Source organism: Anopheles coustani, chromosome 3, assembly GCF_943734705.1.
Source record: "Anopheles coustani chromosome 3, idAnoCousDA_361_x.2, whole genome shotgun sequence".
NCBI classification, from domain to species: domain Eukaryota; kingdom Metazoa; phylum Arthropoda; class Insecta; order Diptera; family Culicidae; genus Anopheles; species Anopheles coustani.
The window spans coordinates 52,249,171-52,299,734 of NC_071288.1; the positions used below are offsets into that span (position 1 = coordinate 52,249,171).

Consider the following 50,564-nt stretch of genomic DNA (forward strand, 5'->3'; position numbering starts at 1 on the left):
ATCGACCAGCTTGAACTGTTTGCCATTCAGCAGGCCATCGAACCCCGCCCGCAGTATGCGCTACTACGTGAGCTCGTGCGCCGATACACCCCATTGTTCTATGTGCTCTCCGGTGCCAGCTGCTTCCTGGACGATTGCACCGAACTGTTGGGACTGCCACCGGGGACAACAGCCGGTGCTCCGGACACCTCCAGGGCTTCCGAGGCCACTGCAACGAATGTGAAGATTTACGAATTCAATGCAAAGGGCCAAGCTACCGCTAAAAATCGTTTGTTGGCGCTAAAAGTCTCCGGCATGCCGCTGGAATCGGACGAACGCGAGTGTCGCACCTTCCTCGAGAGCATGCTACCGTTCGAGCAGGAACTGCTGGTGCACAGCGTTGGCAATCTTCTCCTGCTGCTGGACAGCGCCGGGGACATGGTGCCAACGGAGCGGCTCGTGACGAAGATAAACCTCACTACGCCCAGCACGCAGCTTATCATCGACGGGTTAACGTACGAAGCGTTGCAAATATTCGACGCCAGTCGTCATCCGTCCGGCTTCAAGTGCGGAACGGACACACGAGGACTCTCCGTGTATAGTCTGTTCAACAGGTGCTCCTCGAAAAATGGCGAAGAATGGCTCAGTCGGCTCATGACGCAGCCGATCAGAGATAAAGGCGAGCTGAAGCGCAGGCATGATACCGTCCAGTGGCTGCTCGAAAACGTGCGATACGGTAATCAGTTCGACCTTTGCCTAAAGCATTTATCCAACATCGGTTTACTGTACAGAAAAATTCTGCAAGGCACAGCCCGCAACAGGGAATGGAAAATGCTCAAGAAAAACCTTTACTACCTGTACTCACTGTGCAAGGTGTGCACGATGGCGCTAGAGGTCCCGGCCACCGCAGGAACACTCATCGAAGAGCTTGGCCGCTACAGCCGCAACCCAGACAATGCGCTAAAGCATGTGCTCTACACGGTGGACAAGTGTTTGGATTTGGAGAAAGGAGAAGTGGAGAATAAAATCGTCATACGAGCAGGACTTGATCCCGAGATCGATCAACTGCGCGATCAGTACGACGGATTGCGCCGCCTTGTAATGGAAACATCCCGCCTGGAGATGGAAAATCTTCAGCTCGATATGGGCCACGTTTACGTAACATATCTGCCATCGTTCGGGTTTGTGATTAGCACCCAGATTGACGAGCAACTGCAGCGATCGGGTATCTTCAACAACGCCTCCTTTGATCTAGTCTTCCAGGCGGACCAAACGGCCTACTTCCAGATTAATCTGTGCAAAGAACTGAATAACGAGTTCGGTCAGCTGATCGGTAGAATGATCGAGCAGGAACTAGCACTGCAGACGCGACTAACGAAGTACGTTGGGCACAAGTTTCCAGAAATAATGGATGTTTTCAAATTGGCTGGAAAGCTGGACGCTCTTATCTCGTTTGCAACGGTCGCTAAAATGCATCGCTACGTTCGGCCCATCATCAGCGAGGCCAAGTCTCTGGTAGTGCAGGCGGGTCGCCATGTACTGTTAGAGCATCAGAAAACGTATCGGCCAAACGACAGCAACATCGGTGAAACTAACCATCACTACGTGAACGTCCTTGCTGCAGATACGTCGCTTGGCAAAACGACCTACCTAAAGGAACTTGCTATCATTTGCTACCTCGCACACGTAGGGTCATTCGTCCCGGCGACCAATGCCAAAATTCCCTTACTCGATTCGATCTACACCCGGCTCGACCATCCGGAGTCGATCTTCAGCGGGAAATCGTCCTTCATGTCGGAGCTCTACCAGATGTCGAACGTACTGCAGCATGCGAGCTCCAAATCGTTGGTGTTGATCGATGAGTTCGGCAAGGGTACGAACTACGTCGAAGGAAAATCATTGCTCGTCGCATCGGTTGAGCATCTGCTGAAACGGGGCATGCACGCACCCTTCACGTTCGTCACGACCAAGTTTACGGGGGTGGAAGAATTCCTGCCGCGTTCTCACCAATTTCTTTCTCTTAAGATCCACCGTGAGGCGCAGGAAAACTCCCGCAATGGTTGCAATGATAACACCATGAACACGATCGCCGCTGACCCGGACGACCTTAGTGAAGCGTAAAACACCCATATTCAATCACTGCGACTTATACCTCTTACAACTCGCTTTCAACCCTTTGTATCATTTTAGGCTCAAAACATCGTACCAGTTGGCGTCCCGTGCCGTAGCGTTCGCCATGATAAAATACCACCAAAGCTGTGGACAGTCCCCCAGCACGGAAAGCGTGCGGCTTCTGATGGACGGTACGCCGATCACGCGGGTTGCTGAGCGCTGTCTAGAAATTTCGCATCCCCCAAGTGACCATCCACGCCAGCAGCAACAATGACGTTAACGGTAAAGCGCACAGGAAATCGTTGGTATCGGACTGGTTTGAATTTTTCAACATATTCCAACACCGTAACCTTTTACACAGCCCTATGGATTCAATTTATTCCACTGAAATTTCACACTCACCCAGGCTGTCCGATTGTCCGCTTTGGGAGTAGATTGTAGGCCATTACATTACGTGAAAGGTTTGGCAGTGACCTTTATTTGGCGAGCACCAAAAACACCACCAATGCTGACGCATTCGTTGCACACCGAACGTTCTCGCAGTTGATCTACCGTACAGGAAAATAAAGAAGTAACCTTCTTCCGGCCCATGGTTACGCGCTGGTTTCACCCTGTAGAAGTCATCGTCTGTCACTGTCAGCCAGAAAAGGGAGCTCTACCCTCTACTCCGGTGAAATGTGCCGTCACACAATCGATCTTTCCGAAACCGGGCACTGATTCTGTTTGTTTATAATTAATGATATATTGATTTTCCGGTGTGACCATGGGAGAGAGGCGCTAGGCCGTGGCACATACGTATGCAAGTGCTCGCGTGTGCGTGCATATAATAATTTTACACATAATGCTATGGGGAATGTATGCGATTGGTTCACGCCCTAGGACAGGGTCGGTTAGAACATGTAATTTTATTGATACGCCACGCAAGGTCGCCAGCACTTTCCTTTGCGGTAGACTTTCGAATGAATGTTAGGGATTATGTTGGGCTATTTTTTTATTATGCAATATTGAACTATTTCGTTCCGGAGTAGTATTTTTGCGCGTTTTGAAACATCAAAGGAGTATCAGTAGGCGCTTAAAATAAACCCAACGTGGTGCTGGCTGGTGGGACATAACTTTACAAGTAAGCGAACCCCATTAGCTGCATATTGGTCCCCGCTTGACTACCTGGACTTTTCGGCCTATGGAAACGAGTTCGTTCAAGCAAATCACGGTGACAGTGAAGCACCTTCGGTCCTTCCGGATTCACACTACCTGAGGGGAAGGTGTATCGTTTTGTCAGCGGATGTTCCAAATCATCTTTGGTAGCATAGAGTCAACCTTCGCTATACCGTCAGCTACCATCAATCAAAATGGGTACCACATCCGTTTTTCTCTTCTATTCTTGTTCGAAGATCGTATCGTAAAAATGGGCCATAATTTACTTGGTGACGACTGTTTTTCATCTCGTTTTTCTTCACCAAATACAGACACGATGGAAACATTGTTCGCCGATTTCGGCCATGCTTGCTATGGAACACTTCCTGAATGCTACAACCGGCTTTGATTGGTTGTCTGGAGGCAATTTTTCGGTTAATGGCTAGTTCAACTCACTGCCCACAATTGAGCTACGATTGACACTATCGATCGAAGGCACGCCAATAGTTCCCCTTTTGTATCCTGAAATTCTGAAGGGTGGCGTTTTGTTATTTTTATTTTTTTTAATAGTCCTTCACATATAATAACTCACATTAGAGGCCGCGCGGTGAGCAATGATCGCATCAAGATTACACCATTTCGGTCGTTATGCGATGCGCAATTAAAATAGCGTTAAGCTCCCATCGCCGGGGCCAACAGAAACCGTTCCCACCGTCAAGCCATTCCGTCCCGTTGTTTGATGGGGTGGGCTTTTCCAACGCAAAACGCAGAATCAACGTATGAAAAATATTATCCATCAAGCACATCTGCTAGGGAGGTAAAAAAAAACTAAGAGTGGTAGAAATTCTTCAACCCTGATCTACCGAGGTCCCGTACCTATGGCTGTTTCGTTGTTTTGCCTCTAGTTTTGCGACGCTAGCTGCCCTCATGTGGTCCTAGGTTATCGCAGTTTGCTCAGCACAGTTTACCTGTTCATTCATAAAACTCACTCGCCGATCGTGACAATAAAAGAAAAACAAACCTTTTCACAAAACGACCCAATTCGCGACGCTAAGCTAATCAAAGTGCCACTAATGGTGGTAATGGTGTCATGCGGTGTGAAGTGTTTTCCACTGCCATCGGTGGGATGATGCTTCCAAATGGTCATTTCTTCAAATCTTGTCATTTTTTAACATCTAGAAGAGGAAACATACTAAATAATTGTTGTGTACGCGTACAGCAAAACCGTCGGATTCGCCGAACCACCGAAAGCCGTACAGTTCCAGAGTATTCGGAGCGTGCATGTTGTGCGCCACACCGTTAGTCACCCTGTCCGCCGTCATCGGTTGATGTTTGCGGAAGTACGCAACCCTCGAAGCGGCAGGAAGAATTGCGTCCAAATGTTTTGTTTTTTTTTCTGTATGCCGAAGGTAAACATGGGAGGGAAACAAACAAACCAACAGGAACCGGGCACATGGAACGCGGGCGGCTTTTCCATTCCACGGTTGATCCCACGGGGCGGACGATCAACGGCGAGATGACCGATCGACACCACCACCAGCGCACCTGTGGAGAGAAAAAGAAGAATTTCGGAAGGTCTTTTGAGACTTCTCAAGTTTTCGTCGATACCCAAAACCAACACCACTTGCGTTTGCCCGTGATCACCACCGACAACATACACGCCCTCCGTCCCCTTTCGCCCACCCGATGGTGGACCCATTTTCCTTTCAATAGCGATCGCGCATACACGGCTCTGTATGCGTTCGTTCGTTTCGGCAGCATGACATTTCCAAGTATCGCAAAGCCGCTGGCTGGCTGGCTGCCCCAAAACACACGCCGGACGCCATGGGGCAGCTACAGTGGGGCCACCACGACCACGTAAACATACGCTATACGCGGGTCTTATACCGTCGAAGTTACCGGTGTGTTCGTTTCGGCCGCGGTGCGCCGTGTTTTGTGTCCGCGCGGCCCTTGTTCGACAGTTCGCGGTCGCGTATGGCCGATCCAGTTCGCTGCTGTACTCCGCTCGACGTGGGCGCGCTTCCCTTCGGTGGTCGCTCTTGCCGTGAACGAACGGGCGTGCGTGCGTGCGGACGCTTGCACTCTCTCTCACACACACACGCCATACCCCGACTCCAGTGTAGCTTTCCGTTTCGCGTTGTGTTGGGGTTTTTACTTTCTGTTTTCTTTCGTTACGCTGCATTTCTCCGGGGTTTCCCTGGCGCGGGCTCCTTTCAACGGGTGTGTGTCGTAATCGTACCTGGTGGCCGCTTCAAGTTCCCACAACAGTTCACCTCTGCACGAAACGTACCGTGAACGAAACGTGCCGGAGAAAAAAAACCCTCCGGAGGGAGATCTGAAACGGTAGTGGAAGGTGTGTTTGTTTTCGTTGTATGCGCTTTTCCAAAAATTGGCCACCCCAACAAAGGGTTTGGTCGACGGGAATGTGGAGGGTGGGCAGAATCGTCGGAAAACGGAATCAGTCCCCCCAACTCTCCCCGCCCACTCGGTTAAAGGTCACTGGTGGGAAAACCAGACCGTGCCAAACCGCCAAGCAGTGAAGTGACAGGCGGCGAGAACGGCAGATTGGGTGGTTATTGCACCGTCATCGCGCGTCCGGAGTGGAAATTCCGCCGACAACTGCAGCAAACGTCGTGTTGGTGTGTGTTTGTGGCCGAAGCGGATAGTTCCCTGTCGCTGTCGATCACCCGACGACGGTGGGGTCGGTGTCCGGTACGTGTTTTTGGCCAAATTGTTTGAAAAAATCATCTCAAAACCTTGCTCACACTATACGGTCCACGGTGTCATATTTGTGAATGAAAGATCAATAGCAACCGGCCATCGTTTCATCCCGTTGGTGGCATGCGTATGACCGCGATCGTTCTAACCTTCTTGCTTTCCCACCTCCCGAACGGACAGCGAGTGAGCCAGCAACTACCACAACAAAAAACAGGTTAGTACGCCAAGATCATCAGCCGAACGTACCGATTTTCCTACGGTGCCTTGGGATGCCTTGTGAGATAAACTGTTTATTGGATGCGTGCCAGCATCTGTTACTCCGCCTCAACGCCTTTCCCCCCCAAACACAGGTGCAACCGATGCTTGGGCCCGTGTTCGACGGTACAGCGCCGGCGGTGGCATAACACACGGCCCGTCTTAGGCTCGTTCCCGCTCCATGATCGCCATACGATCAAACTTACCGCAGGTCGCCATGCTTGTAAACCGGATTTTAATTAACTACCTTCGCCTCGCTGAGTAAAACCCTGGTCTCAACCCGTACCAGTAGTGATCGTGGCGGGCCCTTTGGTGGGATTTCCCTTCCAATGTGCTGCTAGATTTGCATTCTGCATTTTTTTTTTTTTTATCTTGCCCGTGTTTCTCCACGAACTGCCACGATACGGTCTTGTTGAAAACATGAGTTTACGACTGGCAAGATGAAGCTGCAAAGCCCTCTTCTCAATCAATCGGTCTATCGCTGGTTTCAAGAACGTGCCCTTCCATTTTTTACGAGAATACGTTCTCTTTCAAACTGGTCATTTCACGGACGAAACGTAAATTTAAACAAAACGCGGACATCAGCGAACCCTTGCAAGCTTGTGAACTTTCAGCAACAACGTTGCTTAAAGTAAAATGCTACATTTTCCAGTGTTACATTTTTGCTACCTTGTTGCTGTGTATGTTATTTTAACCCATTCGCCGTAAGCAAAACGTGTGCGTATTTCTTTGCTGCGGACAAGGACTATTCGTGGAAATATTGTTTTGGGTTATGACAATTGTTAAAAATTGTTCAAAATCATATCATCTTGAGCGCATTTTAGTAGTGTTCAAAAAACTTGTTTACAACATTAGAAACACAGATATTGGTATTCGCATGCATCGACGTGTTTTGATTGCTTTTATCATCCTAGATAAACAATGAGAAATATTTCTCATTCGCATGTGTGTAGTTTTTGTACTATTTTGCTCGCGTGTTTAGGGTGAATTTGGTTTGCAGAACCGCTTTTAACACGTTTACTGCCATGGCTATCATTTTTTAATTAAAATTTGTTTATAAAATTTGTTAAAACGATGGTTTTCGAAGGCCAAGCCAAAACTTAGCTTCCCAAATAATTTATTTTAATATTACTATCGTTTTTATGCTGCATTTACATTTCGTTATGGGTCACAAACTTTTTAGAACTAATTGTTGCTGTCACCCACTGTTGGGTGACATGGCAGTCAACGTGTTAAAGCAACATTATAGTCGGTATATCGTTTGAAAGCAACATTGTGTCTCGAAGGGTTAAGCTTCAACCATAACTCATGGTTGGCCGATCTCACTGAGGTAAACCTGAGGCGATCTCTCCGACGTGTATGCGTGTGTGCGAGTTGGTTCGCTAACCGAAAGTCGCAGCCGCTCCATCGCTCCACTACCATTGAGAAAATACCGTATCCGATCGGTGGAAAAGGACGTGAAAAAGATCCGTCTAATGCGGGCGCAACGGTGGATCTGTGTGCACTTAGAGAGCCCCCTCCAGCTAGTTACATAATCCCTGGCCACTGTGCTCTTCGAGAGAGCTAGGCAGCAACATAGCAACACCGTAGAAACCGATGCCAGTTACCGACGCAGAGCGACCAAATCGGACCACCTTCCCGGTCACCGCTGGAAAAGGGTCCAGCCAAGAAGAAACCACGGACGGCTTTGGTATGGCCGCACGTGACAGTGAGGCAATGGTTCATACCATTAGTCAAGTACAGCTTTTTACGCGTTATTTAGAAAGCCAACACCATCACGCGCCACTCTACTCCGGCGAAACAACAACAAAAACGCCCGCAAGCGGCTTACTTCTTCGCGGGGTTCATTTCGTTCCGATGGTTGGAACGTGTCTGTCATCAACCATACCAGACTTGCGATCGTTAACGCGATCGGCGCTAGTTTTGAGTACGTCGTTATGTGGAAAAAAGAAGGAAAAACACGTTCAGCTTCTGGGGTTTCTTCGGCTTTCAATAGACTTGCGAACGCATCTTTGGCGAATGTTAATGAAGAACTGGAGAACTGGCACGCAGTGTGCGGCTGAGCGTTTCCGTTCGGAAGGCCAAACCTCGGTGACAATGAAATGTAGGACAAAATGATCTCCACATCGAGATTTCATTCGAATTATTCATGTCGTGATGTTTCTCTCGAAGAGATGTTCGTCGTTCTCGGTTAGTAACAGATGGATCTTAGAAGAAGTGAACGATCCACGGACCACCTCTCTTCCCGCTGCTTCTTCTCAGCTCTGCTGGTCAGATATCGTTAACGGGTACCCTTGAAGGGCGCACCGTTGGAAAATTAGCAGCTTATCGGCGCAGGGTGTTGCGAGGTACCTGATCTTGTCGCTCTCAACAATTAGACCGAGGTCTATAATTTTGGCCTAGGTCCGCCGCCCCCGCTTCCGGGGCCTTGATTTTGCATTCCATATCTAAGCCGCTAACCCGGAGGCGCGGTCTTTATCGCCGGAAATAACTGCGACAAAACGAACCCCCCTAGTATGACTAGCCTTAAACCAAACAAACAAGTTTTGGATGGCGTTGTTGTACCGTGGATCACAATGACTCACGGTTATGTGTAGATTTCGCTTGTGTGTATTTTATCGTTCGTTGTCGGTTCATGCATACGATCCGTTTCCTTCCCCAGAAGGAATGAGTCCTGCTGTTGCTGATCTTGTCTCCATTTACACTATGTTTTTTTTCACACTTCCGCTTGTAAACCACACGTACTTGGTGACAACAATATCTTCATATGTGTTTGCTAACTCGACAGAAATGATGCAATCATGCTCTAATCCGCCCGTACGGGCGAAAGAACCTCTAAGAAGCCAGTGATGTCAAACTCAGTTGACTCCAATGGCCGCATTTCCTCCCAAAATAGGTTTACGGGCAAAATCGTAGCATTGGTTGGATTCATGAAAATAGGTTCTAATCAATGTGCTTTTAACTTAACAGTCAGCTATGCGTTATACTTTGACATTTGTAGTGTATCATATTAACTTTTATAAATTTCCTATGAATCATATCCAAATTTTTATTAGCTGTATGTTATTTTTTGAGATAAGTACTATCATCATATGAGCAATTTCCAGTCAAATAAGGTATAATATGATGATTCAGTATGGCTGACAGCGAATACTTAGTGTAGTGAACTTTTTTTAAGAAAGTCATACTCACCATTATTCCATATCATGCCGACAAACATGTATGACGGATTTTTCGAGACAAACAAGTAAATAGTGTTCATGGCAAACAAAGTTGACGAACTACAAGAGCATTCTAAATGAAATTACAGATGTTCAGCAATCAGTTGGCTGCAGTAATTGTGCACTTTTACTTATGTTAACTCTCCACCAAAAAGCACAATAGATATGATTTCGCTAGAATTTGGAAAACGGTTGCATATCTTCAATGCGCTTACGACGGAGTTCTTGTTGCTCATTGTTTCCAGTGAATTAAAATGCTTTTTAAAAAAATCACACGAAGAAGTATACATTAGCTGGTGCATCCTACAAAAAGCTTATTCAAAATTATTCAAATTTAATTAAATTAGCCGCTAACATTTTATCGAATTTTGGGAAACAGATCAACTTTTTTCACGAATGAATCAAAACTAAGATCACGGATAACTAACGATCACACTGTATTTGTTGGGTCAAACTCAGATCGAAATTTAAAATGCGAATTTTGATTTCATTGTCACGTTTAGAAAACGCGGTCTTACCGACTGTTTCTTATAACAGTCGGTCTTCGTTACAAGACTGGTAAAAAAACAACACTTTCGTCTGCGTGCTAAAACACATTAATTAATAAAATACATCTGTTCTGTTCGTCTTTGCAATTCATTTCAGGTAATTGTCAGGTTTGGGCAATTCAAAGAACATTCTCTTGATTTCAGCAGTTAAGGTTTTAGAAACGTTGCTGATTATCATAATTCACGCCGTTGCTCAGTTTATAATACTATACACTGCTACACCTCTATAATTCCATTGCGAAAGTTCAGATTTATTCGCTTGTCTCGAATTTGTCGAAAATCTGTGTAAAACCCTTGCTCATGTTCAACGCCATATGTCGGTGTAATGTGATTTAATGGTGAGGATGACTTTTGTTATAGAAAATTTTTAACAACAATGTTTTGCCATTCTAACGAAAGCCATTACTCAAGGCTGAAAACATTCCATGCATTGTTTCAAAGGGATCGCTGGCCGCATCCAACGTTCTTGCGGTCCGCATGTTTGACACCTCTGCTCTAAGCTTTCAACAAGCAAAGATGTTGAAGAATCTACAGATAAATACCCCACTTTAGCCATCAATTTAGAGTTTTCGCGCTGCGTTGCTTCGTCCACCATTCGCCTCGTACAAGTTTAATGCGTGAAAATGATGTCATTTACTTTCTACACGCTCCGCCAGCTCAGTGCCCAGTGAATCGAACTGTTTGCACCTCACAAGCGAAGGTGAGATAACAGCGTAAGGTCGACTTTTGCCTTCATCGAAAACCGCGAGTTAAAGTCAGTGGGGTTTGGTGGCGGGGCGAAGGAATTGAAAGATCCCCTCCTCTGCTTATCGAAAACATTATTTCTCTTTTTTGAAGGATGGTCTAGCATGAAGCGAAAAAGCGTTAAAAGCCCCCTAACTCCCCCACCACACGGCTCAGTGTCTGCTCCACTTGGATCGGAATGCCGGTTACGGTGTGGTGCAGAAAAAATCCGGTCAATTGCTCGATCCGATCGACCGTGGCGCATGCTGCTCTATATTAAATTGGCAGCCCATTGGTTCGAGCGCAATATGGCACTAAAGAACACACACACACTCGAGAAACGTAGTCACCGACCGGATGAGGTTAGTAAATATGTTCTCCTTTCCACAGTGCACCGCGCAAACCTTCCGGATTCCGAGCGTACAGATTTCCAGTGGTTCCGTGGCACACATTCAACCCAACAACCGACTGGTTGGGATTGCCGAAACCAGGAAAGAAAGGGAAAAAATTGTGGACCGTAATAAAATCAATTGTCATCAAAAACACAAACGACCGCTGTTCTCTTCCAACCACGTTCACGGCTAATGTCCTCCCGGTTTCCGGCATGGCCCTTTGACCACTGCTAGGATCGACGTGAAAACTCGCGAGGCCGTAGGCGGCGGTCCTTACGATACAACCGTCTTGCGCTTTGTTCCTTGCTCATCGGAAATGCAAATTTTCCCCCGACTCAGGCCAGGGAAGGTTAGAAGTAAGGTACTCTCAGCCCGTTTCCCACAATTAGCAAATGGCAACATTTTACTGTAGCCCTGACCTGCGGAACAACACGGTGCGCAGTGATTCACTGAACATTATGGAAGGGCAGTGGTGAGAGAAGCTACCCACCAACCTAGGCACATTGAGTTTTATTGTCCACAATCGACATGCATATAAAAAAATATATATATTTGAAAAATAGGTAAGAATTTATCGAGAGCAAACAGAGTGCAATATAGGTAAGAATTTATTGCTTTTAAAGGAATTTATTGTCCTGTAAATAATCATGCATACATGGTGTTTGCATTTTATTTTGTTTTGTAACGTTGTTCATTAAAGCTTACGTTGGTAGATAAAATAAAAATATGAACTTAAATGAACTAACAAGGATTATTAATAACCAAAAATACTGTCCAAAAAACTGGATTTCACAACATTCCGTGAGGTACTAGCTTACGGACGCTAATCCTCCGATACGACCTTGCTCATACCAGTGGCTCCAGCGTCGAGTACCCTCTTAGCATAGAGCCGAAATACATTACATATTCAATGGCCACAAAACCACCGGCTTCTACCTCCCGAAGCAAGCGGACCGGTTCGTTGTCGCATTAACGTAACCCGCAATCGGTACTGCAAGAACTGGTCCCCGTACCCCTCTTTCCCGGTGCTCGTTTCCGTCTCCTTGGCAGAATATACCAAAATCCGAAGAACAGAGATAAATATCAATCAGCAATGCTGGTACACCTTCGCCCTAGTGGAGATTACGCGATATTTAATAATTTCATACTATCGTTTGGGGTAAGTCACGAGTCAAGAGACTACTCCTCGCTCGAATGCTCTTGAACTAGCCGCTGCACGTGCTGCCGGACCTAGCGAGAACACGTGGGCTATACCGTCTACTTAAAGCCATTTGTCCCCAACCGCAAAAATAAACTGACAAACTATTCTTGGTGATTACATTTCTTTGCTTCTTCGGTCCTCATCGACACGAGCGACGATCGGCAGGCAAGTGTCGTTCGAGGGATCTCCCGTTTTTTCCCGCCCATGAGGTACTAGCCAGGAGTACTGAGGAAAATGCTCCCCGCCGGAGGTGCGCAGGATTAGTTATGATTTAATTATTCCAGTCCGTAGGCAGTGCAACTGTTCCGTGATGTTGACATCATCCGAATGACAACAGTGACGTTAAATTTCCCTTTCCTACGCAATGGAAAACCCCGCATGTTTCACACCATAAACTGATAGAGAAGTACTTACCCGCTGCATGCGGGTTCTTATCAAACGGACGATAATTTTTTATTATTATAATAAAACATGCTGGTTAAGAAATAGCACGATGGAACAGTGTCACAATTGCGCACATTGTGCGCATATCGTTATATGGTTTCCATTTTTTTTTTTTGTTCGTTAAATGATTGCCAAACGTGCGTGTACTTAACCTCGTTTTTAGTACCCGTGGCTTGGATGAGTGTTTTAAACGGTTGGTTGAAGTAGTTCGTTGACTTTCATCATAGGGCGCTACTTCTATACTTAAATATGTAACAACCATAATATATAAACCGATGGCGCTTTTTTACGAAAACCACAGCCAGCATGACTTGGACTTGGGTGACACATTATTATTTGCATATCCCTGACGCACACACACACACATTAGGTTACGTTATCCCCAACCTCACTTTCGCGTAAAGTTATCGTTCAGTGTACATCGTAGTGAGGTGACGGCACATAAAAGCCATCCGGTACCACTACGGGCGCGATAACACCAAGCAGTAAGTGTTTTATCCAATCGGACACTTGTCAGAACAGCAGTATAAACCACGCCGCCAACATATTTCTTATTGCTCATCCCCGTTTTTTCCCGGGGAAGCACCGGGTGTCCCATGTTCATGCATGGTTCGGTTCCATGGATTCATCGATTTTATCCATATGAGAACTCCCACCCCCCGGACGTGTGACGATGTGCTGTAGCTCTTATTATTGTTTTGCTTTACAACCTCGATAGGACAACCTCCCGGCTGATGGCCCGCCTTCATGCCCCACGTCCAAAAGTAGGTCACATTAGCGGCGGTCCGATGTCGTCGAAAAGTGCGGTGCACCAGGAAGGAAATAGGAAATCGATCCATTTTTTTTGTTCGCGTTTTCCTTCAAAACTGCCCCCCTTGACCCTTGGCTCGGGCTGTGTTTCCATTCCGTTTGAACTTTACCTATCAATCTTCCACGGACGGTATCGGTTACCCGCAAGCACGATGCCAGGGAAGTTCCTGGAGGACGAACAAGGACGCTTCGAGCCTACATACCACCTGCTTCCGCGTAACACACACACACACACACATACAAAATCGGTTCGACAGGCTTGAGTCCGATGTCAAGGTCTGTCGTTGTAGTTCAACCGGCCAACGCTCGCGGTAGGGCTTCCCACCGTGCCCATGGGTGGACAGGTTGGTAACCGACACGCATCCAGCCAACCTGTTGGCCACCGTTCCGCTGCACGATCGATAGATGCGCACGTTTCTGGGCGAGCAACATTATCGCCATGATTGACTGACGGGCCGCGAAAATCGCGTCCCACCCGGCGTAGTAAAATCAGATGTTCGACATCGACATCGGTTACCCGGCTTGCCCGGTGAGGCACCAACTGTGTCTTATCGATCGTATCGCGTACGGCGGCTTTACCGACACTTGACAATATTAATCAAATTATGCCACTCCGGCGTGACGCATAGAGTGGTACATTGAAATATAAATACATTAATTAAGCAAATGGACTTTGATATCGTGCAAGAGGACAGGGAAACGTCCTCGCCAATCCCTGCACTTTGCTCGAGCCAGCTAAAAAAACGCGCCAGCAATAGGAAGTTAGTCGCTCCGACGTGTCACTTGTAATCAAAAGCGACCTGCAACGAAAAAGGAAGGGTCAGCACGACCTAAGCGCACCACGTCACAGCCAACATTCGGCACGCGGTCCCCGCGGGCCATCCTAATGATTTGCACCTAATCTGGGCCACTAAAAAATGCATACATTTCCCACGATGGACCCGATGGTACGGGTGCGTCCTTAGCCGGGCCGCCCGGTCCGCTGTCGTTCTGGTGGACTCTCCGTTTCTGACACGTGAGGTTGGGGCCGTAAAACTTTAATGACTCACCGCCAATAGCGAGGTGCGGCCCCGCACGTACTTGAGGGGTCTGCGGGCTGAACCGGCCATGATGCCGGTTGGAGCTCGATTTATGGCCCGCACCCCGGCCCGGCCCTCCCCCCCTCCGATCGCGCCGTGAGTTGCTCTGGAAGCAAACATTGTCACCTTGCAGAGAGTTATTGCTGCTGTGCGTGGCAAATGCACCGTCAAGGTTGTTTGCGACCTTTACCTACAAAATGCCTACAGCTTTTCGTGAAAACATGAAATTTGTTTCATTCTTTTTTTTTTGTTGTATTACTGCGCGGGAAGACATCAATGACAATGTGTCAATGGAAAGGGAACGGAAGCGAAAGCTACGCGAGGGTCGGTAATTGGTTCCACTCCATCATGCGAATGCTCCGCTCCCCGAACGTCGCTGGCATTTTGGAGACATTAGCGAACTCCTAGGTCTGATGTTCCCACAGTCAAAATAGTACGAACTCTAGTCTTTTAACGAGGTCATCAAAGGTGGCGATGATGAACGGTTTATTCCAAGTAGTCTATACATAATTTAGAAGAGCAACGCAACGGCAGGGGAATCATGTGGCAATGTATGCTATCCTGAGCAGCTCCAATAAATTGACAAAGCAATTATCATTCTACCAAATTATTCGCAGAACCTTGTGTTGACTTGTTGAACCAAAAGAGGTCCGCTAATTGTGGAAGATGTTGCGCCTTTCAATAGTGTTAGAATCCATGAAACTACGTTATCCAACTATTTTTGAAACTCACGGAGATTTCAAATAATTTGAATAAGTTATTAAGATAAAAAATGTACCGTATACGATTTGTCAGAACAATTGAAAAACGAAAAATCATGAAGAATACCTTTAAAATTTACCGAGAAATGTTAGAAAACATTTTTATTTTGTGTATGTAAATTTTGCTCCCAAGTAATCATATTAAATTTTATCTAAGGTGGTATAGTTCGTATGTTCTAGTATGAAATTGTTTATGTCGCTCACTTATAATGCAAATAGTTAAAGTAGGGCATTAATTGTCTAATCAAAAGTGTGTGACAGAGGTAAATAGTTCTCAAAAGTGTATGACCCATTAATAAATGAAAATGCAACTTCAAATCTATAGTAATATTAAAAACAAGTTCTTTGGAATGCTGAGTTTTTGTCTGGCCTTCAAAGACCATCGGTTTATGTACAAATGTTATAAAAAAATTGTATTAAAAAAGATAGCACTTACAAAAGTGTGCTAAAAACGCTTGACAGTCAACGTTTTAAATGAACCATCGTTCGAAATAAGTAATAAATTATTTTCGCATAGATCGCGAGATTTTATTTTGACTGGCTAACGTTCTTTTCTTCCAAACACTTTAAATTAAGTCAACATGGCAACGACGCAATATCTGATCAAAATTTACCACTGAAGGTCGTTGGAACAGATTAGCTCCAAGTCCAGGTTGGACAATACATTCATTAGCCTTCCAGTGGCGCGTCTGCGGCATGGAGGCCGAAAATGAAATATGCTGAAATGAATCGCAAATATGTACCAAAAGGAACCAACTGTGCCTTAATCTGTGTCCTTGGCATTAATCGTTCCAATCTGTCCGATTAGTTGATGGACCGGATTGATCGAGCGAGTGGATCTGGGGAATCCATTTTGTGTGCGCCTCAATTGTCATGTTAGGGTTATTGCTGGAAGAACGCTGGCAGTGTAACGTGCAGCTCTTGTGCAATTCACAAAGCAAAGAAAAGCTTAGCGAATCGTTAAGATGGGTGCGATTGATAACACATCGATTACAACCACGTAATCTGTGTTTGCAAGAACAACTCAACTCATAAGTTCCTAAGAGGATTTCGGTGCTGTTGCGAAATGGATTGCACTACTGAGCGGGACTACAATTGAATGAAGTAGCAAACACTGGACTTGTGCGAACTGTTCATACAAATCAATTTGTATTGATCCATTATTTTCCTCTCGAACATGCTCCTCAGCGAACGTTATCCCTTTTCAATGTCCTTGCACTTTCCACCACAATCAATCCTTAGACATTGTTCATCGAGAATGGTGTGCCGTTGGTAATTTTCTCTGTATACCACGTGGCTTAGCGATCATGTGATATGGCATGGTATAAGACTGTTCCAAAACGCAGAAAGGGGCGAATTATCTAATCGATTGTATTTTTCCCTGTTTTTTTTTATTGGTTTTTAATTTGAATCAATAAAAAAATGAAGAAATTATATATTAATACTTAGTTCCACTGTAAACGATCAGTCTTTCCGAAAAGAACAGATTGGTTTTCGTTTATCAGATTTCTAAAACACAAACTTTCATCCGTGTTGATATTCATCAAGAACTGACATTCAAACACTAACTATACAACCACGCGAAAACGCTTTCACTGGCGTAGCATCACGGCAAAGGCCATCAGGAGAAGGGTCGAGAACGCAATCGTGACACTTCGTGCACCGTTGCACAGATCGGTGGTGCAGAGTTCGCACGTGTTCACTCGGAAGCCCGGGGGCAGCTCGCCTTCGATCAACGTGCACATCGACTGATCGTTGTAGAAGCACTGGCGAAGATAGGCGTACCCGGTTACGCCGCTGATCGTACCTTGTGCGGACAGCGAGAGACAGGCAAGCTCGAGCTGGCGTGCCTGGGCCGGCAGGAAGATGGTTCGGTCCAAGATTGATACCTGCGCAATGGCATTACAATTCACCCTGGTCGCCCTGGATTGACAGTCACTCCAGCCTTCGTTGCTGCCGCATTCATAGCACTGAAGAGCGGATGCTACCGAATCGGACAAGAGAATTGAATTCTAGGGTCCATCTTTGAAGCGAAAACTTTACTAGCACAAAGTCCTAACTTACCGGTGGATGTGAACGAGAGAATTACTCCAAGGCAGATAGCAATAGCACCGACACACTGCTTCATTGTTGTTCGTAGTGTTTTTTTTTTATCTTCTTGCTAACGAAAACGAGTGAACACTAATCCAGCAGAGGCGGCGGACACAGCGGAAAGAACTTGTACTTGTGCTCTGGCACGCGGTGGTTCGGTAAATGTTTCGCGCCAGTAACATCACCTTACCTTTAATACGCCGAAGGTGGAATGGCTTTTGCGAGACCGCTTGGAGGTAAGCAGATAAGATAAAAAATCAATCTAACGTTATGCGATAAGCCGTGACTCACTGTTCGATACTCAATGTCTACAGATAATGCTACATCAACGACATTTCATGATTCTCGATGGGATTTAAGCTTTCGATGCCTGTACCTACCGAGTGCTATCGATGTGCTTATTGAAGCACGCCCGTTACACAATCTTTGGAAAATGGGTTAACAAAAACAACACATGAAACTCGCGTCTCGTTCGCTTGATGTCACCAGTGCTGGCCGGAGGTTCCTTGAACGCGGCCAGCCACATTTTATGGACGATTGCGCCATGGGGCCTCGCAGGGACATGTGCATCATGGCGGCAGTTTATTGTCAAACCGCACGCCATCGTGCATACTTCCGTTGCAATGGCTCAGAATGGTAGGGGCTGGTTCCGTTTCCGGTCCTATCCATCTTGACGCTGACCTCGAACGGAGGACAAACATGTGGACTTTACGTCGCAGGACTTCAAACCGTCAAGAGGCACGAGGAGTTCCGGGATCACCTTCGAAGGAAAGCTAGAAATGGTGGTACGGCTCGGTCCGAGACTGTTCCCGGACATCAGTTCACGCACACCGCTTATCCGGTATCTATTGGGCAAGAATTTCATTTCAACACACACCCCCTGTATCGTAACACAAACACACAATTGATGCATCGTAATATAATTGACGTCGTGGGTCAGCCTCGGGAAACCACCGTACTTATTACGCGCAAGCTGTTGCTACCGGCTTGGTGTCTGATAAAAGCGTATTAGAAGCTTATCAGCAGATAGCATAATCGCTCGTTGATCAATGCGACAAAAGATGGTTTACTTTTCGATGCAACAAAGGTTTTATGAATTTATGTGGCAAGGTTGGAATTTTGTTATCATTGCAAAAGAACCTACTTCCCATGACGAAGACGCTATCTACGTAGAGTTTATATTAGATTGTTTGAAACACATATCCGAGGTTGTCATACTGGCGTGAGTCAAATCCCCTCTACATTTTTCCATAGCTAGCGCGTACATTATGGGTAATCAAGAGCTCCAATTGTTTTAGCCCTGGAAACAGGGGTGGGCTTAACGCAGCGGCCGCGGGGGACCTTAATCTCGAAGGGTCAAGATTTATAGTTAAACAAACATTTTATAGAATTCATCAACATGCGTCAATCAATGATCGACAAACAATAAAGTGGAACGGGATCAGTTTAATAATATAAATATGTTGAAAAACTAGAACATTTTCATCTATCTGATATCGAGCGATGCATTTTTGACATATCATGTTAGATGTGGCCATACATTTGAAAACGCTGCATACTATTCCAAATGATTGTTCGTAATCGTTATTCGTTTTAAAATGAGGTACGCTTTTAAACGAGTACGTCAAGTGGATCTTAACACTAAAACTACCGCGATTTTCCCGGTTGAAACTTTGGCGCGATTTATGTTCAATATTAAAAAGAAAATTTGTCATTCTCAACATTTCAAAAAAAGTCATGCATTAATATTTGGTAGAATTGTTTAACCGTAAGAAATAAATGTCATTGAAAAAGTAATTTTAGTGTTAAAGGAGAAAGTATAATTACATAATCTTTTGATATTTAACTTATTGAATATGAATTGTTAAACAACACTGGAAAAATCAAACATCGAGAAGTACATCACAAAATTGATTGATTTTAGGAAAAACAGCAATAGGTAATAATGAATTTGTTAAAAATTGAAATCCTTTTTCCGCTTGGGGCGCCCATGGGGGCCACTGCCTGAAATGAAATATTTTACTATAAGTTACAATAAATTTAGCTACAAAAGGTTTTTGCAGAATATTGGAGCTCTCGGCATATATAAAATAAATAAAATATCTTCCATTATCGATATATTTTATATTTTATCGATAAACTGATGCATACAATCATAAGTTTGATTTTATACGCTAATCCAAGCTAGCAAAAGGGATTGTCTACATTATTTTGTTTTCTTTTATTCAGTTCTAAATGATGAAAGTCGCTTTAGTATGATACGTTAAGTGGACGAGTAATGGATAGTATTTCAAAATTTGACGTCGCCTTTTCATAACAATCAGTGATATTTTGAATGTTTTTATCTAAAAGTTCGATTGCTTAATGCGGTTACACAAAAAGAAAATAAGTCTAATTTATTGAATAAAATCACTTATGACATACAAGATTGTAAAATTGTTCTCGAATTGGCATACTTACATTTTCGAAAAACCACAATTATTTGCTATTTACACACAACTTCTTGGGCATGAGCATATACTTTCTAGTGACGGTCTGGCTTTGAAGCAATTTAGTTTGAGTAACTGATAACATTGCGCCTACAGCTGACATGTTCGTTTTGGAATAATAATTTATCTAAAGTTTTACAAACATTTCTATTTCATATCTGACAGAATGCTTCAAATTAGGTAATACAACCCCACCATTAAAGTACCGTAAGTTACTCTTGTTCAAACGGAAGGGAGGTTCAAAGGACCGGAACCAGCTGTTCGGTTTCCCCCGCTTCAAGGCTGTTTGTTATCTGCCATGGCCTAGTCTTTTCAAATAGAATTAAAACCGGCAATAATTTATCGGAACCACTTTCCCTGCGACAACCTCCAACCTTCGCCCCCGGTGCCCCGCTGTGGGACTTTCCCGGGCCTGGGACAGCTTTTACTTTCCTTTCCGTTCGTCCGTGGGTTTTCCGTGTGGGAGCTTTTCCACGCCGCTCGGGTGACGGTAGTGGTACGCGTACCACGTACCAATTCCATCTTCTTATTCGCGCCGGGCTGTAACACTCATCTATAATGCATCCCTTCACCCCGTTCCGCCGTGGTGTTTCCCGCGCGTGTGATTTAGTTGCTGCACCGGGAAAGCAGAAGCCACGTATCGTATAACCACTTACTCCGAGCGTCATATCGCAATGGGATGCGCCCAGAAGCAACGGAAAGGGAAACTTTCCACAACGGTCATAATTGGACTGGCATTGGAACGGGTCCAGACGGACAAGCATGTTACGGTTCTCACCGATTGTCCATCCTGATACCTCGCCACCGGTGGATAAGTAGACGGTTCTCGGAACCTGGGGCCTGCGTTTCCCGGCGCAACCCATCTAATGGGGCGCGATCATAACTAACCAGACGACATTTGTGCTGTCCGTTTCATTTTTCATCGTCGTTTAGCCGTCGTACAGTCATGCCGGTTCGATACTCTTCGCTTACACACTTTTCACTTTCTCGCCCACAGGACCCGCACTCGGCACGTGGCGCTCCTGATGGACGGGTGTCCTGTGCCACGCTCTGTGCCACCGTTCGAGCATTGGCTTTGGGTGCCCCCGATGAAATCGCGACCCGACGATCGGCAGACAACCACGACGACGAGCCGCGGAAGGGGCCAAGAACGCGCCGTTGTTGCTCAAGAGAACGGAAGTAGTGATCGCAATGAATCGCAGCAAAAGGATGTTCCAGATGTCCCCAGTGAGTGGTAGCGATTTGTGTGGAGTAGTGCTGTCGAGGGAAGAAACAAATATCTAGATTAAGTGTGTGCAGTGAAATGTTTAAGTACTGTTTACCAGCGGCAATCGATGTATTCCACTTGATTTCAAGCGATACATCAACCCTTTACATAGTGCCACCGTGTATCGCGTCCAGAGGTTCGTCCACAAATCGTTCGGTGTGTTCAGAAGTGTTTGGAAAAAAATAACCATCACTCGTTGTGCTCGTCAACATTGTGTAATATGAGAAGAGTTTCGCCGAGTGTTGACGGAAGTGGAACGACATAAAGGAAATCCACCCTTTGCCAAAGAAAATCCTACTTAAGTGGAGACGAAATGAGCTTCTTCTCCGTGCTAGCTGTGTAACACCGTACGTGCCTAGTGATGTCCACATGCTAACGTTTGCCTTTTTTTAATTGATATTGTTTACACATGTGAAGGGTGCAGCAATCCACGCTAACCGGAAACAAAAGGCATTATATGAGCGTTTACTAAAGTGCGGTTTGTGGAAGTAAACAAAAAATAAGAAACTAAAATACAGTGAGATAAGTCAACCCCGCCATACAATCACCAAGTGCAATTCATCTAATGTGGGGCCAAAGATTAAGGAATCGTTGAGAAGGAAAATCGACGGATGCGCTTGTAGTATTAACTCATTAGGCGAAGAGTCACGTTCGCATTTTGAGGTGCATTCCAACATAACGTGGTTCAATATGGCCGAACCGAGCAAAGCACAGCAGGATAGAACCAAACCACGTGAGTAAACGCCATAAACTAATACCGAACCGTAACCTTATCGTACCACGCTGCTAGGTTATTGCATTGCTTAATCCATACTTCGTTTGTTTTGATTTTGCATTATTACTTATGACTTAGCACACCCTCAATCATCATTAAACAAATCATAAGGAAATGGAAACTTTCGTGTTGCAGGCATCAACCATCAAATATGGTTCGCCGCATGCTATAAATAGATTAATCGTTTAAATCGCAGAGTATTGTGGGGATTACTCACTATGATGAGTAACACTTTGAAGGGTGTTCACCGTCACCATCACTTATCTTTGAAATTATTATAACCAATTACTAAACCGACAGTTATTGCTACATACTAAGATTCAATGATGGCGTTTTCTGCACCACTTGAACGGCTTAACACGTTAAGCGCTACGTCGGCCCCGTGGGGCCGACAGTGTTCTTCCCCGTAAGCCGGCGTCGGTCTGCTCGGGCCGACAGAGCCCGTTGGGTAGGCCGGCGTTTCTACGAATCGCTGGCAGAACGGGAAGTAGTACAATTTGCGCGTAGCGCTTAACGTGTTAAACGTAATTACGATAACGAGTGCCGGTGGAATGTTTACAGGGGCAGCAAAACACGTTGTAATTTAAGGACAATAAATAGGTACAAATTGTTGTGGGTTTCACTAGCAGAATATAAGCAGTATTGTTCGAAACCTCTGTCTCCATAAAAGTAATATGTGCATTCATGTTGCAACACAAAGAAAGGGCGTGATAAAAAAAACAGGAAAAGATAATAAAGGAAAACAAAGTAATTAAACAAAATGCATACATTTTAGCTAGTTTTATTTTATATCGAAATGCAGTATGCAGTATCGAAATGCGAAATGCAGTAGTAGGGATTGACGTTAACGTGGATGAGTGTCGAACTGTGCATTGGGTTTCTTTTGGCTTCTGTAGATTGAAAAAAAAGGGTACTAATAGGAGCTGTCTCAAAATGAAAGGAATAAACAAATAGATTTTATAATTACGTTCAACTGAATTGCAGTATGATATCTACTAGGCGGCTCCACCAGGATTCATGTAATGTTTGAACTTTATACTTCATGTTTTACCTATCGTTCAACCAATTGTTTCATTGTTCGCAATCTTAATTTGTTAAAAAAAAAGAATAGAATTAGGCCGATTAGTTTTTTTTTATTTTCGACCACTTTGAGTAGTTTTAATGTCTGAGTCAGAGGTCGGCAAGGTCCGGCCCTCCAACTGATTTTATAAGGCCCGTAAGAATATTTAAGTGCTTCATAGAAAAACCAATCTTAATGTTCATCGGATTTGTTCACGATGTCAGGTTTGTTTTCTTCCCAAAAATTAAGAGTGAATTGGTGAACGAGATGTTTCTGATATATAGTTACGTTACACTCAACCAGTCTGAGGCAGGAAGCACACACTCATTTCCAGTCTGAGACAGGAAGCTACATCCGATAGATGATACCACCGCATTCCTCCCAGCAACGGCACGTTCTACCTGACGCAATATCTTCACGGCACCAGATCATCACCAATTCTCAGCACCGTGGACTTCAGCACATCCGCAGCAGTACATCCGGAGAAAGCACGATCGTACATGTTCTCTTGCTAAGGAAGTGAAGCAGACGATCATGTTCAAGAACACCTTCGACAACGGTCTGGAGCAGAACGGACCTCCAGGAACATCACCGTCCTCCTACCGGCAATCCCACGAGCGCTTTTTTTGTACGAGTTAGATCTTAGGTCCGTGCGTTGGGCTCGTTATTTGTAAAAATAAATATTTTTGTATGAGTAACTAAACCGCAACCACGTGATTATATGTTGAAAACAAAATTAAAATTCACCGTAAGCACCACAAGTATGAAAATATTCAGACAAGTTTAACGATAAAATTAATTTTTTATCTCTCACCTCTTTTATGTAACTTTACTATTTAGAAAGTTACTCTATTGCAAAGGGTTCTACTTTGAAAAAAATCAATCATCTGGCCCTTTTAGGAAATATATGCCGGTCTAAGTAAAGCTATATGGTGATGTGCCAAAACTTCTGCTGGACGTACAAATTCATATAAGGATTCAGTTTGTTCAATTTGTTCAGACGACACTTAATAATGTTAAAAAAAAAAATGAGAACAGCTTATGAGATGGGCTAATTTCAAGCGGTATCGTTGTTCAATTTAAGTACTTACCATTTAAAAATATTCAATCATTCAAGAGAAAATGTTTTAAATCTTATTTTGCATTGTTATTCACTAATTACATTAGGTTTCTATTGTTATTCATTAATTAGATCAAACTCAATGAAACCGAGCTAAATCCACCAAAAATTACCCCTTCGGTGCTAGTAATAGTGCTTTCTGGCAACACTGTCACATTTTCCGACTTGTCAAACTTGTCAGCGCCGCAAAAGCACTACCGTTTCAGAGGAGCGGAATATGAAAACAACAGCAGTATTTTTCTCTTTCTCTCTCCCTCCTTCTCTCTCCTTCACAGTATTGTTTTGCCAAGCTCTACCCCTTTCTTTCGCGCATGTTTTCCTACTCTTTTTGCCATCGACATTGTCCGCCCCACTGGGAGTAGAGGAGCTTTTCCGCGCTTGAACCGTACGTTTTCCTGCTCGTTCGTGTTTACCGCATGGGGTGGCGTTTGCTCCATACCGAACGCGGGTGGTGTTTTTCCACGACAACGCTGCGTACATTCGGGTAGTCTAATTTTCACTTGTCAAGCGAACGGTCGGAAAACGTCACCGCCGTCGAGGTCGTACGTACGGAGGGGTTACTGGAAGGGGTTTGTTTCACAATTGCTCTTCTTTTGCGCTCGAGTTGGAGAAGGGTCTGTTCGCGCGATGGAAAATTCTCGTTAAAGACAGCAGAACGTGTGCAGCGTTCTATTGTTAACGCTTTTCCTACTTAAGAAACCGAAGTTTCCACAGTGTCAGTGTGCCACATTCGCCCAGGCGAGCGGGGAAAAGCGTTCTCCAGCGTTGTGTCGAACACACAAAGGTGTTTGAGGTGGTGTGGCTGGGTACAGAGGGGTGAAAGGGTGGTGCGACTAGTGAATGCAAGTTAAAGGAGTGCTCGAGAAAATTCGGCTACCCTACCGTATAGGAAACGCTGGAGGAAAACGAATGTCGACGGCAACTGTCCCGGCGCATTACTCCTTTCATCTGTGAAAAACATATTTGAAGGCGTTGGAAAAACACTTTTCCATCGTAATGTGTGGAAGAAAATCGATTGAAATGATAGTGGCGTTAGGAAGGGGGGGTACCCTACACTAGGGCTGCGCAAGCCAGTACCACCCCATCTCAACACCTTTCGCGTCTTACCCCCTCCTGTGTCGTGCGTTTTCTAGCGGTAGAGGGAATGCCAAAGCGATCCGCGAGCCCGTGTGTGTATTAGTGTTTCTTTTTTGTTAGAATGAGACAGGGCATGCGGTCCTAATGTAAATACACCACTGTGCTGTTTAGCGTGTACGTACACTGTACGCAAGTGAAAAGGGACCCCTGGCGACGGCCCCTTTTTTGCCCAACCGAACCCCGAGAAAACGCTTCACGCATTCGTCCTCGGGTCAAGCGGGTGGCCCGGATGAAGGCCCACATCCGGTTGCGAAGGAAACGCCAGGGAAAACCTTCCCCGTCGGCATGAGTCATCGCGACGCAAAAAGGATGTGTCAAGAAATCCTTTTTCTAGCTCATCGCCCTGCTTTGCATTCATTACGGTCGAGAGGTGGCGCTGAGTAGGCGTTGTTTTCTTCGCCCTTTCTCCTTGGCCTTTTTGGAGTGGGAAAGCAACCGGAGAGCTAGAGAGAGAGAGGGAGAGAGAGAGGGAGAGGGAGAGGGAAAGAACGGAACAGAGCGAAAGGGTCGTTTGTTACACGAAGAAAAGCTAAAACAGCCGGACTATCCGTGTGTATCCATGCACAATTCCACCGGGTGTGCTTCAAGGCGAGAATGGTTGCTTAAGGTTTTCTTTCGGCTCGGTTGGGTGGAAGATACATTTGCGATAAAAAGTAAAAATAAAAAGTACCATTAACACAGGCGCTCTCCTTCGCTGGCCGTGGTATGGTATGGTAGTGGCCGAAGCGGATTAAGTACATCCTTCGGTGCACCGTGGCGTTGTTTGCGTTGTTTTTCCTTTCCGACTTAATCAGCGAACCTGCCGCATGCTAGAAAAGTGAACGGAAGGAAACTATAACCGGGTGGGCGGTGAAAGTACGACACCGTGTGAATTTGTGTGTGTGTGTGTGTGTTATTAAATCGATTGTCATGTGTCCGTCCGGTAGTGGTAAGGCTGCATTGCGCTGACGAGGACATCGACGACCTCGAGGACACGGGGAGAAGGGTGTCGGGGGTGTACGATGTGGGTGTGCCGCGTGTGGCGTAAACAACAGTGCCACAGAGCCCTAGCTGTGTGTATGTGCGCGACAGGAAGACGCCAGCCCTAACCCCCCCCCCCCCCCCCCCCCTGCGAACTTCGACGGATCCATCAATGCGTCAACGGAGCCGTCAATCTTTGACAAACTAGCCGAGGTGACATCAGGAGAGGGCAAACAAACAAACAAATAAACCGTTTCCTGTCATTAAATCCTGCCAGCGCCGGCGGATGTCCTTCTTACGGTCGCGCTCGGACCTTGGGCCGCGCCCCAACCTTCACCTTTTACCGACCGTTCGAGGAGAAATCGCCGCGAGCGGAATGGAAATTCGGCTGGATTGGTGGTAGTGGTGGTAGTTGTACACGGATGTACGCTAACTGAGCAAAGTATTGATCGCCGATGGTGGGATATTGTGTGTTTGTGTTAGAGATGAGCCCAAAGAGCGGGAACTATACGGATCGATCCCATCCTAGGCGCGATCGACGGATCCCGATTCACAAAGTAGCGATCCGGCGGATCCGACGGATCGTCCGTTCAAGCCAAAACCTTGCATGAGATAGTTGTCTATCACTCTGACCTTACAAACTCTTTCTTCCTGGTATCAGTGGCCCATGACAGATCAAAGAGTAACGGCAGTTTTACTCACCAAGCAACTTACTCACCAAACTCCAAAGGGAGTCAAGTCGACGATTTCCATTCTCATAATCACGGTCTCATTCAATAAAAGCCTGGGCCCCTTCCTAGCGGGACGTTAAGTCTCTTTCTCAGTGAATAAAAGTCTCCCTTGGCTCTACGATGTGTCCACGATCCGTCCACGATCCGTCCACGATCCGTCCACGATCCGTCCAAGATCCGTCCAAGATCCGTCGGATCGCCCATACATTCAAAAACCTGGAGAAGTCACTCTCACTGACTTTGGAAGGGGGACCTGACGGCGATCCGTCCACGATCCGTACGGATCCGGCATGTATTCAAAAGCCTGGGAGACCTTGGGCGATTCATTCACGATCCGTCCACGATCCGTCGGATCGCCCATACATTCAAAGTCTGGGGGACTCATACCAAGCGAACATTTTGTCTCTTTGCTCACCATTGTAGCCAAGCTTGAGGAATAGGTGAGGTATTCCTTTCTTTCTTCTATCCTGGTTTGTTATTTTCATTTTCGTCTATCGCTCTTTAATCGACCTTCCTTGGAGCTTGCCAATTGATTTTATGTTTTAGGTCAAGTTCATTCATTGACGAATGCGCACGTTATTTTACTGTTATTTTGGCCATTCGATTTGCGTGTGGTCGCTTCAACCACTGTCGCTACATTTTACTCTCCCGCAGGAAAGGGGACAAAGCTACCGGCAAATTAAATGAATGAGTGGAAAACTGTGAAAAATGAATCGTTGCCCCTTCCCCCCTCAGGCGTAATGAGTATAATATCAATCAGCTAAACAATCCATTTGCATGGGGTATGCCAGGTTCGAGAATGTATGGGTGATCGGACGGATCGTGGACGGATCGTGAATGAATCGCTGAACATCCCCCAGGCTTTTGAATACATGCCGGATCCGTACGGATCGTTGACGGATCGCCGACAGATCCCCCTTCCAAAGTCAGTGAGAGTAGTACCAAACGTCCCACAAGCATAGACTTCTCCAGGTTTTTGAATGTATAGGCGATCCGACGGATCTTGGACGGATCGTGGACGGATCGTGGACGGATCGTCGTCAACTTGTCTCCCTTCGGAGTTTGGTGAGTAAGTTGCTTGGTGAGTAAAACTACCGTTACTCTTTGATCTGTTATGGGACACTGATACCAGGAAGAGAGAGTTTATGAGGTTAGAGAAATCTATCTCACTTGGCGGTATTTTAGCGTGTTGAGAATGTATTTTTTTCTTTTTCTCACGATCCGCGAATCGCCAACGGATCGCGGATCCTTATAGGGATCGATCTAGGATCGCTCAGTTCGTGGAAATGAATCGTCTTGCGCATCTCTAGTTTGTGTTGCTCGTGCCTGGGGTTTATGTGCAGAAACTTCAAACATGCCGGCAGTCCGCCGATCAACATCAACACCCCGTGAATAATTCTTCCGATAGTGTCACGTGCGGTTTTGAAATAAGCGCTCCCGGGGCGCATGAAAAATACCAATTTTATCACATCACATTACAATTGATTGCCGGCACTGGATGATTGCATTCGAGTATAAATGGTTGTAAATGGTACCGTTTGTCGTCTGTAAATTACGCAATTACACTCGGGGTCCCTATTTTGTACGGTGTTTTTTTCCATCTTCTATCTTCTCCATTTTGGAGCGATCCATCAAACTCGAAACCGCTTGAAAAGTATCGATGTTCGTGCGAAGGGTTAACAATAAGCCCTCCCCTCCCTTCTCTATTTTCCCCATACCTTGTGAACGATCCCCCAATCGACTCCCCCACGTTACAACACACGGCTGAGGGACGTTGGCGCGCGTGCGATTATCATTAACTGTCAAGCATCATAACCTCACAATGACCTCCTCGCGTTCTCACGGCGCACTTTTCCACCCACCGACCCACTCGTAGGCCAATGGCCCCGATCGCGTACGGCAAATCGAACCACTCGACCCGAAGGAAAAACACTCCACTTACCACCAAACCATCGGCGTCTCACCCGCCGGACAGTCACGTTAGAAACGAATGGCCCCACGGGTTTGGTGCGAAACCGAAAAATCGAAACGTTTTCCCCAACGTCCAGTGGGGTGAGGGGTGCGTGTGTAGGGGGGTGGACCATTTTTACACGCTGCGTGCTGCTCCAGCACGGCGCGTCGTCTGGTCGGCTCTGTCTATATCGGTACACATGGCCGTTTCACCCAAAACCCCGGTTGCCATAGAGCTCTGAAGACAATCGCAAACTCAAGCAAATACACACACGCACTCCTATGCACGCAAGCAACTGCATTTTGGTTAAATCGTTTCGCGAAAAATTACTGCATCTTGCCTATCTCGCGTCATCACACAGTGAAACCCTTGAGGTGGGTGGGACAAAATGGTGCCTCGTGGGTGCATTTGAAGTTCATTTCCCCCCGTAATTTCCCCTGCACCATCATTTGAACGGTGATAGTGCTTGCTAAGAAGGCATGCTGCAGTTACCCCATGCGTCAATTTCCCTGTGCCTTTTCCCTCGCTGTTGAACGCGGAAAACAATGCGATGCTAGTTGTTTGTTTCGAAAAGGAGGACACATTTTGCTGGGATTCTTATCCGACTGTAAGGGTGTGTACAGCACTGGGGTAAGCAACCATCCGATAAAAAGACGTGTGTGACTTTGTTGCGTGGAAAAAAATGGTTTCCATCGTTTGAACAAGAAAGGAAAATGTATCATTTACCATTTTAAGTTAATAAGATTGCAGGAAAATACTGCTCCATGAAGTTCAAATTGACAAATCTTAGGCAAGGTTGAGGATAGTCAAGAAAAAGTTTGACAATTGACTTCCAACCTAATCAAGCAAAAGATCTAGTTGTAGAACCTCCAAGACTTTTAAATAAAGAGTATGTAAAGAAGATCGATATATTTAATGACACTAAATCTTCACAAATATAGAAATACAATTAAAAAGAGAGGGAACATGATAAACAATGAACAAGGGTTTTCTAAAGATATAGTATCTGCCATCTTTAAATCCACCGAATCTATAAAAATTTTACGCAATAACGCATTTTATAAATTCGATTTGTCAGATAATGCTCTTAGACGGAGGAACGGATCAATCTATTCCGGGGCACCAACCGGAAGGATAATCGAAGCCCTCCAGATGTTTCCATTGCCCCACATGTTTCTATGCCAAAGGCCAAAGTTGGACTCATTTGTGTTTTAAGAGCTAGCAATCCATTATACATGTTTGAAGTTTGCAGTAAAATTATTATTAACCCCTTCACATTTTTTTCGCCTTTTTTGTTTCTATTTTCGTTGTGCGACGTTGATTCGAAGTGTTCGTGCTTCAAAAACACGTTAATACATGTTGGTTCATTTTTACTCATTTATGCGATACTAACCGAGGAAGTAGAACAAAATTTAACACAGTGGGGGTTCTTTTTTGTCAACTTGATTTCATTTCATTTCAAAAATACTCTTTTCACTACTTTTCTTATTCTCATTTCATGTTTGTCAACTGTTTTAACAAATTCAAATCGATTCTATAATTAATAGAGGATATTCTCTGTAAAGTGCAAATATCTAGATTTAATCTTTTAGTTTTTCATGCTCACACATTACCTATGAAATCGCTGTCCAATTATTAAATGAATTGATCAATTTGGACTGCGATGAGGAAAATAATGTGCATTTTACAATACACACTTAAGCCCGTGAATTGCAGACTCTTTAAACGGCATGATTAGACCGAAGCAAGGCAAAGGAAAACATGTTCTACCAAGGCTTTAAAGTTGAAAATTAACAATGATAATGCAATATTAAGTATGACAAAAATTTAACTAGAAAAAAAATTGTTTGTATCGCTCGCTTTCCATATCAAATGTGAAAAATATAAGTGGAAAATAATATCGGTAGTTTATTAGGTTTACAGGCCGGGCCCCTTTAAGTTTAGTGCCCTCCGTGGCCGCGTAGTCCACTCTTCCGTCTCTGCTCTTAGAGTATTTAACGTTTGGGAAAAGATAACGATTTGCTAACACTAACGTCTATACTGCTTAGAGCTCCAAGATGTACGCTGGCTCGCCCACGCCCCGTCCATAAGTTTTGGGGAACCCTCTCGGTGATGTGAGTTGATGATCACAATAAGACCATAAAAGTACGAGCGGTAAGGAGCTGATGTGATCTTTTTTAATTAAGCCTGCCACCCCTCATTACCCATTCGTTGACAAACTAATTAACCTCAATTTTGCACAAAACTATTCTGGCGGGATTTTTACGACTCCTGCGCTTTTACTGCTCGGGCATATTGGATATCTATTCCTTCGTGATAAATCAATCCCGCTCGCTGGAACCAATTGATTTGTTCACCTTCACCGGTTCAACCAAAGCTGAACTCGCCTCTAAGTGTGTCACCAACTAGTCGAGGAAAGCTATCTCGGCCCCGTTACTCTTACCGCCTTTGACTGCCTTTAACATCCACCATAAAATGAATTTCCGCTAAACTTTTGACACTTGCGCGACCATGACATCAGCCTCACGAGATGTGGGGGGGGACTGACGCCACCAAGACGGCACCGTCGGGCGAGCAACAATTTGTCATGCTTCGTAAAGAGCGAACCCCGCTATGGATTTCTGCCACAATTAAGCCAATTAAACAAATCGTTTGGTTTGGCGCGAGCGCGCGCCTCAGAATGGGGTTCCCCTGGGTTTGTCCGTAAGTTTGTGCGTGTGTGGTGATCTTGACCCACGGCTCGGAAAGGAACAATATCGATAGATGAATGTATTTTTGATTGAGTAATAATCAAAGCGATTCTGCCTCTCCCTCGCCAGTTGTAGTTGTTGAAACCCAGCCCAACTTTCCGCTCGTGACAAGTGATTTAATTGACAGTGAAGTTGGTGACCCGCTTGCGACATACCAGAGAGTGACATACACACAGCAAAAGAGTGAAGTGTGCTTAAATTCGATATATTTGGTGTTCCGTGCGTGCGCGAGATTGTATTCGTAGTTTTACTATGTGAGCCCACGGTGTGTCCTGGTTTCCCTCAGGACGACGGTGTGTGCGCGTGTGTGTGTGTCTCATTTTGGCTCAAAAGTCCAAGGAAATCTAGCGGCGCTCCGCTGGGTGATATGATGTTAGAGGGAAGGTACAGCACCACGGTTTTGCTGATGTTATAGTGATCGTGCCGACGACGAAGACGACGACGAAGATATGCCAATCTCGCACGCCACGACGGACTCGGTCGAGCTGGAGATCCTGGAGCTGCGGCATGATTCGAGCGACGACGATGGCATGCCGCCGTACGGTTCCGGTCACGGCCGTGCAAGGCGCGCCGCCCCGATGGGTGGTGGCGTCCGTCGGCAGCAGGTGGTGACGCTAGGCGGCAGTTCCGGAACCGGCGCGACGACGACGCTGGCCTCGGCCGAGGAGCGCGAGATGATGCCACGCACCGCCGGCGGAGGATCGCCGCCGAAGCGGAAGCGGTTCCGGCGCAATCGCACCAGCACGCGCCGGAAGTCGAACTCGCAAAGCTGCGGCAGCCTGTACAACCTGGCCCCGACCCGGCCCCTGCACCCGCAGCGCTCGGAGCCGAACGTGAACTTCTACTCGAGCCCCGGTGAGCAGCAGTACGAGCAGGGCGGCACCATCGACGTCGACTTCCACGCACCGGACAGCTCCAACACGCTCGACGACGCACCGGTGCTGGAGAGCTGCGAGACGCTCGGGGCCATGCGGTCCCGGAGCGGTGGAGGCGCCCGGTGCGGTTCCGCCGGCACGGGTCGCCTGCTCCTGAGCTCCTGCGGGACCACTGGTGCTGGGACGGGTGACGGAGGGCGCGACGAACGGGCGAATACCGATGGCACAGACGAGGGAACCGACGACGACGACGATGACGATGACGACAATGACGGAGGCATGGCCGGAGGTTGCCTCGGTGGTGGAGGTGGTAGAGATGGTAGTGGTGGAGGCGGGGGCGGTGGAGGAAGCGCCGGTGGTAACGGGGGACACCACCATGCGGCCCAGCACGGGCTTCGGGCGTCTATCGCGTCGGTGTTGGGGAAGCTGGGCGTCTGGCACACCAACAAGAAACCGACCAAGGCCGCCCCGGTGACGATCCATCGGAGCGAAACCAAGTCGTCCTTCGACCGTGGCCAATCTTACATATCGAACGGAGCCACCCGGCTGAGGTCGATTTTCGGGGGTAAACACCTGCTGCCGCAGCACCGTCCCATACCCATCGGCATCATCTTGCATGCCGTCTATGCATCTCCTCCCTCTTTGCCAACATGCACCCACTCGACCCACCAAAGTATTTTCTTCTTCCGCTGCGCTTTAACACCCACTTGTGTTGCGTGTCATCTCATTTCGCTCATCTACCGGCATTTCCATCCATGTGTCCTAGCACTTGTATGGGGCTTTATGTCCAGCACCAAACCGCATGATGAAGCACTGGATTCATTGTTTTCGAAAAATTGCACATTCGCATCCGACAAACCGATGTCATCTCATCTCACCATCTCACTCGTTCTATGGTACGCTGCTTGATCATATTCGTATTTTTGATTTGTTCCACATTGCTCGCTCCTGGTAGGTTCACGTAGGGTAGGGTTTAATTTCACCACTATACACCACATTGTTTTGTTTGTAGATCCTCTCATTTTCAATGGAATTGTAACTCAAGGCAAAATGTGTTATAGCTTAATCAATTATTGTTAATTAGCTGTTCCTTAAAAGCTATGTTAATTGTGTACCGTTTAGCCTTTTTGAAATAGTTGACTATTTATGTAAGGTAAAGTGGGGCAACATGACTCCCCCCACCCCTCCCCTCTTAATCAAAAAAACATTCAATAACACATTTTAACTTTTTATTGTTAACTTCACAAACATCTTTTAAATGTACGAAAAATAAGAAAAAGTCACTTCAAACTTTTCAAGTTCTTGTTAAATTAAGTTTTCGAAGGACATTTCGATTTTGACTCCTTTGACAATCTTGGGGCAAGATGGCCCGAACGGGGGGGCAGTATGCACAGCGACGTATGGGACAAGACGACCCCAAAAACAAACACGAGAAGTACCAAGGTTGCTTGTTGAAAAAGTCTGTGCAGAGGCACAAGTAAACAGTCGAATATTGAATCCATCTAACCCACATTGGTTTGAATTTTGCGGTGTAGTATTCGACAGAGAGTTTGAATATAAGTTCGTTGCTGATTTCCGAACAGTTATTGAATATTTTTATGGATCTGTTTATGGTCTTTTATACAAATCGCCTTGGCATAACCTTTATAATTACATCAACCTTGCAGGTAGCACTTCTGACACTGTTAAAGTTTGAGGTTTTGTAATCCAGTTGATCTGTTATATTAAAACACATCACAAAAAATACCCAAATTTTGCATTAAGACTTAAACTATATTAAATAAACGAATATTAATTATGTATTAAGAAACTCACATCACATGTTCGACATAAGACATATTTAAATCAAGAATGCGTGAATCCGTACGCCCAACTTTGACTTAATCTTCTTTTGATGATGCATCATGCCCCATTGTTTACATTTTGAATACTAGGGCATCTTGCCCCACCTGGGCCGGTGCATTATGCTCTATTGTGAGGACCGTTAGTTTTTTGTCTTTTATTTAAAATTCGGATATAATTAAAACAGCTTCTCTTCGGTATTCGTTGATTACCATATTCAAGTTCAATAAGAATGCTAGGTTGATTAAAAAAATATAATTTTAACACTTGCAATACCTTAAATAATAGTAACAAAATATGAAATTATTTTGAGTCAATTTGGTTTTTCTCGTTTTCTTTTTGAGATGTTAATTTCGTGCCGTAAAATTCACATAGGCTCTACTAGATACGTTAATCAACACATTACATTACATATTTTTTTTAAATGGCTTAATTCAACTAAAAACATACCGGTCCATCTTACCTCACCGGGGCAACAAAGCGGCCTCCGATCGGACAATCCGATGAAGAAGTTTAAGGATCTGATATCCAAATCTATGGAGTCAGTAACGAAGTTCACAGATGCCATGATGGATTTTAAGATGCCATATTCCACTTTCACGATTCGATACCGGAGTTTACAGAGGTGATCAACTTGTTTAAGCTTGATCTATCCATAGAAAAAGGCTGTATGATCGTAAAATTGCTTTAGGAAAAGCATTATTCTTTAAAAACAAGTACCATTAGATTAAAAAAAATAGAAGAAGCAAAAGAGTCGTGTTCTTAACATTTAGCAAATATTCTCTATTTATTTTTCAAACTGCGAGCCTTTACCACTTTTCTGCTTACCCTTACTGGCACACTTTTTCTTGCTGGAGAAAAATCAAGTATGAAAAAGGCATCCCATAGCACTGTATAACACTTAGCTCAATACGTGTTTATGAAGCTTTTGTTTTTCAATCACACGCATGTTAATCATAACCCAGTTTGTGTTATTTTGGATATTTTACATACGCTATTTGTTTGATAATATTGTACACATATTTTATGTATTTTTCATCCTTCATATGTTAACTATTATTATGTTTTTTTTCTCTTCTTTTCATCATTAGAAAATGAACGACGAATACGAGCCAACGATAGAGAATACAACACACAATTTAAATACGCTGTAAGTAAATGAAAAACCATGCTGTGCAGCCAGTCTGCAGCAACAAGCGATTTGCATTCGATTGGTCTCTTATCGTCCCGTTTGTTTCGCTTTCTTTATCGCTTCCGTTCCCGGCACGCAGAATAACTACATCAAAACGTCCAAATATTCGATATTAACATTTCTGCCTTTGAACCTGCTGGAGCAGTTCCAACGTCTTGCCAACTTTTACTTTCTGTGTCTGCTAATCCTGCAGCTGATACCAGCGATCTCGTCGCTGACGCCGGTCACCACCGCGATACCCCTGATCGGTGTACTGATGCTGACCGCCATCAAGGATGCCTACGATGATTTCGTGAGTTCCGCGGAAGCCTTCACTGGAACCCCCCAGTCCCGTGCGTTGCTATTTAACGTAACGCTTTTGCTCTTTCGTCCCGCAGCAAAGACACATGTCCGATTCGCAAGTTAACAACCGCCGCTCGAAGGCGCTCCGGCACGGCAAGCTGGTGGACGAGCGGTGGTCCGGCGTGCAGGTGGGCGACATCATCCGGATGGACAACGACCAGTTCGTGGCGGCCGACATACTGCTGCTGTCGTCGAGCGAACCCAACGGCCTGTGCTTCATCGAGACGGCCGAGCTGGACGGCGAGACGAATCTCAAGTGCAAACAGTGCCTGCCGGAGACGGCCGCCATGGGCCAGCAGGAGGACCTGCTGTGGCAGTTCAACGGAGAGATCGTGTGCGAACCACCGAACAACCTGCTGAACAAGTTCGAGGGCACGCTGACGTGGAAGAACCAGCGCTACCCGCTCGACAACGAAAAGATACTGCTGCGCGGCTGCATCATCCGCAACACGCAGTGGTGCTACGGTGTCGTGATCTTCGCCGGCAAGGACACCAAGCTGATGCAGAACTCCGGGAAGACCAAATTCAAACGGACGACCATCGATAGGCTATTAAATTTTATAATCATAGGAGTGAGTACATGATCTGGGGCGATTGGCCATCCGACGTTGAGGCATGGCCTTTTAATTTTTGCTTGTTTGTATTGTCCTTGATGTTCCTAGAGGAGATGCTAGGTACTCTTTTCTTACTACGAACCTATCTATCCTACATAGTATGATAAAATGAAAAACATTTCATCTTATTCAAATTTCATAGAGAAAACATTGAAAGATAGTCGTTTGCGTGTTTAATCATCATGCTTAGAATATTTCAATGCATCAATGGTATGGATGGAGATGAAAATAACAATAACGAACGATCGAGGTGGATCGATTGGTTAAAAAATTGAGCATATGCACTTAAACATCATCAACAAAAATGTGTGAATTGGTGAAGTATTTTCAAATGTTATAACTGATCAGGAAACACTTATATGAAATGTTATTCATTTTTATTCATTCTTTAAACATAAGGTCTCTTAAAAAACGATGGCCTATAGAAAAAAAAATGATCATGGTTTACAGCATTTTCTGTCCTGATCAATTACAATTTTCTACTGCTTACTAATTTTTAAAATCTAATCTAATCGTTATCGTTAGACGTGGTAAAAATGGAAAATTTACTCCCGATCATGAAGGCGATCAATATGCACCCTCGATTGGAGTGCGATGAATGAAGTCCAATTCATATTATGTCTTGTTGGTAATGATCGCCCCCGTAAGGCTTAATAATTATCACGTACCCTGAACAACACAGCTTTATAGAGAAAAATATCGATGTCAAGTGCGGAATCATCAACCTACACTCAACCACGTAACAACGAGGTTGCTTGCAATGGTACATAAAAAAAAATGCATCCAAGCCGAAAGCGACAACTATTAGCAGATATCGGCGGCATCTTGTTTGAACCGTCTCGCCGCTCGCTTACAGTCTGGCCCTTTGTTTCACCCTGACTCCTTGTAGACAGCCGGATGACGTAGTAATCGATTGGCTGTTTCATTAGCTTGATTTGCATCGTAGGCGTAACACCAGATGGTTGAACGTTGATGCTTGGTGACGCATCATTTGTCCACCCGTACTGAATGCTTTCCGTGTTATCTGAGTGACATGATTGTTCTTCGATCGATCACTTCCAGGCATCGGTAGTTCCCCTCCGTTTGTCTGGGTGGAATGATTCATACACATTCTTGGGATGGAGCATGAAACCCTCTCTTTTTTTACTATGTGATATCTTTGTTTTCCGTTCATCCATTAACCAGGCGACAAGTGTCAACATCTTGAACGATATTAAGTTCCGGAGGTTTTACTCCTTAAGTTTGTAGAAGTTTTTCATTTTTGATCTTCGAAACTAGATTTTTTATTCATTTTTAAAATGAAATCAAAAAGAGATATCATATGTACTTTCCTTGTACAATACGGCCCGCATCGTGAAAATAGATATAAAAAAATATGTACTTTCCTTCATGTATTTAACGGGTTTGTTTGTATTCTCTCCTCCACAGATAGTGTTCTTTCTGTTATCCATATGCGGTTTCTGTACGATTGCGTCCGCAATATGGGAAGCGTTTGTAGGATATAAATTTCAAGTAAGTACCAGCTCCTCCGACCATCGTATTGACGATGTTCGTGTCCTGATATTGTCCACGTTTCATTTTGTTTCATTCACATTTCAGATCTATCTGCCATGGGAAAGGATAATCCCGAAGGATCATCTGCAGGGTGCAATCAGTATCGGGTGTCTAGTCTTTTTTTCCTACGCAATCGTACTGAACACAGTGGTGCCAATATCTTTATACGTGTCGGTAGAGGTATGGTATCGAGCCGCGTTGCTGAAGCCAAGGGTTTTAACTGATTTTTGGTTTTCCGTCTCTCCTTCCCTTACACCAGGTGATACGTTTCGCGCAATCCTTCCTCATCAACTGGGACGAGAAGATGTACTACGAAAAGACGAAAACCCACGCCAAAGCACGGACAACGACGCTGAACGAGGAGCTCGGCCAAATACAGTACATCTTCTCGGACAAAACGGGCACGCTGACGCAGAACATTATGACCTTCAACAAATGCAGCATCGCCGGCCGTGCCTACGGTGATGTGGTGGATGTGCGGACCGGCGAAACGGTCGAACTGTCGGAGGTAGGTACGCGGAGGCGCAATCCCGCTGTGGCACAAGTTCTGCAAAACTACCATCCTCCTTCCCCTTTCCGTACAAACAGATAAAAAGTGTAGACGATTGAGGCTTGCCGTAGTATTTTTCGATTCTATTTATTTCTCTGTCGTGATTCCCTTGTCACCCGTTTTTAGTGCCGTTTTTGGTAAAATGTTTCTAATCCGCTAATCCTCGGTCTGCTCTAGTATGGACAAAGAGCGTGTGATACATTTTACCAGTGTGTTTAGTTGTTCAACTTTGCAAAAGTTACTGCACACGTTATCATAAAGACGATACGTTTAAGATAACGTTCCTTTTCATCGTGATTCGTTATATTCACTTTAGTCAAATGGAACACCAATCTAGTCTCTCGGCTTAACTATTCCTGTAAGCCTCAACTCCGTACATTCTTGTATGAAAACACTGAACGTAAATGAGATAAAGCTGTACCAAATAGCTTCAAAACAAGCAAAAGGGCGCTTCGTGCAAGTTAACACATATACACACATACACACACACACATTCTGCAATTGCTCTACATTAAATATTAAAAACTATTTTGCAAAACACTAACGCAATACTTGCCAGTGAACGAACTTTTGTGTGTTTTGGGCGAGTCCCTTACTAAACCAAATCGTATACTGCGTTCGTTCATTCCCAACCAACGTCCCCCTGTTTTTTGTCCTTTTGATTTGAGTGTGTCGTCTCCCGTGTGTTATTGATACATTTTCTAACAAAACAAAAATCTGATGATTGTGCGTAAAGTAATAGTATTGTCCCGTGTACGTGTGTGTTCGCTATTATCTAAATGTGTTTAAAGTTTTGAAAATATACCTTAATTCTTCTTGTATTCTTTTTTTCTTTCCCTATGCATTTTTTTGCTCGGTATGTGTACCTAACTCTCAACTTCTTCTCCTAAAATGCATATCATTCTATGATCGTGATCGTATCCCCTCGTATCGATCGTTTTCATTTTTTTTTCATTGTTTGTTTGTGCATTTGTTTTCATATTTTAAATTTTGGTTCGTTCCAACTTACTATCTGTGTTTTGTTTGTTATTTTGTACTTGTGTTGTTCGTTTTCAAATTTTATGTTTCTGATGTTTGTTTCATTTGACACTAATTTTATTTTTTATCATTTGTTTGTCTCTCTCTCTTCTATTTTCCCTCTCTTTCCCTCTCTCTCTCTCGCTCTGTATCTCTTTCTCTCTCTCTCTCGGTCTGTTTTCTTCTCTATCTCTCTTTATTTCCATCCCTTTTCCCTTTCTCATGTTTTCTATTTAATAAAACCATTGCTTGTAGGCTACCTTCAACAGTAACACATCGCTTTTATTAAACGCTGAAGAGCCGCCAGGTCGTAGCACACCACAGCCCACCACCAACACCACCAAAACCCCCATCACCACCGAACCAGTTCAGAGTAAAAGCCCCTCTAGCAAAAAGCATCCACCTTCACTACATGTTAGATTCAGTCAGCACAGTAATGACCAACAACAAACGCAGACGTCCATATCCACCACTAAGCAAAACACAAAACCCAATCTCCCGACGCAGTCGTCCACGGATGTGCCGCCAAGTGGAAACAACACGCAAGGACTGCATGTACGCATGATTTTGTTTGGTTAAACCTGTCTATCCTTTGTTTTGGTCCCACTGGACACACGGGACCCTTGGCAAATGCATTCTGTCTGGTTAAATAGATTTTTTTTCTCTTCATAGAAATACGTACACTATTAGTTCGCTTGCGATTAGGAACTCTCAATATTTTAGGTTTCATCACACAAAGTAGTTGTTTTGCTTCAATTTATAGATCGACAACGTGAATTCAACTACGCTTCAGCTTTGCGCTGTCAAAAATACTCTTGATAATTTTGCTCATCAATCGCGCGCCAGTAGAAACGCACACGTGTGATGGTTCTCGAAACCGTCCGCAATTCCCAGCATTTAATTCAAACATCCAATATGCAGTCCACTCACCCGTGAGTGCATTGCGCTGTGATTTATTTGTAATAGAATGTTTTCATTTTGTAACTGTTCGATTGACTGTTTAGGTTTCCTCATACAGCGTGGTGAGTTTCATACCGTATATAGATTCAATAATTATAGTTCAGTTTGTCACATTGCAACATTATGTATGTGTGCTTGTGTGCGCGAAAAGTTGCAAGTTTTATGCACGCCCGCTGTGCCAACAATTCATGCTCTCTGTTTCGTTGCATACGTTTTTCTTTTCAAGACAATTTTTTTCTAAATTGGGCAAAAGATCATCAAGGGTATTGTAGCGTGATTTACACGATAGAATATTTCAGTTTTAGTTAGTACTAGTTCAAAGAATCATCTGTTGATAAATTCGGCAAATAATCGTTTTGCCAAGGGGGAGGGAACAAGCGCTTGTGCTTCAATCGTGTGCTTTGAAAATGAAGGATCCACATCAATGCGTTCCATTCATGTGTATCTGGCCGCATTATTGTGCATCCATTGCTGGTTAATCGTTTGTGGTTCTTTTTTTTCACATCCCGCTCAACTGGTGTCTTTTTTTTTCTAAATCTCTTCTCCTGTCTTCAACCATCATCTTCTTCTACCTCTACCGCACTGTATCCATGCCATCATGTACCATAATTCTGCCCATCCAATTTCTACCATCATCTATGATATTGGAATATGGGGTTTCAAATGAAAAACAAAAAAAAACAACAACAACACAACCAAATGTCCAGGTGATGGAGTCGGTCGATTTTTCCTTCAACCCGGAGTACGAACCGGAGTTCCGGTGGTACGATCAGGCGCTGCTGGACGACGTGCGGGCGGACGAGGAGCATTCGCATAATTTTTTTCGTCTCCTCGCGCTCTGCCACACCGTGATGGCGGAGGAGAAGAACGGCAAGTACGTGACACGAATCGTCGTCGTTTCCCGCCCGTTATGGGGTGGTCACATTTTCCCAACATTCATTGCATTGCCTTGTTTGTTTTTTTTCCTTCCCTCTCCCTTCCAGACTAGATTATCAAGCACAAAGTCCTGACGAGGCGGCCCTCGTGTCGGCGGCGCGAAACTTTGGATTTGTTTTTAAATCGCGAGCACCAAATAGTATAACAATTGAGGTCATGGGACGAACAGAGGTGGGTGGGTGAAGAGGTGAGATCGACATCGAACGGTCCCGTGCTTATGTGCTTTCTTTACACCTTCCACAGGAATATGAACTGTTGAGTATATTAGATTTTAATAATGTTAGGAAACGAATGTCGGTCGTACTGCGGCGCAACAACTCCATCATCCTGTACTGCAAGGGCGCCGATAGTGTGATATATGATAGGCTGGGACCGAACCAGCACGACCTGAAGGCCCGCACGCAGGAGCATTTGAATGTAAGTCACGCGTGGTGTCGGACTTCTGCGTCCGTTCGGAGTTTTCTTTTTTTTTCTCATCCCGCCGTATGCATTCCCATCCACGGTTAGAAATTCGCCGGCGAAGGTTTACGGACGCTGGTGCTCGCCGAGCGGCGACTGACGAAACAGTTCTACGAGTCCTGGCTCGTGCGACAGAGGGAAGCTGCCTTATCTTTAGATGGTAGAGAGGATAAGTTAGGTGCAATCTACGAGGAGATCGAATGTGATATGCAACTGGTCGGTGTGACGGCGATAGAGGATAAGCTCCAGGACGGGGTCCCACAAACGATAGCAAACCTACAGCTCGCCGGCATCAAGGTGTGGGTCCTTACGGGCGATAAGCAAGGTAAGGCGTTGTGACTTGTGTTTATGTCAAAGTTCCCTGGTTTAACCGTTTTTTTTTCTCTATCTCGTGCTTTGCTTTTTGTTTTAGAAACCGCAATAAATATCGGTTATTCGTGCCAGCTTCTTACTGACGACATGGTCGATGTGTTCGTGATCGATGGCCTTACGAAGGTGGAGGTGGAGCAGCAGCTGCGCAAGTACATGGATTCCCTGCGGATCGTAAATACCTACCACCCGACAAGTGAGTACTTCGCATTGGATATTTGGATTTCCAAGAGTAGGATTAAAGGATTGGATTCCAGATCTGGATATGTACAAATGAGATCCGGATGTGTCAAATTACAACTCAAAGGGATTCGAATCGTATTCCGAGGATCGCTTCCAAGGCCGGATCAGGATCGACCGTACCATGTCCCTGCTGCTAACATTGATCGACCTTTTTTCCCTTTCCGTTCGTGCTCTCCCCACAGATGTCCACAAGGCTAGCAATCTGCATCCGCCAACGACGACGGGTGCGAGTAGCGAAACGAGTGCCGTCACGGCGAACGGTGCGCACAGCAGTAGCTCGGGACCGATGGTGGACATACAGAACACCTCGCCCCCCTCGGTTTCGGTGGTGACGTTTAGGTGGGATAATAGACATAAATATACAAGTATAGGAGGAAGCGAGGAGGCACCGGACAGGTACACATCGACACGATCACGCGGACCCTATCGATCTGCCAAAGTTTTTAATTTAGTTTTTTATACTTTTTTGACGTTTACCATGTGCTACTATAACTCCAAAAGCAAAACCTTCCGACTCCCCCCGTCCCCACAACAAGCCGGTTTCGGTGGTAACTCACTCGATTGATACCGAACCCCAGATTTAATCAGTCCCCCTTGTTGTGTTTTCTCTTTTAATTATCTATCTGTTTAATGTTCCTATTATTGCTATTAACATTATTTTCCACTTGTCTTCCAGCACAATGTACCGTGTGTTCAGTTATTACTCTTCTTGTTGCTATTTCCTTTACGTCTTTTTCAAACTATCTCGGGTTTTGGTACACTTTTAGTTTCTTTTCGTTCTTATGTTGGGCGAGACCCTAACATACGCAAAACTGTTCTTTTTTATATATTTTTTTCTGTCTATAATAGCAACTTTTAGTTGTTTAATTGTTATTAGCCTTCGTTTCCCTTACGTTTTTTTCCCCCAAATGTCTCAAGAATTGTACAATCACTCTCTTTGCATAACTATACCAAACTCAAACAAACCAGTACTATAGCAGCCGCACTGGCGACACCACCCCCGATCACCCCTCCGAAGTATTTGACCGGTAATATTACACTACTGACGTGATGTACACAAAAACACACATTCGTATCGTCGCAAAGCTAGCCAATACCTTCCTCATATGCCTGTACAGATGAACAAATGAATCAAACTAGCACTAGTAAGATCACTCCCTTCTACTAACAATCAATCCCTCTGTCTAACGCTGTTGCTATCTATACACCTCCCCCCCTCTTCCCGTTTACCAGCCATGTCCAAAACCGAAAACCGAAGCCTCACCCCAATTAGTGAGTGTTGTAGTGTAGTTCGTTCCATTCTGGTTTTCCTTTCGTCTCCGTATGTGTGTGTGTGTGTGTATGCGTGTTTGTCCTTAATGTCCTTAACTGTCTTTCTTTTTATAGTAATTTTATTTTGTGTAAATTTGAGTTGTAGCTGATTTGGATTTCCGGTTTCTTACCGCTAGCAAACTTCCCGATAGTTTCAATATCCCGTTCCTTGTGTCGTACTTTAACTACTCTACTAAATGTTTGGTTTTCCCCTGTAGCGGGCTCACTATTGTGAGCCTGTGGGTTGTTTATGTTTACTCCTTTTCGGCATACTCCTTTCCTGCATTCCTACCGACCCCACCCCGTCCCTATCCTTATCCTTAAATCACTTCACCAACATCGCGAGTACATGATCGTGTACTAATCGAAATACCATCGTCTTTGTTGTTTCCCATTGCTGCAACCGATCGCGTTATTGACGCAGTGTAAATTGTAGCAACTATTCCGACGGCTTCGAGAAGGGCGAACCGACGCTGACCGAGCTGGACGAGAACACGGGCGTCGCGCTGGTCATCAATGGCCACTCGCTGGTGCACTGTCTCACGTCGGAGCTCGAGAGTAAGTTCCTGGAGATTGCTTCCCACTGCAAGGCGGTCATCTGTTGCCGGGTGACACCACTTCAGAAGGCGATGGTGGTGGAGTTGATCAAGCGGGCGAAAAATGCCGTCACGCTTGCCATCGGTGACGGTGCGAACGACGTTTCGATGATCAAAGGTAGGCCCATTTTGCCGCGTGGACCCCTGGAATCGTTGGGTAACACTTTACGCAAAAGTTTGTTTGGGGGGCAATGATTGATTTTGCGTTTTTTTATGACAAGACACTTATCTATTTCTGACAGCATTTTATTTTAATTCAACAAAAAGCCATTTTTTACAAATGAAAATTGGTATATCACAACAGTGGCCTCATAACTAAATCACAACTTTCAATAGTTATCTATTTATGGGTTATAGAAGTGTAGAACAAGAGGATTTCTAACGTATAAAACTCTTTTATTATATTTTTTAAGATCGAGGAGACAATACTTTTCTATAAACCAAGTGTAGGGGTTCCTGGGATTATGTGCACCTCTTGAGGAAAACTAATAAGATTTTTCAATGAACTTTGCTAATAATTATTGATTTTATCAATTAATTTGGTTCGTGAAGGTTCAAACTAATAATCTAGTTTTTGCCTTTTTTGCAAAAAATCAAAATTTTTTCCAATTACTTTAAAATTCAATTTGAGATAGATCTGTACCTGGTATAGGCAAATGCTGTGCTGGGGTAAAATATACCATAAGAAAGGAGCAATTCGCTCCATAACAAAGAGGCAAATTGCTCTTGAACTGTTAGGCAAAATGCACCATGATAGTGATACTCAAATAATCAATTTTGAAACAATCAAAAAGTCTTATTTCTTGTGATTTGAGCCAAAATATATGAAATTGAAGTAATTGGTGCTTTTATTTAACGGTTTTACGTATCAGAATTCGTTTTAGGTTTTACATACACTGCTGATGCATTTTGCCCAGACATATGGGGTTTTTCCTCCGTTCATACTTGAACACAGTTTTAATAAAAATAAGAATGAATCTGTATACTTACCGAGATTTTTAAAAGCAGTATGGAATTTTGATTCTAATTAACAGAACGATGTATGCTATGTGTAAAAACAACGATTTTTGCACTGTTTTTGTCTTAGCGGTGTGGAAAACAAAACAACATCAAAACCTGTCCGAGCTGTTTGCTGAATGTTTTTATTTTGTTTTTATTTCGTTTTTCTGTTGATGTAGAGCTATGAAACTCATATGGTGGTCATATTTTAATTCACTCTTGCAGGGAGACTACTTTTTACTCACGACCAAAATGTGTTTATCATAAAAAAAAGAAATGAAAAAAAATGAAAAAAAGTGCGTTTTGCCTCTGAGGTGCATATTTCCCTATGTATCCCTAACCCCTTTACTATTTACAAAAGTCACATTCCAACTCAAAAAATGAACCATAACTCAATTGTAGTAAAGTTTTTCAACGTAAACAAATCATTCCAGTATTGAAAATGCATTTTTAAATCATTTCTGTCCTTTTCCTTCTCGTTGCCGCAGCCGCACACATTGGCGTGGGAATCTCGGGCCAGGAAGGCATGCAGGCCGTCCTGGCGAGCGACTACTCGATAGCTCAGTTCAAATTTCTCGAAAGACTGCTGCTGGTACATGGCCGCTGGTCCTACTACCGGATGTGTAAATTTTTGCGCTACTTTTTCTATAAAAACTTTGCATTCACGTTGTGCCATTTTTGGTATGCATTTTTTTGCGGCTTCAGTGCTCAGGTAAGGTACTTTGGCGTTACTGCTCAGTCGATCGATACGTCACGCTAATCCTTCTTCTTCTCCCATCCAAACCGTAGACCGTTTTCGACCCAATGTTCATATCGGTGTACAATCTTTTCTACACGTCGCTGCCGGTGCTAGCGTTGGGCATCTTCGAGCAGGACGTATCCGACAAGAGTAGTGTCGATTATCCGAAGCTGTACACACCGGGTATTACGAACGCTCTGTTCAACACGACCGAGTTCATCCGGAGCGTGCTGCACGGTATCTTCAGCTCCCTGATACTGTTCCTGATACCATACGGTAAGTTTTATTGGCCTCCCTCATGTAGTGCTTTCGTCCTCTACATGTCCTTCTACTCTGTCGTTCTCAAGGCACCTACAAGGACGGCATCTCCCCAGACGGATACGTTCTCAACGATCACATGCTGCTGGGATCGGTAGTGGCCACCATCCTCATCCTCGACAATACCGCACAAGTACGTCTTGCTCCATTCGTCACCGAACAAAACCGTACTAATGACAACTATCGCCTTTCCCCCAGATCGCGCTCGACACGTCCTACTGGACCGTCTTCAATCACATCATGATCTGGGGCAGTCTGCTGTGGTACTTCTTTCTGGACTACTTCTACAACTACGTCATCGGTGGCCCGTACGTCGGTTCGCTTACGCAGGCCATGAAGGAGGCCACCTTCTGGTTCACGACGGTGCTGACGGTGATCGTGTTGATGATACCGGTCCTCGCGTCACGCTTCTACTTTGTCGATGTTTTCCCGAGCCTTCCGGATAAGGTACGGATTGGTTGGCGTTTGGTCCTGGCGGGTGACATATGTTCCCTGCAAAACCATCACACTTTCTTTTTATACCTCCTTTCCTTCTGTAGATTCGCGTACAGCAAAGGTTGGCACTGTTACGCTCACGGCAAAGCAGTGACGTCCTGCGGACACCGTCGGCCCGAAAAGCGCGCCGATCATTGCGGTCTGGTTACGCCTTTGCGCATCAGGTAACGATCCCAAATGCCATTCACACTAAAATACATTGCTTTGAAATCTTGTCCGTATGCTTTCTAGCGGTGTTTTTGAACACTCTTTTATAAATGCTATAACTTTGTCGTTTCTGAAACATTTTCTTTTCGGTTAACGTTAACGTTTTAGTATATTTATTTTCTCTTTTTTGGTGTTTTTTTGATTTCTTATGATGCACCCCCTATCCATTAATCCGCCAGCTCGGTGTGAAGGAAAAAAGATCGGGTTGGAATGCTTTTCAACTTTCACGTTATCAAAAGGTGTGCAGTAGGAAAGGTACAAATACATTGTGCCACCTTTCAAACATAATTTCAAACGACGAATAATTGATCTTAAAGTTACGGTTTTTTTTTATTTTTCTTAGTTTGTTTCTGTTCTGAAACTACTTTTTTTAATATATGATTTTGTATTTTTTTTTAGCACATAATTCTTTTCTGGGCTCAATGTTTTTGCGTTGTGTTGGAAAATATAAAGATCAAAAACATTTTGACTCGTCCCTTTTTTATTTACACCGAGCTAGTAGAGTGATGGAGAGGTGCACAAAAATAAAACAAAAACGCTAAAAATCTACAAATATACTAAATAGTAGCCGTTTATGGATTCGAAAATTTTGTAAAAATGACAAAGTTACAGTAATTTGTAAAAGAGCGGTAAAAATACTCGGAACTGGTCGAACAAAAATAAATGAATTTTTTTTTTCTCAAAGCAGAATTGGGTTGAAAATCGAAGCCCTCTTTTTAGATATTCAATCATTTTAGAGATATTAAAAATGAAAATTACCAATTCCAATTTCAGGAAGGATTCGGTCGGCTCATTACGTCCGGTAAGATCATGCGCAAACTACCGCAGGACTTCGCCTTCCCACTGGGGCTGGGCAGCAAAAAGCAGCAATCAACCGAATCGACCAAGAACAATAACAATAATAATAGCAACAATAACGCCAACAGCACCACCATCAACGGGGCCGGTGGTGGTGGTGGTGGTGGCACCTTGACACGAACCGGAACGCATGTTGTACCAGCAGCGGGCAACGCGGCGGCAGTGAATGGCGGGAATCAGGTGGTGAATCTACCCGGCAGCTCGAACAGCGACCACAGTCCTCGAGCGCCCTGTCAGGATTTGGACACGATCAACCTCTAACCCGATACGAGAGGCTGCTCGACAGTGTACCTGGTAGGATCATGATCATGCTTTCATCATTCACGCGCAGTCCAACCTTCCTGCGAAGGCTATCAACATCTCCCTACTGTACCACTGTGCATCCCTGCCGCCGGTTTTGTACGACCCGGTCGTTGCTGGGTACGTATGTACTTAATGTGCGTTCAAATGAACATCCGCGACAACAACGCCTTGATAAAGTTATAGCATGAGCAGGCGAATGTCTGTGTAGTTCTATTTGTTAAACGATACACCTACCGCATACCGCTAGCAACATGCGATAATTTTCGTTCCAATTTAACCCATTGTTTTTTCAAACTAACTTATTTACTTTCCGGCTTCTTGCTCCCCTACAAAGTAAGAATTAAATATCCTACAAAAGAAACTCTCATTCAAACAATCCGAATCTCTTGACGTATTTAAACCAAATGCAAAAGTATCTACAATCTCAAACTTTCTCGGTGTCGTCGTTCTCCTATGTATGTGTGCATGTATGGCATTATTTCGAGGATCATATATGTTTCCAACCGTACAGGCAAGGGCCGTTCTCTCGTCATGCACACTCACGACTTTCGTGCGACTATCGTTCCTACTCGAAGCACATTGGCGTACAAGTTTTCGGATGGTCACTGAAAAAGTAAGGAAAAAAAATTGAATCTCGCACTCACAGATTGGAGCAGAATTAAAATACACTTTGACATAAAACAATAACGAACGGTCGGTTTAGGGAGGACACGAACGGGAACGCCCTATCGCGTGTAGAACCGTAGCATTATTTCACCCAACAACTCAGAGAACAAAAACAAATCTCATAGTGTGTGTGTATGTGTGTCTAACGGCGTTAATCGTTGCGTTAGGATTTCCGTTTTTAGCGTTTCGTGAGCGGGATGTTTGTACAATGTAAGGAACCGATTAATTTTTTTCGTGTGAGGAACAACGGTTGTTCGAAATATGGCAACCGAACAAATAAACCTATTGTGATCGTCTTGTGAAACAAAATTGAAAGGAAAAGAAAGTAAAACAAATGGATATATTTAAAAAATACCGAGCTAAAACTCTAGCGAAGCAAGATACAACCTACATACTGAGCTCCAGCTCTGGCATAAAATCAAAAAACGGAGAAAAAGGTACGATGAAACGGTTTAGGGCGAGTAGGATGTAGCCTACAGTTAAATTCCAGCAGTTTATGAGGGGAATGGGATTGTGCAGGGGTATGAAGATTATGCTACCTTTTTGGAAGCACATTAAACTGCAACAGAATGGAACAGGTTAGCCGTTACTTTTCCGTTTGTAAATACACGGCCAATATTTGTCTGTCACCAAAGGAACAAAACGGAGAATGGGTAAGGAGAATTGGAGAAATCTAAACAACTACGTTGAACATGGAACACATCACGACTGATACAATCATGAAGATAGCGAACACAAGAGCGGGGCCCTTGGGGCACAAGGCAAAATGTTACCCGTGAACACCGATTGTGACGAGAGGCAAGTGAAAAATATTAACTATTAATTTTAGTGGACACAGCTTTGATTGCCGCCGTTAAGTTATTGCAAAGAAATGTGAATTAGTTTTCGCTCGTTTCGTAGCGCTTCAACTCTATACCGCATAAGAATCATCAACAGAGTTACCATTATATTTCCCTCGGATCAGGCGCTATTGCTTGTTTTGGTATACGGGATAGTTGTTTTATAATGCGCGAATGTTTCGAGTCTCTACAGGAACACACCAAACGCTTCGCGAAAATTGGGTATTACATATATTTACATTATTATGTTAAATAGTAATTGTTTAGTTTTATGATATTTTTAAAACAATTTCCTATCGAATGTAACCCTCGTTAGGTCCGTTAAGCATACAGGATTCTGTTTCATGTCCCGCTATTGCCGTGTGTGTGTTATAAATCGGGCTTACTTTATCCCAAGCTACCGTCCCCCCAAAAAAGGCTAAAGCGAGGGTACATTTTCTAAACTGCGAAACGTAAGATATGATTTTAATCGGCTTGGCGTATTATTTTTCCTTTTTGCTAGAATTTGTATAAACAGCCTGTAATCTGTAATCTCTCATTTCAATCGTGCACGATCCTACAACAATGGACGA

The 50,564-nt window shown here is 44.5% G+C and overlaps 3 protein-coding genes across 4 annotated transcripts in view; 2 read left to right on the forward strand and 1 right to left on the reverse strand.

Moving 5' to 3' along the window:
* The window catches only part of LOC131272107 (mutS protein homolog 5-like), a 2,956-nt gene extending 208 nt beyond the window's left edge, over positions 1 to 2,748 (forward strand). The window contains exons 1-3 of one of the 2 annotated variants that reach the window (XM_058273738.1): positions 1 to 2,096; positions 2,170 to 2,373; positions 2,453 to 2,748. The exon at positions 1 to 2,096 is cut by the window's left edge and continues 208 nt beyond it. In XM_058273738.1, coding sequence (XP_058129721.1) covers positions 1 to 2,096; positions 2,170 to 2,365 — 2,292 coding nt within the window. In that variant the 3' untranslated portion in view covers positions 2,366 to 2,373; positions 2,453 to 2,748. Of the gene's footprint in view, positions 2,097 to 2,169 lie in introns of both variants that reach the window. The other variant, XM_058273737.1, reaches the window with a different exon arrangement.
* Positions 2,749 to 16,834: 14,086 nt separating this feature from the next.
* LOC131262666 (uncharacterized) lies at positions 16,835 to 17,505 on the reverse strand. The gene is made up of 2 exons (XM_058264723.1): positions 17,442 to 17,505; positions 16,835 to 17,361 (listed from the first exon to the last, which is right to left on the reverse strand). The coding sequence occupies exons 1-2, from the start codon at positions 17,503 to 17,505 to the stop codon at positions 16,970 to 16,972; spliced, it is 456 nt and encodes a 151-aa protein (XP_058120706.1). The 3' UTR covers positions 16,835 to 16,969.
* A 4,404-nt stretch (positions 17,506 to 21,909) lies between these two features.
* On the forward strand, positions 21,910 to 48,549 carry LOC131260410 (phospholipid-transporting ATPase ID). Its single transcript, XM_058262121.1, has 20 exons — positions 21,910 to 21,957; positions 35,517 to 35,575; positions 35,697 to 35,909; positions 35,995 to 36,531; positions 38,002 to 38,085; positions 38,173 to 38,307; positions 38,387 to 38,635; positions 41,362 to 41,528; positions 41,638 to 41,761; positions 41,834 to 42,007; positions 42,098 to 42,374; positions 42,462 to 42,614; positions 42,844 to 43,057; positions 44,397 to 44,686; positions 46,056 to 46,279; positions 46,357 to 46,582; positions 46,654 to 46,757; positions 46,823 to 47,071; positions 47,164 to 47,283; positions 48,101 to 48,549. The coding sequence occupies exons 1-20, from the start codon at positions 21,915 to 21,917 to the stop codon at positions 48,443 to 48,445; spliced, it is 3,987 nt and encodes a 1,328-aa protein (XP_058118104.1). The 5' UTR covers positions 21,910 to 21,914; the 3' UTR covers positions 48,446 to 48,549.
* The last annotated feature ends 2,015 nt before the right edge of the window (positions 48,550 to 50,564 follow it).

Excerpts from the sequence above, each read along its gene's own strand:
- LOC131262666 (XM_058264723.1), bottom strand. The coding sequence starts at position 17,505 with ATGAAGCAGTGTGTCGGTGCTATTGCTATCTGCCTTGGAGTAATTCTC. Across the intron at positions 17,362-17,441 it reads TCTCTCGTTCACATCCACCG|CATCCGCTCTTCAGTGCTAT; the intron begins GTAAGTTAGGAC and ends CCGATTCGGTAG.
- LOC131260410 (XM_058262121.1), top strand. The coding sequence starts at position 21,915 with ATGGCCGAACCGAGCAAAGCACAGCAGGATAGAACCAAACCAC. Across the intron at positions 41,762-41,833 it reads AGGTCATGGGACGAACAGAG|GAATATGAACTGTTGAGTAT; the intron begins GTGGGTGGGTGA and ends CACCTTCCACAG. Across the intron at positions 44,687-46,055 it reads CGACGTTTCGATGATCAAAG|CCGCACACATTGGCGTGGGA; the intron begins GTAGGCCCATTT and ends TCGTTGCCGCAG.